The sequence below is a fragment of the Anguilla anguilla genome, chromosome 1 (assembly GCF_013347855.1).
Source record: "Anguilla anguilla isolate fAngAng1 chromosome 1, fAngAng1.pri, whole genome shotgun sequence".
In the NCBI taxonomy this organism is placed as follows: Eukaryota; Metazoa; Chordata; class Actinopteri; order Anguilliformes; family Anguillidae; genus Anguilla; species Anguilla anguilla.
Window position 1 is genome coordinate 78,200,536 of NC_049201.1, and position 64,730 is coordinate 78,265,265.

The window sequence follows — 64,730 nt, forward strand, 5'->3', positions numbered from 1 at the left end:
TGAAGAACACAACCTGAGGCTGTACACACAGAGACACACACAGGCCTGAAGGACACAACCCAAGGCTATACACACAGAGACACACACAGGACTGAAGCACACAACCTGAGGCTGTAATCACACAGACACACAATGAAAGTGTCGAATGAACACGCAGCAGATGCAGAACACAATGCGATACAATCAGGAGTGGATTCATCCGTCCCCCCACCCCAGCCACTCTGCACTCAAAATCAATTTATTCATCTCCGAAATTCAGTTATCTGAGCTCATCACCGCTTCCCCTCAGCTCTCCACATTCTGACTCATTTCTTTTTTTTTTTTTTTTAAAGCAGAGCACTGATGTCAAAGCCCTTACACACCTGGTACAGAGATGCTGAATTACATTAAGGATTAGTCACTGGACATTATACCTGAGGACGCATAAGCACACAAGTGAAGTCAGCTTCCTGTCTACACAGGAAGCACGAGAGAGCAGATTTCAGTGGCAAAATATTTACTATGTTTCATTACTAAATGTGGTCTGGTCAATCAAACAGAAGAGAGTTTGTGATACATTGGCTGTTGGGCCCTGCCCTGGGTAAAGCGCTTGATGGAAGTGTGTCTTCTGTTCTGCTTCAAAATTCTGTAGCTTTTCCGACTGGGAAAATTCACTTAAATATACACCCTAAGGAAGCATCATTCAAATGACCAAAGACAAGCGCTTCAATTTTTTAAAATTCCAGTTTAATTCCATTTCATGTCTACAAAACTAAAATTTTATTGGACAAAATATAGTTTAGTTTTTACATTTCTCCATACAAAAATACCAACTTTTCACTATTTTTTTTTCCCGTTTCCATGAGTGCTGTTCTGTTAGCAGGCCTCACAATTAAGGTGTGAAACCTGAGAGATTCATCAGATACAGACATATACATATATACATTCGGAATACCAATATATACAGAGACCCCCCCCCCCCCAAAACTGCCCCAGCCCCCAGCACGTCCAAATTGGCTCCACCACTCAAGCAGGAACCCCCTCAGCAGCAGGAGGCTCTATCAGTCCGCAGATCACAGTTCTACCGCTCTGGAAGTCCCAGTCTCTGTTTCAACAGCAGATACTACAAAGAGAGGAAGGAAAAACAGAAAGAAGGAGAGAGAGAGAGAGAGAGAGAGAGAGAATTATTCAGTGATCACTACTCAATAATCAACAGTTAAGCGGTTACAAGTCTAATTACATTTCTAGAAGATTATTTATGATGGTCTTTCAGGATTCGTCACCAGGCAAACCGGATCAGAATGACCCCATATTGAACACATATTGACTGGTCATATAGCGATTGCAAAAATGCGCGGTTTCGCTCGCTCACAAGTTCACAAGTCGTTTAAAAAATAAAAAACGCTGTTCGATCGTGGTGACGCATATCAAGAAAGGAATGGGAAATTGGAACTTGCAAAACAAGACACACACTCACACAGGTGCATACACGCACACTCACACACAGGTGCATGCACTCACACACACACTCGCACGCACGCACACACACACACTGCTCCACCTTCTTCCTGCTGTTGATGGCCTGCTGCAGCCACAGCAGCTCCATAGACAGGTTGTTCCTGTGCAGACAGAGATCCTCCTGCTTCCTGGGGATGTCCTTCACCTGCGAGCGGCGGGGAGATCCTGAGGGAAGAGGAAGTGCTCTTAAACTCGCAGTCTTCACAGCGACACGCACAGGACAGCAGGCACCCTCCCGCCATCTTAAAAACATCTTTTCTGCTACTGACCCGTTCTTCCCTGCACAACGTCCACCAGGAGCTAATCTCCATCACCTATTCATTGGTTTAAAAATCATTTCATAGTTTTTCCAGTTGTCTCAATTATAATTTTTAATTGTGAAGCATGGCGGCAATCCATTCATCAATCCTTGGCACAGCCTAGACAGAATTAAAGATTGATTTATTGAAAGAAGGGTGTGACCTATAACGTGTGTGTGTGTGTGTGTGCGCGCGTGCGTATTTGTGTGGGAAAGGGAGGGGGGATTCCTAAAAAAGGACTGCCGTTGACTCCAGGGCTGAAGGTCTCCTCGCTAGCTTTTGTGCTCTTCATTTGAAGAAGGAAAGATTCATTTCCATCCCTCCCGCCACAACAATAAGGGCTGTTTAAGCCTCTCAAACGAGGGCTATTTTTCAGCCCATATCCACAGGCACAGCACCCATCACCTTACAGCTCATCCATCCTGGTCTACCCACATTTAAAATGCATGGTCAACCGAGAAGTCAATTTCCTTTTTCAGTGACGATCGTGGGAATGAGTGCTGGTAGGCAATGCATAGGATTAAGTAGCCAATTGGATATACAGGGACGATTACGTGGTTGGATGCAGAGCCAGTTTTCTGCAGGCCCTGCGCATTGGGCCCCTCCTCTTTAACCCTTGTGTAGTCTTCATATTATGTATGCACCCTGTGTCCACAGGGTCAGAAGTGACCCACCCTCACCAGTTATAAAGCCTCTACATTAAATTCTAAACCCAAAATCAATATTTTTCGCGTAGAAACAACCCGTCACTCGTCAAAAAAAAAAAAAAAAAAAAGAGTGAATAACGGTCTTCCTACTTCACAGTCCAGAGAGACTGCATATCTTCAGTCCACACCACTTGTAACAGATGGGGACTGGAGGCGTAGATTTTTGCTCAGTTTTCTTTTGTTTGCACTGTAAAGCATCTTTGTGACAGTGTCTCTGTAAAAAGCACCATACAAACACAGCTGAACGGAATTGAAATGGATCTTAAAACCACAATGACAGCAGTCAGGAGAGTACCTTTCCGTAGGAGGCTGTAGCCCGCATCCACGGCCGTGCTGTCCCACACTAATGTTTCCTTGACCACACTCCCTGGGTCCCCTCCTTCCTGGAGCTCAACTCTACTGCGCGTCTCGGTGCCCAGACTGAGATCACCGTCGCCCTCTGCTGGCCCGGAGGACCCACTGTCCCTCACAGCGGGGACACGGTCATACTGTTCCTGTTGGTGGAGTTCTCTCATTGCCCCCTGGCTGTCAGAGATCACCAGCTGCACCTCTTGCGATGTTCCTTCTCTGGGTTTCCCCAGGAGCTGCGTTAGCTCAGAAACACGGCTCGGCTCTTCTGGATTCTCACTTGAAGGACATTTATTGCTCTGCCACACGAAGGCCTGCAAAGACATGAGACTGTCACAATACACCTGACAAGGGGGAGGGACTAACGTGGATTTCCATTACTGTTATAAGTATCATTTCATACCCATTACTTGACAGGGCTAAAATCAGTGTAACAGCCAATAAATCAGAATGGTGTGGTTTATGGTTTACGTTGACTGTATCCTCTTATCTTTTATTTCTCTACTGCATGACGGAGGACTACACACATTCAATTCGTTTTGCAATTGTAATACACACGATATAAAACCTTGCAAATGAAAGGGGTACTTGCGTTTTTCGTGAAAAGAGGTATTGCAATTATGCCTCCCCTCCATTCTAGGTGGCTGAGGTCTCCCTCGATCTCACTCACGATGTCTTCATAATCCTGGCGCACTCCGCTCAGCTCTTTCCTTACCAAAAATCCACGAGCTTTTGCCTAAGGCGACAGATAACGAAAACACAGTCCAGTTAATTTATTCGCAAATCCTATTCAGTTAAGTACATACTAGTCACATACATTCAAATGAAAACAACAGAAAACATAGACTGTCAAACTAGAGTACGTGCAAGTTACCGAACCAACGATACACCACCAATATGTAACTGAGAAATATAGACTGTGTTAATGCTAGACGAGTTAGCCAAGTTACATTCGTTCTGCCGAGACGGCAAAGCTAGGATAGTTCTTTAAACTGGTAATGAACTCAATGAACAGGAACTGTCAACTTTAAAAAATATTGCGGTATCTGCTAGCTAACGTTTTATGTAGCTTACAAGCTCAAATCCCAAATAATATCCGATATGTCTAACTTCCTAAATTTTGATAGCATGTCTGACATTAGCAAAACGAAATATACTACCCATCGCACACAAGCCCGACCTGAAAATCAGTAATTATTCTTTCCAAATCTTGTCTCTCCATTTCAAATCTTCCGAACAGGAAGTTCCCCGCGTTTACTGAAAAACTTCCTTAGCAACACTTCCGCTTGTGACGCCCACGCTACCTTTCAGTCCGTTGTCAAGCTGTGCGCATTTGCACGTAATAGTTACTCACCTGCGTTGAACAAATCACGCCTTTTGATCACGAAGTTTTCGGTTTGAAACCCAACAGAGCCGATCACTTGAATTACAAAACCGTCGACGTCTCCAGACAATCACAGTTGCTCAATCTAATGAACACGTGAATTCCAACCAGCGACTCTACCAAAGCAGTAAAACTGTTGTAACAAAATTAAAAAGGGATAGACTATGTTTGAAACTGACATTCACTCAGTTTTATGAAAAGGCAGCAATTAGCCGTGGTTAAGTTGCCAGTTAAGTAGCTAAAGGCCATCAGTGCTGATTGACAGGTGTATTCTTGCCATGATCAAACGACTGGCTCAGAAGCATTACCATCAGAGAAACTGATCCTTGTATGATCAGGATGCAAAATAATTGCATGACACACTAAATGTAAGTGGATCTGGCTGATCAAGCATACATACCAGTGCCAATTCTATCACAGGACTATAAAAAAAAAAACAGACCAGCACCTCCCTGTGGCAGAGACAGAAACTTGGTTTAGAGTACTGTACTCTGAGTACACACTGTGAGCAGACCTCAAGTGACAGACTAACAGTACTGAACACCAACAAAGTCTTAATTCCTTGCTGAAACCTCACAATATATTTATTTGTGTGCCTCCCAGTAGACGGGTTCCCATGAGAAAATGATGCGTTTACCAGTGAGCATAACGCATGTGGAAACAAAACATTCAGAGGGCTGCTTTCGCGTTGCTGAGACAACACCATAACAAGTTGGGGCAACCTCCGCTTTTCCTCTGGGGGAGGATGTGAAATAAATCCTGTTTAAGAAAGGAAGAAAAATCCCTGTTTCCTATGTGATATTTAGCCTGTCTTAAGAGATCATTGGGCCAAGGTACTTTTGCTTCTTTTTTTTTTTGATACGAAGAATAATTGGTGTAGCGTCCTGGTAAAATGGTTCATTCATTTGTGTGCTTACCTTTATTTAATTTGTTTTGGTTATTGTGCAGTTCAAAGTTTTCGAATCATATTCCACTACACATAAATGTGAGTACTAACTGTACAAGGCGACTGTAATTATTTTCACAGAATTTTCACTCAATTCCTGGTAACAGGGTGGGGGTGCAGGGTCATCAGTGTTCCAACACAGAGGCTTCTTTTTCATTTTTTCATTCCATATGGAAAATGTGCTCGGTGAAGCGAGAAGCACTGCGTGTAACTGCTGGATTGTGTACAGCACCGTAATAAAATGTCGACTGAAAGACTGAAATAATGACAGAAAGTCTGAATGATCTGGGCCCCGCAGAGCACTACAATTGAATCACAAGCCAGGTTATGGAGAGGTCAGTTGTTTTTATTACATCAGAATAAGTACAAAACTGGTGCGAGAGAGCTAAATGCAATCCATTATCCATTGTGTGACAGCGCATAAAATGAAACATCTGTAGAAAGGTAAGAAGTTCTATCACAAGAGATGCGGAAGGAAAAAAAAATTATCCAGAGATGTTAGCCGTCCTCTGTGTTAGCAGTCTAGGCGTACCGAGGGGAACAGGAGGTAGAATTTGTATTTAAAGGATTTACCCCCACCCCCATCCCGGTGGGCCCATTGTTTTTTTATTTTTTTTTACAGTTGTTTTGCATTTATCAAACAAAAATACCACATTTGCAGTATTTATTTATTTACTCACAGACAACGTGTGAGGGTAGCACGCTGTAGCTGCCTCTAGCTATACCTGTCACACAACGCACCTGTGGCTACATTCTTATTAATATCAATTGCATTAATATAATAAATACTATGTCTAAAATATTTTTCTATTTCACTGCTCTTAACCCAAAGCTTAGGAAATGAGTATTACATAAGAGATTAAATCCTATAAAACAAAATCCCTTCTTTTCTTCAAGAGTGCTGTTAAAAAAAACAAACAAACAAATAAAACAACCATACCATTTGGTTGCTTTTCAGAGTGAGGGGGGGGGGGGGGGGGGGGGGGGGGGGGGGGGGGGGGGGGGGGGGGGGGGGGGGTTAGAATTCTACTCAGTTAATTTGTGCGCTCTGTCTCTAGATTCACAGGGGGAAAGGAAGTCTTATTTTACATGGGGGGGGGGGGGGTTGTTAGCCACAACCTGCAAGCTTGTGGGTAAGGCTGTGCAAAACCATGGGCCATGTCAGAATCAACGCACTTGCCTACTACTGTTCAGTGACGTGTATGCTCAACAGTAGGCAAGCGTGCTGATTTGGGCATGGCCCGTGAGCTCTGTGCTGGTCACAAGCCTCTAACCCTGTGGGCAGGACCCCCACCCGGCCCTGTCCAGATGCCTGTCAAAAAATAGCTGATCAATATGTAACACACCACAGACACTGTGTGAGACCACATCTTACTGAGCTAGCAATGATCACAGTATTCCAGTCATGCAAACATTTCTCTTCTACCAAATCATAATTGAAAAACTAAGTCTCTTCCAAAAATCTCTGATCTCTGTATTTTATCAATGATTGACGGTATTTTATCAATGATTTCTGGTCAGCAATACATGTATACTGCATACTATCCTTCATCACAAGGAACCAGCATGAGAGATCAATAAAGCCCAAAACACAATAACAGAGTCTTGCTCCAAACAGAAATAAATATCAGAGATCAACAAAACTAGGACACTGACTTGGTCCTGCTCCAAACGGGAATAAAACTCAAAAAGAGATCACACTAAATCAAAATAAAAGAAAAAAATAAATTTAAAAAATTTTCATCCAAAATGTAAACTTCGTTTTTAAAGGATCTAGCGATAGTAAAAAAAAAAAAAAAAAAAAAATTTAAAAAAAACTTTAAAAACTGTGGTGTAGCGATAAAAGGTGAACGTGCAGGTGCGTGACTCGTGAAACCCAATGCATTCTGGGAAAACGGCCAGGGGATCAGCCAGGGCAGGGGCTTTTACTGGGAGCAGTATTGAGTAATGGGTAGGGAACTGAACTTACAACCTGAGGGTTGCGGGTTTGACTCCCAGGCGGTACTAGAGCAATGCGCTCAACCTGAATTCCTTCTGTATGCATCTAGCGGTATAAATGGGTTTGCTACGTAAAAGTGAGAAATTCTCTGAGCAGCTGCTAAATGCCTGTAAGGTGAAGTAGTGTAAGACAATTACACTGAGGAAGCTGAGACAAGTAAGGCTACTGGAGGAAGAACAAAGACAAGCTGTGATTCTTTGTGAGGTGGAATGAGATTACATGGGACGGACCTTAATATGATGCACAAATACATGTGTGTGCAATGCATGCATGTGCACACACACACACACACATTGGTGCCTACAAACATACAAGTATGCACACAGGTGCACACACACTTACTAAGGTACAGCTGCACACACATGAAATGTACACACACACACACACACACACACACACTCTCCAGACAGCTTTAATCAAACAGCCACTGTAACTACACTTGTAAACAATGGGCAGAAAAACCTGCAGCGAAATCACATATCACTTTGGGTTTTCATTTTCCTAAAGCAATTGTGCTTTTTCTGTGGATCCCGGTTTATGCCGTTCACAGTCCATGCTAGCTCTGTTAACCATCATCACCACAGTAACCTTTACTTCCTGTCTGGACAGATTTGCTTCTCCCTCTGACCCCGTCCCTCCTCTAGTCGGATCGGGATTTGTGCACATAGACCTCCCTCCTTCAGGAAGTCGATGTCTTGGGCAGGTCCTGGTTCTCCGCCAGGTGTAGTTTCTGTCTGGAAATGTCTATATTAAGGATCAGTCAGACTGGACCTGAGGGGAGGGCTAAAAATGGAGAATTCAACACTGAGTAATAACCCATCTCAGCCAATGAGAGAGCAACGGTGGGGGGGGGGGGGGGGGGGGGGGTTGTGACATCACAGCACACAGACCATCACAAGCCAATCAGCCCCAAGGCGAGAGCAATGGGGGGGGGGGGGCAGGAGGCGTGACATCACAGCACACAGACCATCAAAAGCCAAACAGCATGACCGACAGGCACCTCTGTGAGTGTCAATCAAAGGAAAAGGATACATAGAGCTGCTGAGTTCCTCCAGCTGTGGGGAAAATGGGGGAAAAATGTGTCATTAGGTGACAGATAGGCTCACATGCAGAGCCACCATAGAAAGTATCTAAATAGCATAGCTGTTATATTTCCTGACAAAACAAACAGAGCAGACTTAAGTGCTTTCAGCCAGTTGCCTATTATGGCACATTTTCAGAAAACACACGCACACACACGCACGCACATACACACACACACACACACACACACACATACATACATACATACATACAGGCTCACCGTTGGTGAACATATTTTTCCATTATAGTTTTAAGCCCTTCTATGAATCCTTTGATGTTGCCATGGCAGCAGGGTATCTTTGGCATTTGTGTCTCTATGGAGACAAGGGTTCTTTCAGACCACCCTCTGACATTCCACAGCACCGGACAGGGGGAGCCGGGGTAAGCAGCAGAGCCGGATAGTGCACGCTCTTCTGAGAGAGCCAATCAGAAGCGCTCATTTATCTGGACGCCATTAATAAACGCTATTTTTATTTTTATCACGGCTTCAGCCGTCTGCTCTGTGTCCTCCTCTCCCAGCGATCCTCACAGCTCGTTCGGGTGCCTGAAACCAAGCAGGGCAACTGCACTTCAAGTAACTGGGCCACACTGGACCAGACAGCCAATCGGGAGGTTGGGGGGGGGGGGGGGGGCGGCGGTGCCACTGGTGAGCTCTTGAAGAAGTCACGTGACAGGCCTGCCTAGCCGATTCATCCGCGGCCAAACTGATTTCCATGGCGGCTATAAATACGAGCGCCGAGTCCTTTATCCGCCGCGGACAAAGAAGCGAGCAGCTGCAGCCAAACCGCAAACAGGTTAACCCTTTCAGCAGCGAGGTCACAAACACGCGATCAGAACGTTCTCATCCGAACATTCCGATGCTGATGTCACAATCGCCGCTGGTGACTGAAAGCAGTGGAGTTCTAGAACACTTGACACTTAAAACATTCTAAAAATCATTCTTTAAAAAAAAAAAAAAAAAGAAATCAACTCAAAAAAAGGGTTTTTAATAACGACCCTGGGGAGCTGAGACTGCTGGGGCCCGGGGAAGCGAGGGGGCGCTGGGGCGACCCAAACCCCTGGGTACTCTGAGGCACCATCCAGATGTCAGACCACAGAGCTGGCGCCTCAGACCAGCAGTCTTCAGACTCAGTCCTGGGGGACCACTGTGTACACTGGTCTTAGTCACAGCCAGTATCTTGATCGATTAAAGAATTCCTTCACAAATCTTATCTTAATAAACTACAGGTTTGGCTCATTGATTTAGTTTCAGTGACCTGGAGTCCTTACTGGTTTATAGTCCTAAGCTGTGAATATTGGACCTTCTCAGTCTTTCTTTAATTCTGATCTTCTGGCGCCTTCCTCTTCAGAAGCCATTATGACTCTGCTGAGCACTACCCTTTCAGACCACGCCCTGACTTCAGCAAATATTTGTTCTGAAACAAGTTTTAATTCGTTCACAAACATCAGCTAATGTTTGCCCTGCTGAACGGATACGGTCGCAGTCGGTTGCCCTACTGAATGCAGGTGCAGCTCCGGTCGGTTGCCCTACTGAATGCAGGTGCAGCTCCGGTCGGTTGCCCTACTGAACGCAGGTGCGGCTCCGGTCGGTTGCCCTACTGAACGCAGGTGCGGCTCCGGTCGGTTGCCCTACTGAACGCAGGTGTGGTCGGTTGCCCTACTCAACACAGTTGCAGCTCAGGTCGGTTGCCCTACTGAACGCAGGTGTGGTCGGTTGCCCTACTCAACACAGTTGCAGCTCAGGTCGGTTGCCCTACTGAACCCAGGTGCAGCTCTGGTCGGTCGCCCTACTGAACACAGGTACGGTTGGTTTCTCTACTGTACGCAGGTGCGGTCGGGTGCCTCGCTGGGCGCAGGTGTGGTCGGGTGCTTCGCTGGGCACAGGTGCGGTCGCGGTCGGGTCCTTACGTTGCCCAGCAGGTGCTCCAGGTTGCGGTCGGACGCGGTCTTCCTCTGGTCCTCGGACAGCTCCTCCACGTGGCTGTCCAGGCTGAAGTGCAAACGGGCCAGCTTCTCCTGCAGCTCCCGCACGTGCTCCAGCTGCTCGAAGGAGCACACCTTACCTGGGGGAGGGAGGGGGGGGAGAGAGAGAGAGAGAGAGAGAGGGGGAGAGATACAGAGAGACAGATAGAGAGAGAGCAAGAGAGAGATAAAGCGTTTGAATTTGAGAGAGACAGAGAGAGAGAGAAAGAGAGAAACAAAGAAAAAAATCAGTCAGTCACACAGTCAGTCTGTCAGTCAGGCAGTCAGTCACACACCCACACACCTTTGCCACGAGGACGGGAGGACAGGAAGAATGCAGTAACACACACTCGGTGTGCACTGTTCTCTGCATGCACAGAGACGTCACGGAGGCCTCCCCTGGGCTATTAAACGAAGGTCAGTTTGCTCTGCTCCGTTACACTCCACCCCTGCAGAGAGGACGAGGGAGGCGTGCAGGGGACACGTTCTCCACCTCGCCTCTATAGGCACGGGACGCACGGAGAGACAGGAGGCCGGGTCAACGACGACCCCGTTTTCCTCTCGAGAAAAACGAAAGAACGTAAAAATCGGCACGGTCTACAACCCCGCTCGCTAACGTGAGGGTCAAGCTTCATCAGCAGAGCATCTCAGAGCGCAGGCCAGCCCGAAGGCTCAGCGCCGATCAGACAGCTTCCACTTCTAACGCTGGCTGACGGGCCTTCCGCGCGGAAAAAGCCTTTCAACTTTCCGCAAGGGCAAGTTCAAAGACCGCTGTCACTCAGGAAGGCGCTCGGACTAAAATAGCAAATGGCGATTTTACGATTCTGATCATTTAGGCACACACAGCTGAGCCAGCTAATATCCAGAAAAGACAACACTGTAAATGTCATGAGAGCAGAAAGTGTGTGTGTATGTGTGTGTGAATCTAGCGTACACACTTTTCTACGGTTTGTGACTGGTCAGTCACGGTCCACATGATCGAGTATAAGAATAATCTCAAATACTTTGAACTTTGATGTGTCACATTGCAGGTCAAGGCTTTCTCAACCATAAGCAACGGTCCACAAAAGTAGTGACAGTGTGCTGGGACAGATTGCAGTTAAAAAAATGGGCGAAATCACCATAGAAATCCAGCATTTCAACAGTTAAGTCAATGAGAAAATGAAGAATTAGCCGTCACTTAAAACACAAACATGGACGCGGACCCAGGTAACACCCCCCAGCCTGTGTCCCATGAGGCAGCGGGGCGCACCGAAAGCCTGCAGCTTGCCCGAGTGGAAGTCGTTGAGCAGGTTGAGGAGCCCCCCCTCCATCTCCCGAACGTCCGACACGTCCGTCAGGAAGGAGTGCTGCAGGGGGGAGGACTGCACCACCTTACTGGGGCCTGCGGGCTGGGGCGTGCGAGGCTTCTCCCTATGGGGTCTGAGAGAGAGAGAGAGAGAGAGAGAGAGGGGGGGGGTGGAGAGGGGAGAGAGTAAAGAACAGACAGAAAGGGAAGACAGAGAGGGATGTAGGGGACAGAGAAAAAGGGGTAAAGAGAGTGAAAGTGAGGGAGAGAAAAGGAGGGGGAGTTAATAAAAAAAGAAAAGTAGAGGAGGGAGAAGGAGACAAAATAGTGTCGGCATCATTAAAAGGTGAACAAGGGCACATTTATGCTAAAGCAGTGGAAATATAAGATACTGACCCTCAAAGCACAAGGGAGGTATCGTCTGTCTAAAAAACACACAATAACAATAATGTTCACTCCATAACAAGTGAGATATACTTACTCCCAAAAAACGAACAAGTATCAGGCTACTTTTAAAAGCACAAAGTGTTATACTCACTTTCAATGAACAAAGGAAATGTATTATTTTCAAACTGGGGGAGATAATATTCACTCTCAGAAAGAACAGAGGAGACATATTCACTCTTAAATGACGGGAAGTCTATTCACTCTCACACCACAAGGTGATACGCTCACTTGGGTAGCATAAGACAGACAGGTTCACCCTCAAAGCGTCCCGTCACTGTGTCCTTAAGCTGCGAATGCACCGGGGCGGGTTCGATCGTAAGGGGAGGGGTTCGAGCGTACGGGACACGGTCCAACCGTACGGGACAGGGGGGGCTGGACCGTAGCAACACCACACGCAGCCTGACCTCACGAACCTGGAGTTTTTCGGGGGGGCGACGGCTACACTGTGAACGTCGCGGGGCTGTCCCGCCGTCCCCACCGACCTCTTCAGCTTGCCCCTGGGTTTCGGGGAGGGGGGGTGAGGGAGGCCGAGGGTGAAGGTGGCACTCCTGCTGGACGGGAGGACCGAGAGCTTGCGGGGGTTGACGGGGGGCGGGGGGGGCTGGGGGAGGGACACTTTGGGGCTGCGCTTCTTTCGTTTGTCCTCCATGCGTCCGTCCGTCCGTCCGTCCGTCCGTCCGGGCCACGCCCTCTCACACGAGTGCAGAAAGGGCCAAACTGTGAGGGACAGGAACAACGGAGACAAACTCAGGGCCGCATCAGTCCCCCCGAGACCCCTCCTTTCATTACATTACATTACATTACAGGCATTTAGCAGACGCTCTTATCCAGAGCGACTTACACAACTTTTACATAGCATTTTTACATTGTATCCATTTATACAGCTGGATATATACTGAAGCAATTTCGGTTAAGTACCTTGCTTAAGGGTACAACGGCAGTGTCCTACCCGGGAATCGAACCTGCAACCATTCGGTTACAAGCCCAGTTCCTTACCCACTGTGCTACACTCCGTCCACCACTTTCACTAAAGAGAGAACGAGAGAGAAAGAGAGAGTTTGTGTGTGTGCAAGAGAGTGTGTGGGTGTAAGAGAATGTGTGTTTGTGTGTGTGTGTTTGTGTGCATGCGTGTGTGTGTGTGAGACAGAAAGAGAGAGAGTGTTTGTGTGTGTGTGTACAAGACAGAGAGAGAGTGCATTTGTATTTGAGAGACATGAAGAAAAAGCGACTTCACAGTGTTGAGGAAAAAACCAATGCATCTTGGGTATCAAACAAAAGAAGAAGCAAGCTTTGAGGTTTCCATGCGCATGAACACACACACACACACACACACACACACACACACACACACACAATCTCCCTCTCTGTATTCCCATACCCACTTATCAGAAAACAAAGGGTGTGTGTGCTTATAAGCAATGCTTTCTTGCTGCTGGAAAAATCATAAACAAACGTTCCCTCACATTGGGGGATTTAGGGTACCATAAAATAAGTAATCTCAGAGGTTGCTACACAGTTTAACGGCAGTTTAGCAGCCTCTGGATCGCTTCCTAACACCTGTTACACCTCTTTCACTGTTCCCAAGTATAACAAAATGGTGTCACACTCACCCATAAAAAATAAAACTCTGAAAATATTACACTCATTAATGTTCTTCTTTTCTAATTTTTGGCTTGTAGGGACCACGTTACATTTTCTGGAGGCTGAACTACCAATCGCCTCCTACCCCCCCGAAATGACTGTCAAAGTATTACGAGTTATTAAATATTCTAGAATGTATTTTTACGCTGTAAATATACATGATTATATAAACATTTAAGAAAGATCTAACACTGTATGCTACGAAGTACTGCTTTTAGCTCCAGTAAGGAGGTTTTAAAAGTGTTTGTATAGCCACTGCTCTCTGCAATTATAAAATAGCACTGAATGAAAAAACTGTGAAAATGACAGTGTTCTTAGCAGAGCATCGCCCGCGCGGTCAAAAGGGAATTCACCCAGTGCCTAAATGTGCCCCTGAGACATAACACGAGATTCAAAATGTGGGTCAGACAGATAATTAAACATCGGCTAATATTACAAAGCACCTAGCAACGAGCATAGTGCGCCACCCCAACGTACCGATCGCTGACGATTCTCTGAGGATTTAGCCAGTATCTTGATGGCAATGGTATTTAAATTTCCCGGTGCTTTGATTCATCCACGTTTTATCCTACAAACCAACAGCTACGTTTCCAAGAGCGGATGTGCAGCTAGCTATCATGGCTAAGAATGGAAAATCAATGCACACCATGCTACGATTTAAGCTGGTAATCACATTACGGTTGAGCCAGTGTTCTGATATTAAACCTAAACGGTTAGGTGAGCACGTTTCAATGCAATACCAGAAAAACAAAACACAAAAATTAAGTTGTAAAATACAGAAACATTCATTATTACAGCAACGGTCCAATTATTCAGGACATTCGAATGTGTCGTGAATAACATCCCGATCGGGATACTTCAGAAGCCAAAACATTTCTTTCCTTACCGTAAAGACCGGTGCACAAATCGTCAAAAGGATAAGACTGTGCGCCGCATTAATTACAAGGCAGTGTATTTAGCCACATTCATGTCAGAATTCTTCGTTTTATTTGTCTTAGTTATAAAAAGCAGAGACAGGGACCACTGTGCCACCGCTTGTTTCCCAGTCCTTGTTTGTTGACCGTAGATGCAAATCAATCCCGGGCGCGAGGCGTCAGAGGACCGAGTGCAGGCAAGGTCTTCTTTAGTTTTAAAGGGCCAGTCACACTTTTACGGGATGCTAAATAACTCGTGCGCTTCTATGAAGGGGACGGTGCCCGTTGCAATTGCGTTGAATGAAATGAAACTATGTTTTTTTCCCGAAATTGTTTAAGGTGTTATCACTACAAAATGTTAATTAGCTTTATTTTATGAACAATTTTATGCTACAGTAGCACTGGTACTTTGGACCGGTTCCGCCGAGGTTGGGGATGGGGGGAGGGGGGATTAACGGAATATCATTACAGAATAGGCTATATATTACAGTTTGACGCAATTAAGAACCATTACTGAGACATTACCGAGCAAACCTGCCCCTCTAAAATTGTATCTAGGGCTGCCATTTCCCAAATAAAAATGATGCATGCAGGTTATTGTACCTGCAGTCCTGAGTAGTTACATTAACCAACCCCCCCCCCCCCCCCCCCCCCCCCGCCCCATAGAACATATGCCACACGTTTCTGAACCAACAATATTTTTTGCACCACCCTCCCCTAACAACGACTTGGGACCTCCTCTGGCAATTAGCAAGAACTCACCATTCATATTAGTCATGAGGGTGACCCCCTACCCCTCCTCGAATCCTGCATCTAAAATGGATGTTAAACGCTGACCAACACCGAAAACTAACTGACACCGCAGTTCTCCAGGACTGGAATGTGACACCGCTGCTCTAATGCTTTGGTCTTGGTTCACACAGTTCGAGGCACGCGCTCATCTCCCGGTTGTTCGAGCGCTGCAGCTCCGTTCGGCTTGCTCCAAGCCTTCGCCGCGGTTGGATAGCTGAGTCGTCGCCGCTACGTCTCAGGATCTGAATTATCACACCAGACTGGGCTTCCCCGGGCCGTACAACTCTGTCTGTCTCCTGACAGATTCTATACAGAAGCTTCCCGATCCCCGGCGCCACCAGTCTTGGAATAGTTCGCTTCCTCTGAGCTGCAGTGCCCGTTGTGGTTGCGCTCGAGTCTGGTTGCCATTAGGCCTAAATTGCTTAGCTGGATTTTAACCTCAGGTTTAAATCCCTAGTCCAAAGAAATGCATTACGACTGGAACAGCTATCAAAATATGGGCAGAATGATTGGCTGTTCCTGTTGTAATGCAGTGTACTGGTCTAGAAGTTTGAATTTGAGGTTTACTTGATCAGATAATATGGACGTATTTATAGTCATGTGACCTTACATTGCATTCCCTTTTTTATCGCATGATAATCAATTACTTTTACCCCCGTATTTTATCACACTTTGTTGCGCAGCCTACGTCAGGGTAGTGAGCGTAAGGTTCGATGGGTGACCTTGTTCTTTGAGGGGAAAATTGGCCACTGGCCTTTGTTCTGAAGAGGTGCGTTCAACGAAGTTGAAGAGGCTCTGTGCACGCGCACTGCCTGTTTGGGGGGGGGGGGGGGGGGGCTTCGCACATCCGTGTACATAGTCGCTAGCGTGTTTAAGAACTCTGGGTCAGCAAAGTTGTGCACTTGGCTAAGACAGCACAACGGTTTTGTGTTCATTTGGAGAACGAGCACCGAGGAACCTGTTTTACCGTTTTTAACGCAGCAGAGTGCAGTGTTGCCTGGGGACTTCTACAGGTTGCCTTGCATATATACATTTTTTCTGTGGATGTGGTCATACAGTCTCACCTCCGCAACATTCTCAACAGCTTCATGAGCGGGGGGGGAGACACTCATCACTGAGCCCCATTCTGCACTCCATGCTGGAGGTGCAGAATGTACACTTCACACAGGTACCACAGTCTAATTACAGTACACTTAACACAGGCAAACTGCATTAAACTTCATACACAGTTAACACGGTAAAACTACAGGAGCCCAATGGAAGAAGAGGTTCTGTTGCTGAAGACACAAGGGAAACCCCTCTCTCCCTGGGTGAAGCTGACCAATCAGGTGCCGTCCTGCACTGGTATTGACACTAGACCAATGGTAACCAACCCTGTTCATAGAGCTCTACCATCCTGTAGGTTTTAAACTCCTACTTTTTTTAGGGTTGAAATGACAACCAACAGGGTGGTAGATCTCCAGGAACAGGGTCGTTTACCACTGCATTAACCGTAGGGCCTAGATATCCCAATCTGGCCCTCAAAATCAAGCACTCTCTGATTGTTAATTAATGTCGCCAGTTTCCCAGAGGTTCCCCTCCCCTGGTGTCTCGGGTCTAAATCAGCCCCCGATTGGAGCGGAGGAATGAAAGCAGGATCGCTTGGAGCCCCCAGGCCCAGTTTTGAGTACCCCTTTCCACGGGCCAGTGTAAGTGCACCGTGAACCACTGCTTTAGAAAGGCCTGCCAGGCATCGGTCCTCATTTAACAGTGCTCATCTGTAAGACCTCCACACCCTTCTCAAAAACTAAAAATGGCTTGCCTGCTTAGCGAGAAGGTCCTGGGCTCTTTCTGAGCGGAGTTTGCGTGTTCTCCCCGCGTCCGCGTGGATTTCCTGTGGGTACACCGGTTTCCTCCCACAGTCCAAAGAGATGCAGGGAGGCTAATTGGAGACTCTAAATTGCCCGTTGGTATGAGTGTGTGAGCGAATGGAGAGTGCAACAGATTGGCGGCCTGTCCAGGGTGTGTTCCTGCCTCTTGCCCAATGCATGCTGGGATAGGCTTCAGCCAACTCACGACCCTGACCAAGAATAAATGGTTTAGAAAATGGATGTATATATTAGTATCCTGAATGCTTGTGTTAAGGTGGAAAACTTTTTTTTTGGATAAATACCAGGGATCCAGCACACGTCCTGTACACATGTAGTGTCTGAAGCTTCTCACTCGGTAAACATCACTGAGAATTGGGCAGAGAATGAATTCAGCACATGCAGAAAACTGATTGGACAGCAGGGGGCGACACAGGCAATTTAATAAAAGATCAGGAGACAGAGCTTGAGGGTTGCATGTCATTTTTATTCTTTTTATTTTTATTTTAACAGTATATGCAACCCAGAAAAAAAATCACAATATATTTATTCATTTTTATACATGTTTGATGTTTGTACATGTTTTTTTTCCCCCGTGTTCATGTTTGTGTGTCTTGCCTTGTTTGTGTTTACGTCCTTTTTCTGTCACTCATTCACACAGTCGGTCAGTCAGAGTTAACATGGGTTATAAGCATGCCGTTAAAAAGAAGAAAAAAAACTCAATAAATTACAAAAGAATGAAAAAAAAGAGGTTTGGAACAGAATCTTCGGGCTGTCCGTTTCAAAATAGTTTTTTTTTCTTTCTCCAATCAATACGAGATAAATGAGTCTCTGTAAACCAAACAGGAAATGAACCTATGAGAGAAAGTCCAACTCCCAAAACTTGCCCGGATATTCCGATGAGGCGGGCAAATCTTCCCAAAAATTCCCAAATTTCCATGATCCGGGACGGAAGACAAGCAGGAGCCATGTTTATTTTTATTTATTTTTTTTCTGTAGAGTAAAACATGACAAATCCACATCGCTACTGCTGCCATCACCATAGAAACAACAACAGCACCTCCTCCTGGTGGAGTGTTGCAAAAACACGACCAACAAGTTCCACCGATTTTGTTTTTTTGACGCAAAGGATTATGGACCCAACACTGTTCTAAAGCCATAATTTCACCCAAAAAACAAAAAAACAAAAAAAACAAATGGTCAAGTGGTTACTCCAAAGACCCAATGAAGAGAATCCCGATTTCTGTTTATGTTTTTAATCCCTGGAAAAAAAAAGTCTAATGACAGTCATATTGCTGCTCTGAAGTGCTTGCCATTCGTTTTCCCCCCTTTCCGTTGACTCGTTTAAAAAACAGCGCTGAACCTTCCCAGAACCCCCCCGTCGTCTCCTCTCATCGTTATGTATCCACGGCGACGCAAACGGAGGCAGAAAAACTGATCGTGGGGGGGGGGGAGAAAGGACTGGTGTAGCTGGAGATGAAAAGTCAAAAGGTTCCGAAATCCGCCTTTTTCACCGAGGCGCAGTCTGAAGCCTGCGAGGAACGGCCCTGACCTCTGAAAGGCCACGCCCTGAATCACATGACTGAGATGACGATCGATGACCTCCTGCTGTGACTTCCTCCAGTTCTCTCCTCTGGTGGAATAATAATGATGATGATAATAATAATAATAATAATAATAATAATAATAATAATAATACATTTCCATTTGGGAGGAGGGGCGGGGTTCAGTAGAGATACATCAAGTCTCCAAGCCATGGTCAGAGAGTACCCACAATCCAACAGCATCACCATGCCAAACCCTCAGTGCCAAAAAAAAAACCAAAAAAAAAAAAACCATGACTTCCGCCTCTCAGCAGTTCAAAACACCGGCCCTCCACACAATAAATTAGGAAAGAACAGTAACAGCAATGATATTCACCTTAAAGGATTCAAGAATTCCTCTATTCTGATCCAATAAAAGAATTTAGTGCAAGAACAGTAAGGATGGATGCCACCTTCCTTGTTTCTTTTTCTGAAACACGTAGCAGGTAATGTAACTCGTTAGGATAAGGAGGTTAAGCAGCAATGTTTTTTTTTTTTTTTTTTGTTTGTTTGTTTGTTTTTTTTGCACATCATCTGTGCACATTCAAGTAAGAAACAAAGTCACAAAGACTGAGAAGATAGATACAGAGATGACCCTTCAACTCTATAAATGGTCGGATTGGCACTTTAGTGAATAGAGGAGTGCATTTTTTAAAAAAATGATCCACTGTTTTTTTTGTGTTTTTTTTTTTTTAAACCCCATTGTAATTCCCTCTAACTCAGTATGTACATGTTTTTTTTTAATATATATCTGTCTTTTCTTGTCTAAAGTAAATGCTCATTTTGCAGTGAGTGCTCTTGTTCTACACCACCGTTCCCTCTCATCTTTTAATTCTGAAGAATTAAAAAAAAAAAAAAAAAACACAAAAGAAACCTTAGAAATAAATACCAGCACGCCCTAAAACCCTTAACAATTAGAATTTTCAGAAAAAAAAATACATGTTAAAAAAAAAAAAAAAAAAAAAAAAAATAGAAAAGGAGGAAACCTACAAAAATTGCCAAATAATACTGGAATATTCACACAGGTTATGAATCAAACTTAAACGTGTTGGTGGGTACCCTGGCAAGAAAGCTTCCCTCACAGTTTGCATAGTTAGCTTAGCAGACCTCAGTGCTCCTGCCCCCTGAACCAGCTGGAATTGGGGGGGGGTCAATTCAATTTTCAAAAGGACACTCCAAATCTCCAAACCAAGCACGGTAAGGAAATGTGTAAAATACGTCCCAGTATAGTTTTGTATACACTTGTACAGTTTTCACAGACAGTACATTTCACAGAATTGGATTCAAGAGTCCACACTCTGACTCTGAGTATTCTGAAGAGCATTGTTTAAAGTTTGTTTAAAGTGAACTTGCATGTATGCACCTGGTTTTCTGTCTGTGTACAGACAGAAGTGTCTCCACGTACGTGCTCGTAGGCAAAAGCCAGCCAGGGAAGCGGACCGCGATGCCGTCGCCACCCTCAGGAAAGGAGGCGCAACGGTCGCCTCACCAGCTCAGGAAGTTAAACGGTCACTGAGCTCAATGTTGTGCTTATAATATAAACCCAATAGTAAAAACCCGGGGCCCATTCAGGGCTTATGCTGACGGAGGACACCATCCCAAGTTATTGGGAAGGTCAAGAGTCCTCTCAGTCATCAGAGTACCCTGAAGGTCACAGCATCTGGGAAATCTTAAGAGGATTAATCACAGCTGTGAACATTTATTAACGCGTCAAACACTAGAAATCTGAACAGGAACTGCTACTGGATTCCCCCAAAGTCCGATAAATGTGTCTCCAACAGGGCATTCATTTATGCTGCATTTTTAAATTTATTTTTAAAGTTACTAAATGTTTCTATGGAAACATTGGTATATGCAGCTTTGTTATAAAACTGCGCACAACATACAACACAACACTGATACTGCCCCCTGGTGTTCAGGGGGGGGTATAAGTGCACGCCAGCTGGTTCAGTAGTCCGACACGAGCACTGAGGTGAAACAAAGGGTACAGTACAATCTCTTCCTCACACAGCTCCCAGTCAGTCAAAGTCCCGCCAGCCAATCCAGAGCTTCTGGCCCCGCCCCCTTCACACCCACCCGAGCCCCGCCCACCCGTCTGTATGGCGTAAAGTAGTAGAGGTAGAGAAAAATGCTTCCATAAATCTCAAGGATAGACAGTAACCCCCCTCCCCTCAAGCCTGAAGCCCCTTCCCTTCCACACCCGTCCCTCTCACATACAGAAAACACCCAAATCAGCGTGAGTCACAGTTCACATTTTTGAGGTAATTATGAGGGGGAGGGAGGGGGGGGGGGACGTAAACATTTGAATCAGTTTTTTTCCCCCCCCGTTTCCTGGAAATCAGATTTAAACTCATTAAAGTTCATTTTTAATACTCCTATTATCAAATGAAACTGCAACCCTGCCCCCCATCTCACCCCATCCAAAATGCGGGTATGCAAGCCTGTCAGATCATAAACCCCAATGAAGAGAGAGGAACCCCATCACAGGCGGGCTGCATCTACACAGAGAAACTGTCAGAACAAAAAAAAAAGGAACGAATGAAAGAAAGAAGAAAAGAAAGAAAAGAGGAGGATGAGCTCTGTGACTGAACATTTTCATCAGGTAACAGGGAAGAAGCACAAGGAGAAAAAAACGCTAACAGACGTACGGACGCTCCTTCGAGGCGAGCTATGGAAGCCATTTTCCCCCGTTGTGTTGTGTAACAATCATGTGTGCAGTGTCTGAGGCTGGTCTTGAATGCGTGTGTGCAAGTAGTGTGTGCAAATCATGTATTTATACTATATATATATATATATATATATATATATATATGAATCACATTAGTTTGTTTTCACCTTTGTCATAAATGTTAGGAACTCATCCCTTGCCAAAGCTTGGTTGACGTACGCTAGATAACGGAGGGCAAAATTAAAGCCGAAAGGTAAGACAGTAAATTAACTCTGTACAACATGCTTCTACTGACTGTGGGGGAATTCAGAGGAGGGAACGCTGCAGCATTCCAGCCACTTCGTTGGCTGAAAACTGACCTATCGGGACGGCCGACTCCGATCTTTCTCAAGGTCGTAATTTTGGAAAGCACAAAGTGCTTTGTGTGTGGTGGGATACTTTCTCACGCACACGTACATACGGAGTCCCACTTCCAGAATGAGCTAGCTTCGCCAGGTCTGTCAATGTAGAGAGCTAGCGGCAGTTAAACATGTGTAAGCAGGCCGACTGACCAGAGGTAACGTCCACAGTAAACCTGACCAGTAAAAAGGCTGATCGTACCATTGGTTTGGATTCAAGCGGAGGAACTGGGACACATAGCACTACGACACTACAAACCAGACAAGCTCTGGAGCTCAGCCACGCTAGTCTACTCCAACTCTACTACAGCCCTACTCCAACCCTACTCCAACTCTACTACAGCCCTACTCCAACCCTACTCCAACTCTACTACAGCCCTACTCCAACCCTACTCCAACTCTACTACAGCCCTACTCCAACGCTACTCCAACTCTACTACAGCCCTACTCCGATCCGGTTTGGCTCCTCCTCTCCTCCACTTCCATGTGGAGGAGAGGAGGAGCTAATGTTGTCGCCTCAGGAGCCGAACGGGGGACTGCGCAAATGCAGAACAAACGGCAGCCGAAACGTCCGAGCCCAACTCAAACCCCGAAAACGGCAGCAGGACAAAGTTCTTCCTCCGACCAGCCGTCTACATTCCTCCTCCGAATATCCCCAGGGAAAAAAAGAATAATAATTTTGCTTTAACACGTATTTTTATTTTTCGATAGCTGCCTCCTCGTTATCTAGCCGGACGGAAGGAAAACGGTTTCCCTTTCCGTTCCTGTCGTTTTTTTTTTTTTTTTTTTTTTTTTTGCATTCCCGCCAAGTATTTGGAAAGGGAGGTCACATGACAGTTCGGAATACGACATACCCATGCGAAACTCGAAAGTGTGCAAGCTGAGGGAGAAAAACTACCCATTCAGAGTATTTACACCGGGGTCCAATTCGCTAAAAAAAAACAACAAAAAACAAAAACAAATGCCAACTTAAGACTCAATATGCTCATATAATGTATTTAAAGATGTATATATATATATATAGATATATATAAAAAATAATGATATCAAATGTACATTGTTTGTTGCTGAAAGATTGGCGGGCCCTGTCCCTCAGTTGCACACTTTTTAATCTTGCATTTTTATTAACTTTTAAAAATATTTTAATTCATAACACGGCACACAACGAACATATCACTACTTATACCAGCTCTGATAAGCTATTTAGTCTATATACTTAAGGTTTTATCTGCACTTATCTTTTCGCTCTACTCCCTCACCCCCACCTCTACCCCTGCCTTTCCTCATATCCCACCCCACCCCAACCCCCCCCGCCCACCCCCCCACCCCACCCCAAAACTGTCTGCAGTAAGAAAAAGAACTTCAAACAAACCAAAGGTTAAGTCTTCTGAAATCGTTAAATAATAATTTTAAAAAGCTAAAGGAAAAACATTTTCTTAACCCCACCCCCCCAGTTTCAGTAGCAAAATAGCCTTTTATATCCAGTGCCAAAACTCACCTAAAATGGCAACTGCTATCATCACAACGGAACAGTAGAAGGTCTGAATGTGAGATTTTGGCTGCGGGGCTGTCTGTAAATTTGAGCTCTAGACTGTTCTGTTGGACAGGACCTATGCTTTAGCAGGGCTGCAAAGAAAAGACGTGGTTTCCTGCAACGTCAAGCAACGCAGGCAGCATTTCCACCCCGCGAAAACTCGCAAACATGCCATCCCTGCCTTCTGTGGCCCCCACATCCCGAGCGTGAACCATGGAGGGGGGGGTCTGGTTAAATCTGCCAGAAAAACCAAAACAAAAACAAAAAACAACAAAAAAAAAACCTTACTCAAAAAGGGCTTAGTCCCTCATTTTCCCCCTGTGGGGTCACTAGCGGCTCTTTCGCCCCTGGGCACTGGCTTTGGGGCTCTGGACTGGATCTGAACCTGATCGGGACCACCCCTGCCCCCCCCCTCCCCCTTCTAGGCCCAGCCGGGTAATGCTGTGGTAATGTACTGTACTGTAGATTCCTTTGTGTTGTTGCGGGGGGAAGGGAGAGGGGGCGTGTCTGAGGGAAAAGTGGGCGGGGCCTGTTATAACTGGAAGCCCTCCATGGGCGCCTCCTGCTGGGGAAAGAGGTACTGCTGCTGGTTCTCGTCCACCTGCGGGGCCAGGCTGGCGTCCTCCTCCTCCACGCCGAAGTAATGCTCGATCAGGTCGAAGGCCTTCTGGTAGATCTCCTGGTTCTCGTGGCTCTGCAGGAACTCGATCTTGTCCAGGCCTGCGGGGAGAGAGACGACGTAGGTTAAGAAACAGTGTGGAAGGTGAAGAGTGTGTGTGTGCTTAAGGAGAACAGTATGAGTGCTTACAATGCATAGTAATTGCATGCTTAAGGTTCTTAGTAATTGTGGGGTTAAGGTTCTTAGTAATTGTTTGGGTGAGGTGAATAGTAATTGCATGGTTAAGGTGAATAGTAATTGCATGGTTAAGGTGATGAGTAATTGTGTGGTTAAGGTGAATAGTAATTGCACGGTTAAGGTGAATAGTGATTGCATGGTTAAGGTGAATAGCAACTGCATGGTTACGGTGCATAGTAATTGCATGGTTAAGGTGAATAGTGATTGCATGGTTAAGGTGAATAGCAACTGCATGGTTACGGTGCATAGTAACTGCATGGTTATGGTGAATAGTAATTGCATGGTTAAGGTGAATAGCAATAGCATGGATAGGGTGAATAGTAATCGCGCGGTTAAGGTGAACAGTAAGTGTGTGGGTAAGGTGAACAGTAATTGTATGGTTAGGGTGAATATTAAATCGCGCGGTTAAGGTGAACAGTAAGTGTGTCATGGCGGGTGTGCGCGCACCGTAGGCCTCCTCGATCAGGCCGCAGTAGGGGTTGATGCCGCTGCCGCTCTGCTTGGCCTCCTGCTCCCCGAGCCGCAGAATGTTCTCCAGCCCGTTCAGGGCCACCTGCACGATCTTGGAGTCCATGACGGTCAGCAGGTCACACAGAGGCTTGATGCAGCCCAGGTTCACCAGGTACCTGTGGAGGGAGTGAGCAACACAGGTGAATACAAACCATAGCTCAGTAACAGTCACAGGTGAGTAAGAACCACAGATAAGGACCAGCCACAGGTAACAGACACAGGTGAGTAAGAACCACAGGTGAGGACCAGCCACAGGTAACAGATAGAGGTGAGGAACAGCCACTGGTGAGAAACAGCCACGGTGAGGAACAGCAAAATTCAAGGAACAGCCACAGGTGAGAAAGACCCACAGGTAACAGCCACAGGTAACGGCCACAGGCGTGGAACAGCAGCAGGCTCATACTGGGCTCCTGAGCCCCAGTGCAGCTAGCTCCAGTGCAGCTAGCCCCATGGTTAAGGCTCATACCCTTACGGTACTATGAGCCTGGCCACGCAGACACGGTCTGCCCAACTTCCATTAAAACCAACTCAACCACTGACCTAAAACATAATGCTGGTGGATATGTGAACCAAGTCCACCCTTCCTTTTCCAAGCACTGTGGTGGTTCTGACTACGGTATTATCCCACAATCAGTGGACCGAGCTGCCGTAACTGGCAAAAACCTTTCGGATTCAGATAAGAACATTCACACAGTGGCGTATATACTGTAGCTACATCCAGATCGGACAGGCAGAAACGCAGGAGTCCCCCTGCAGCTTATCGACACTTATGAAGCCGTACTTCTGAAGGAGGGGGGGGGGGGGGGGGGGCTGAGAGAAGAGTGTTGTCATTAAAAAGCATCAAATCAAATCAGGAGTGAGAGATGAGTGATGTCATTATTAAGGTGGGGGACTTTTACAACTTTGCACTTCTCCCTCACGCTCGTTTAAGAATTATTAAACTGTCAAGATAAAAAATAGTGACATTTTGATCGTGACTGCTGAAGGAAGCCCAGAAGTCTTTATGAGATTTTTTATTTTTTATTTTCCACGGGACTTGAATTCCAACATCAGCTGACACTCAGCTGCACGTCTGAAAACACTCACGCTGCCCGAATAAATAAATAAAAACACACCCTGCCTGCTCCGCGCTGTAATTCAATCTGACTGAACACTTCATAAGAAGAGTTCACAGCGAGCACCATCCAAGTTTAGCTCATGCCTGAGATTCCTGGGTCCAGTAGAGAGGACTTTGGAACGTCGCTCCGGTGACTCATGCCCCGCCCTTCTCCAACCCATACCCCCCCCCCCTCCACAGTACAGAGGAATCGGAGCGAGTGATTGATCAGCGAGCAGCCAATCAGCCCCCTCCTTCACTGAAGCAGGGAGACGTGCAAGGCCCGGACCGGTGCGTCCTGAGGGGGGAGGCCCGCCGCTCCTCGGGAGGACCTATCCCAGAATCCCCAGCTCACCTGATCTGCTCGGGGGTGCCGCCGGAGGTGGCGTTGGTGATGGCCCACGCCGCCTCTTTTCTCGTGCGAAACTCCGCCTTCTGCAGGATGTCAATCAGCACGGGGAATATGTTTGCGTCAATCACCGTCTGGGGGAGAGAGAGAGTTAGCGTGTCAACGGATTCATTTTATTACTGCGTTCACCACATTATTCGGTTTCAGGTATCGGTTAAACGATTCACGTTACCATTCCTCCACTGTTACTGCTTATTACTGCCGTCTCGTTTATTTTAATAAACAATTTGCTTTGGCAGAAAGTTACGCAGGAGAGAGACGCAGAGAACGTGCGAGCGGTGAAGGGAGGGAGAGAACAGAGATAGAAGGAAAGGGGAGAGAGGGAAAGGGGGAGGGACGGAGGGAGGGAGGGAAAGGGGGGAGGAAGGGAGGGAGGGAGAGAGAAAAGCGTGTGACAGTCTGTCACAGAGGCAGTGGGAAGGCTTGTTGCCGTGGCGATCAGCTCTCCTGTCACTCATTGGAGCCCCACCTGGATCTGTGCTCGGTTGCCGGCGGTGATGTTGGAGATTGTCCAGCAGGCCTCCTTACGGATGGACTCCTTAGGGGAGCTCAGGAGGTGCAGCAAGCAGGGGAGGGCAGAGCAGTTCAGCACCACCTGATACACAAACACACACACGTATACACACACACACACACACACACACACACACACATTATACACAGACACATGCACACACACACACACACACACACACACACACGGAGAGAAAAATTTAATGATGACATACTGCACCAGAATTGCATCCAACATACTCACACACACACACACACACACACACACACACACACACACGCACATGCACATGCACACACACACACGCGGAGAGAAAACAAATTTAATGATGACATACTGCACCAGAATTGCATCCAACATACTCACACACACACACACACACTCACACACGCAGTCCCTAAACCCCTCAAACGTTTTCCCACCTGTGTCTGGATGTCGTCTCCTGTGACGATGTTCCCCACCGCTCTCAGGGCGGGCGACGCCACCTTGTAGTCTGTGTGCCTGAGACAGACAGACGGACAGACAGACAGACTGTTTATCCAAAAATGATCCAACCCACCAGAGAACGGCACTGTTGTAAACAGTCTCCCGTCTGGCAAGTTCTCTCACATTGACTGACACATTTCCCTCACATTCAATTCAGTGCCATACATTCACAGACACATTCTTTCGCATCGACAGACACATTTTCCGACATTTCCCTCACATTCACGGACATATTCTTTCACATTGACATTCTCCACAAATTCACTGATACATTGCCGCACATTCACAGACGTGTCATTTCACATTCACAGACAGATTCTCCTCACATTCACTGACACATTTCCCTCACATTCAATACCTTGCCATACATTCACACATTCTTTCACATTCACACAGACACAGTCTCCTAACATTCACTGACACATTTCCCTCATATTCAGTAATACACGCCCACACATTCACAGACCTGTTCATAAGCACATTCCCGCATGTTATCTCAGCTGTATGCAGTAACAGAATAAGACACACAGTAAACCACGCTAACGCTGTGCAGTATACAGTAACAGAATAAGACACACAGTAAACCACGCTAACGCTGTGCAGTATACAGTAACAGAATAAGACACACAGTAAACCACGCTAACGCTGTGCAGTATACAGTAACAGAATAAGACACACAGTAAACCACGCTAACGCTGTGCAGTATACAGTAACAGAATAAGACACACAGTAAACCACGCTAACGCTGTGCAGTACACAGTAACAGAGTAAGACACACAGTAAACCACGCTAACGCTGTGCAGTATACAGTAACAGAATAAGACACACAGTAAACCACGCTAACGCTGTGCAGTACACAGTAACAGAGTAAGACACACAGTAAACCACGCTAACGCTGTGCAGTATACAGTAACAGAATAAGACACACAGCAAACCACGCTAACGCTGTGCAGTATACAGTAACAGAATAAGACACACAGTAAACCACGCTAACGCTGTGCAGTATACAGTAACAGAATAAGACACACAGTAAACCACGCTAACGCTGTGCAGTATACAGTAACAGAATAAGATACACAGCAAACCACGCTAACGCTGTGCAGTATACAGTAACAGAATAAGACACACAACGCTGTGCACACACGCTGACTCACATGAGCAGCTCCACCAGCCTCCGGCACACCCCCGAGTCGATGACGGCCTGGATCTTCTCGTTGGGCCCGTCGGAGAGGTAGGACAGGGCCCAGCACGCGTCCGCCAGCAGGTCCGCATCGCTGCTGAACAGCAAGCGGGACAGAACCTGGAGACAGGGGGAGACCTGGGGAACACACACACACACACAGAGTTCAGTCTGTCTGTCACTCAGTCAAACAATCAATTAATCAATCAATAACGACAAGCGCGACAGAACCTGGAGACAGGGGGACACCTGGGGAACACACACATACAGAGTTCAGTCTGTCTGTCACTCAATCAATCAATCAATCAATCAATAACAACAAGCGCGACAGAACCTGGAGGCAGGGGGACACCTGGGGAACACACACACACAACAATCAGTCCGTCTGTCACTCACTCACTTGATCAATTTCAAGATCCATCAATCTGTCTGTCCCTCAGTCCATCAATCAATTTCTAGATCTATCAATCTGTCCATCATGACTAAGTCTACCACATGCATCCATACCCTATATCAGCAACACACACAAATACATGCGCACATCAGTATTTTCACAACTAATGTGCTTTTAGTTTCCATAATTAAATCCACACTGCCGTGTGCCTTTCTCATTAATGCTCTTGCGTGCATGTGGATCATTGAAATCGACACTCACATATGGCAGTTATCATACTGAATTCTGAAAGTGAACTGTCATCCCCCTACGCACACGCACGGCTTTTCCAGAAGGGAGGGGGGGGCAAATTCAGATGGCCCCCACCCTGGGGAGAGCTGAGAGCCGCAGTTCCCCAGGACTGAAACCACGCCAGGGGCGCAGAATTTGATCCGCGCGCACTCTGGCGCACGCATCAGTGAGGGCCGCGTGTGACGTGCACGGCTCTATTTAAACACCCTGCCAGCCCCGGGCGCGTCTCTCCATGGCCCCGAGAAATTTAGGCTAATCATCCTGCCCCGGATCCTGTTTCCTGCCCCCCACTAACCCCCCTGAAACCCCACGAATCCCCCCAAATCCTCACGGGATGCACACGAACATTAAGGCTTCAATCGGGGGCTGTGATTCCAAACCGTTGTTCATCTGCGTTCTGCTCAAAGCCAGTTCAGGGCACAGACACGACGTTTCCAAAAAAACGTCAAGTGCGTACCCCTGAAACAGCCAAATTCTAATGACACTAGAGTGTGGGAACCCACAATATGCCAGCTGCTCTTGTCAATGCAAATCAGCCCAAAACTGAGAGGCACCCCAGGCCTCATATTTTGTTTTTTTTAAAACACCCACGTACACAAACATTAAGAGCTAAAACAAGTGATTTACATAGCAATAGGCATCATGTGGAGGAGGATTGTGTTGTGCATTCATCTTAATGGAGAAATTATACCAATAACAACATTCTGATGGAAAATGAGGCTTTTTTTAAAGATAAAATGATTTCAGAGTAAAAACCACATCTAAACTGGACCTAGTTCTGCCTGAGCCTTTTATTAGACAACGTCGGCCTCATTTGCACCTGTCCAGAGGTGTGTTCCCCTGCCCGTGAGCGTGTGCACAGGTGTAGCTGTAAATGCGCTCAGGTGTGATTGGGGGGGGGGGGAGCGCACCTTCTCAAATTCCGGAGCCGGGCTCTTCCCCCTGCACAGGTTCGACAGGGCCCAGACGGCGTTCCTGGTCATCGTCAGTCTGGTGGATTTGGTCAATAGCCTGGAGAAGAGAGGCGGGGTTAGACAAAAATGGTCGTTATACGCCAGTGGTGACCAACCCTGTTCCTGGAGATCTACCATCCTGCAGGTTTTTATTTCAACCCTAATTCGGCAAACCTGGCTACTCTACTCATTAGCAGCTCACGTTTCTGTCCAATCTCCTCAGCACAAAAAAGTACTAAAATCCCAAGTGACAACAGAACTGAGTGTGAAAGACAGGGAACAGGCTACTAACAGGCTAGAACTAAAATATCTAACGAGAAGCTTTTGTGCCTTTGGGAAACCGTGAAAAATACAGCACACCTTTTCCCACTTCCTGCTTGGTGATCCAGGAGAGAGAGGAAGGACAGAGTAACCCCATAGAAAACAACATACACAGGCTGAACTCGGAAAAGGTTTACACAAACACAATAACGAAACAAAATCAAGAGAAAATCACCTGACGAAACAATATCACAGCTAGCGACCAAAAAGTACAACCAAAACCACCACAATCCACAAAGATCTCCATGACAATGGCAATCTAGTGCTGATGTCACAATCACTGCTGGTGACTGAAAGCAGTGGAGTTCTAGAACACTGACTGAGAATTCTGGAAAAGAAAAAGAATCATTCCAAAAAAAAAAAAAAAAAAAACATTAAAAAAAAAAAATCCACTCTTCAAAGGGTTAAAAGCACAGGCAGAATGCTGTGCCGGCTGCAGTGATGACAGGCCTGTGGGAATAGCTCTGTGCTCGCAGAGTTCCCTGCGCTTCCCTGCACGGCGGTGCGGCGGGACTCACATTAACAGCGGTGGGAGGATGTTGCAGTTGAGCACGTAGTCCCGGCACATGGCGCTGTCTCCGGCGATGTTCCCCAGGGCCCAGACCGCCTGGTGCACAACACATGGGAGGCACGCTTCACACATCCGCCCAGAAAAATAGTCCCAGAACCAGCACACAACGATCAAGACAGGCAGATCGACAGACAGAGATAGGAGACACAGACAGGCAGATCGACAGAGATAGGAGACACAGACAAACAGATAGACGGATAGGCTGATGGACAGATACACGCACGCACGTAAACAGGCAGACAGACAGGCAGACAGACAGACACTGACCGGCATACAGACAGCACAGTAATACCCAGACACCCTCAGTAGACGGGCAGGACTGATATATCGTCACAGTGTAAAAGACAGTGAGAGCAACGCAGTGGGTTTGAAGTGAAGCTCCGTTCAGACCCAAAGACGCCGTGAGGAGCAGAATTCCAGCGGGACAGAATTCCAGCAGGACGGAATTCCAGCGGGACAGAATTCCAGAGGGGCAGAATTCCAGCGGGACGGAATTCCAGCGGGACAGAATTCCAGCGGGACAGAATTCCAGCGGGACGCCTACCTGCTCCTGCACGTCCTCGAAATCCGAGTTGAGGAGCTCGATGAAGATGGGCACGGCGCCTGCCTCGATCACTATCTTGGTCTGCTGGGACGTCCCGGACGCGATGTTGGTCAGGGCCCAGGCCGCCTCGAACTGGAAACGGACCAGAGCGGCCGCAGAGTGAGGCATCTCAAACGCACACCATCACCACACCATCATCACCAGAACTTCCGTTCTGCATCATGCCAGCTGTACATGGGTTTGGGTCTCATGCACATTTGCCTATGTGCACATACATGCAGGTGCACACGCACACATGCACGCACACACACACACACACTGAAACATGCACCCACACATAGGCACACACTCTCACACCCACCTTCACTTGCTCGCTCGCACGCATGCAGCACACACACACGCACACACATCCGCACACACACGCATGCACGCGCACGCACACACACACACACACACACACACACACACACACACACCTGTAATGTGCAGTTGATGCTCTTCTTCAGGAACTCCACAAACCTCTCCACAACTCCAGGTGTGTTGATGACCTCATCGATGGGTGGGTTGGGCTCTGCACCGAGCAACCAACAAACAAGAGGAAGGAGGAAAGATAGGAAAGATTTAACACTCGTTTCAGAGAGGAAGGAAGAGGGAAACGAAGAAAGCAAATGAAGATAAGCTTTTTTTTAAAACCTTTTGACAGTAATTTCCGGAACTTCTGTGTTGTGGCCAGCTGAAGCTCAGGATCTTCTGAAAAGAGCATCTCCACCATGTTCCGTGTGATGACTCCCTCCTGAAAGCACACAACACACCTGAGTCTTAACACTATATCTGACCCTTCAAAACAACACACCTGGGTCTTAATACTGTATCTGACCCTTCAAAACAACACACCTGGGTCTTAATACTGTATTTGACCCTTCAAAACAACACACCTGGGTCTTAATACTGTATCTGACCCTTCAAAACAACACACCTGGGTCTTAACACTGTATCTGACCCTTCAAAACAACACAACTGGGTCTTAACACTGTATCTGACCCTTCAAAACAACACACCAGGGTCTTAACACTGTATCTGACCCTTCAAAACAACACACCTGGGTCTTAACACTATCTGACCCTTCAAAACAACACACCTGGGTCTTAACACTGTATCTGACCCTTCAAAACAACACACCTGGGTCTTAACACTGTATCTGACCCTTCAAAACAACACACCAGGGTCTTAACACTGTATCTGACCCTTCAAAACAACACACCTGGGTCTTAACACTATCTGACCCTTCAAAACAACACACCCGGGTCTTAACACAGTATCTGACCCTTCAAAACAACGTGCTGCGCTCACCCCGCTGGTGGTAGAGCTGACGAAGGAGTCCATGAGGGGACTTTCCAACAGGCCCGCCTCCTCACTCAGCATCTCCACGTTTCTCCTCTTGAAGAGCTGCCAATCACAAACAGGGGGCCAATCAGAGCACGTTACTTCCCCCCCAGATCCATTCCCATAGCTCTAACTTCTGTGTTGGTGTTGGGTGGAGCAGGGCGGGGTAGGTAAGGGATGGGGTGGTGACAGAGGCTCACCTGCTGCTCTCGTTTCTGTTTCCTCAGCTGTATGCCCTCCTCCTCGCGCCTCCTGCGCATCTCCTCCAGGTTGAGCGCTTTGTTCTTGTACCGGTTCATCCTGTGGTTCTCCCTCGCAGGACTCGCCGCTGTTTCTGCACAGAGAGCACAGAGCCCGTTAGCCTTAGCCCTGTATTCTGCGCCTGTTAGCGTTAGCCCTGTACTCATCGCCCATTAGCGTTAGCCTTGTACTCTGCGCCAGTTAGCGTTAGCCCTGTACTCATCACCCATTAGCGTTAGCCTTGTACTCTGCGCCTGTTGGCGTTAGCCCTGTACTCATCGCCCATTAGCGTTAGCCTTGTACTCTGCGCCTGTTAGGCTTAGCCCTGTACTCAGCGCTTGTTAGCGTTAGCCCTGTGCTCAGTGCCTTTTAGCGTTAGCCCTTTACTCGACACCCGTTAGCGTAAGCCCTGCACTCGGCACACATTAGCACCTTACTCAGCGCTTGTTAGTGTTAGCGCCTTACTCAGGGCCTGTTACCGTTAGCGCCTTACTCAGCGCTTGTTAGTGTTAGCGCCTTACTCAGGGCCTGTTATCGTTAGCGCCTTACTCAGCGCCTGTTACCGTTAGCGCCTTACTCAGCGCCTGTTACCGTTAGCGCCTTACTCAGCGCCTGTTACCGTTAGCGCCTTACTCAGCGCCTGTTACCGTTAGCGCCTGTTACCGTTAGCACCTTACTCAGCGCTTGTTAGTGTTAGCGCCTTACTCAGCGCTTGTTAGTGTTAGCCCTTTTCTCAGCACCCGTTAGCCATTTAATCAGTGCCCATTAGCCCAGCCTAAAATGTGATGCTGAGGCTAATTACCCAGCAGGACTGGGCGATGCTAATGCTAATTACCCAGCAATACTGGGCGATGCTAATGCTAAATACCCAGCAATACTGGGAGATGCTAATGCTAATTACCCAGCAGGACTGGGCGATGCTAATGCTAATTACCCAGCAGGACTGGGCGATGCTAATGCTAATTACCCAGCAGTACTGTGGGGTGACCTGCAAGAGGGAGGCACTAGGATTTAATACCAAACCGCAGCGCACATCACCACACCGAAAACAAGCGCTTCAGCTTCACAGCAGTGCAGAAAATGAGCCCCAGAAACGATCGGGCTGGTGTCCTGCGAGCATTTCTACCACCGCTACCGACGAGCATCCTCGAGGCAGACAGGCAAAAACAGACAAAAACCACCTGAAGCCTTTTCTGCAAAAAAAAAAAAAAAAAAAAAAAACAGGACACAAACAACCCCAAAACCACAGCAAAGCAATCAAACAGAATAGAGAATAAAAGAGAAAAACACATTCTGAGCCGTTTAAGCCAGCGGAGAGAAACACAAGGTTGTCGCCTCTTCTCTCGCAGACAAATAACATCTCCCTGTTTTCCCGACAGCCGGACAATAGGGACTTTGTCAGCGCTCAGAAAGAAGAATGGCCCACTTACTGAAAGCCTAACAATGATTACATCCGCTTTCCCGACCGTTTCCTCCAGTGCCAGACAGAGCCTTCTACTCCGGCCACCTTTCCTGGGCCTAAGCGCAGGCCTGAGGCTCGAGTACCAAGAGATCAGGCCTCAGGGACACCTTGGTGGGGGGATGCTGCCCAGCCACATCCCTCATCCCTCAGTCTCACTGTCCAGCACCTTTAAGTCTACATCGAGGCTGCCCAACCCTGTTCGTGGAGATCTACCATCCTGTCGGTTATCACTCCAACCCTAACAAAGCACACCTCATTCAGCAGCTAGAGCAGGGCTGCCCAACCCTGTTCCTGGAGATCTACCGTCCTGTAGGTTTTCACTCCAACCCTAACAAAGCACACCTCATTCAGTAGCTAGAGAAGGGCTGCCCAACCCTGTTCCTGGAGATCTACCATCCTGAAGGTTTTCACTCCCTAACAAAGCACACCTCATTCTCATTGAGTTGCTAATTAGCAGACTTAGGCGTGCTGTGTTAAACTGCAATGAAAACCTAGAGGACCGTAGATCTCCAGGAACAGGGCTGGTTACCACTGTACTGGATGGTAGATCTGCAGGAACAGGGTTGGGCAGCCCTGCTCTAGCTGTTGAATGAGACGTTCTTTGTTAGGGTTGGAGTGAAAACAAAAAAAAATCAGGTCTTAAAATGCTTGACTGCAAGATCAGTAATTTGCTTGTGGTTTTAAATCGTTTTTGTTTTCAAGTAGCTATGTCATGTGCTAATGGGCAGTTTTATGAAGGTGTAAATTCCCATTTGTGCAAATTACTGAAATAAGGGTCTTTTTTTGTTTGTTAAACCATCGTGTTGTCCTTAAATGACCCTTTTCTGAGTTCAAAAGCAGTGAAAACCCCCTAAATTAAACGTTTTCCAGCATGAAATATGATGAGTTTTCTTGGAGTGACCCTACCATTAGGAAAAAAAGTTGAACATAAGTGGTACATCAAGGCTTTTTTTTTTTTAACCCTGCAGTAAGTCAAAATCAAAGTTAAGCACCAGACATCTATTATAACACATATGCTGTGTGTTTTATATTAAAACAAATTGTGTAGAGTGAGGAAACACAGTCTCTCTGGACTGTGAAGTAGGAAAACAGTTATTCACAGATTTATTGATGAGTGATGGGTTGTTTCTACGTGAAAAACATCGATTTAGCGTATAAAATTTAATGAAGAAGCTTTATCACAGAGGGTCCGGTAAGGGTGGGTCACTTCTGACCCTGTGGACACAGGGTGTATACATAATATGAAGACAACACAAGGGTTCAACACATTTATTCTGAACACGCTGATTTTCGGGACGAATCACGAACCAAAACTTCATCAGCACCTGCAGCGCACAACCTGACAGAAAGCATGGAATCTCCGGTTCATGACCCTGGCTTGTCTTTAGTCATTACCCACAATCCCCTGTGGGCTGGAAATGTATGCTTTAAGTAACCGGGACAGCAATTCATTTCTCGAAGGCAGCAGAAAACGACAACGGGTACTTCCTGTTTTAAATCTGAGCCCAGACGCCTCGAGCAGGCGGCGGCTGGCCGATCTTAACAGGAGGACTCCGGCAGAAGCCACGCCCCGGCCCTCGCAACGCTGGAACTTCCAGCTGCGTTCGTCCCCTGGCGGAGACACACACTCGGCCTTTCATCCCTTCTTCCTCTGATATTACATTTTATAATTCCCGTGAAATAAAATAACTCCCCTCTCCTCTCTCCTTCCTGCCGAGCGCCGGTGGGCGGGCGCTTAATTTAATCCGTCTGATCTCCGTCAGTCGTTTCATTTTGAATAAGGCCTACGGTGAGCACGCTCAGTTCTGGAGCCGCTTGGCATCATCGCGTCAAACGCTTCTGCAGGTTCGGGCTCACGAGCCGTCCCCTCTCAGCTGATATTTCCTACTTACTGTGAACCGGGACAGGGAACAACACCGTAAAAATAACACTGGCTGTACAAATCATGCCCACGGTCGATAAGACTAATGTTAATAATATAGGGAAAAAGACACAACCGTAAGCCGACGAGGCCATCTTAAACTTCTGTTGAATGTACTGGCAGGATGAAGAAGCACATTAAAATGCCTTTAAAACTACAACGGACGACATTAAAACTACAGCGTCAGTCTAAGGAGTGAGCGTCGTCTTCGCCGTAAGAACATTCCCCGGGTTCTTCACTGAGAGAACGGGGATCAGAGCACAAGGGGGCGGGGCTGCAGACAGGGGGGCGGAGCCGGGGGCGGGGCCAGCAGCCCCAGTCTGGCGCTGCTTACCCACAGCGGGAAGCGGTCCCGTTTTAGCCCGCCGTTAAAAACGCGCCACGCGATCGGCATCCTGCCCGGCCCCGGGGCACGTCACCGCGGCGACTATTTTAGACCGGCATCTCCGGCAGGGGCCTCCGCGCACCGAGGGACCAAAAACAGGAAGTGCCTTCCTTATCCCCCCCAACCCCCACCCCCACCCCCCGCCCCGCCCCGCCACGGAGGCGCGCGGCTTACCTTCCTGGGGGAGAACAGAGGTCTCTCTGTGAATGAAATCGGGCGTGGCCCCAGGAGGCTGCACACATCCGCACAGGTGCTGCCGCCTGGTTACACCAGGTCACGCCCTCACCGCCGCACCTCGCCTGTTTGCTCAGGCCAAACGGCAGCGGCGGGAGTCCTTCTGTCGCTCGGTCCCAGGGACGGTGCGCCTTCTACAGAGAACCACGGCGGCAGTGTAGCATATTGGGCGAGGAGCTGGTCTTGTAACCCGAAGGTCATAGGTTTGATTCCCAGGTACGATACTGCCGTTGTACCCAACCCACATTGCTTCAGTATATAAATCTATACCACTGGATTTATACATTATAAATGTATAAATGGACGCAATGTAAATGTTGTGCAAGTCGCTCTGCATTAGATGCCTGTAATGTAATGAGAACCTGTCTTCCGCTGCCTTCTTATTGGTGAGGAATAGAAACCAAACCAACCAGCTAGCGGCCCATTCCCAGAGGTCCCAAATTAGGAACCTCATGAAGCTCATCTACACCAGACTCGCCGTGGGTCATGAGTGCGCAGGCTGATTTTTTAATAATCACCACAAAGCAACAGGGTCTAAACTTTACTGTGCTTTAAACTGTGAATTTCAGCATCCCCCCCCCCCCCCCCCCACAGCCCCACACACAGTCGACAGCAGGACGGACCGCTCCGCAACAACGTCAACCCACATGCCGGGCTGCAGTCTAGCACAGCACGACAGCGCGGCACTGCAGAAAGGATGCTCATAACTACGGCCACTGAAAAAAGAAAACCTTTTTTTTGGTCATCGCCTGATACAGAACGAAAGTCTAGAGCTGACTGATGGGTGGGTAGAAAGAGAGAGAGAGAGAGAGAGAGAGAGAGAGAGAGAGAGAGGGGGGGAGGGGGAGAGAGAGATAGAGATAAAGAGAGAGATAGAGACAGAAATAGAAAGAGAGAGAGAGATGGAGAGAGATAGAGATAAAGAGAGAGAGAGAGAGAGAGAGAGAGAGACAGAGATAGCAATAGAGAGATAGAGAGTCAGACAAACAGACAGGGGGAGGAGAGACAGACAGAGAGAGGAGAAAGAGAAAGAGAGAGAAAGAGAAAGAGACAGAGAGAATGCTGAGTTAAGCTCTTGGCTATGGCGCTGCAGTGGATGAACCAGTGCACGGTGCCAGGCCACACCAGACCCAAAACACCGCGGCACCGCAGGGCCTGGCTCCACCAGCCGAGCGCCTGTGCGGCACAGCCAGGAAAACGGGCTGAAACCAGGCAGAACTGCGCCGCGGAAAAATACAAAGCATTCAGCCCACGCCAGGACACAGGCCCTACAGACACAGGACACAGGCCCCGCAGACACAGAACACAGGCCCTACAGACACAGGACACAGGCTCGACAGACACAGGACACAGGCCCTACAGACACAGGACACAGGCTCGACAGACACAGAACACAGGCCCTACAGACACAGACCTTGCAGACACAGGCCCTACAGACACAGGACACAGGCCCTACAGACACAGGCTTGGCAGACACAGGACACAGGTTGGACCCGTCCCACCCAAGACTTTGGGCAAAAGAGCAGAAATGCCCTTCCTGTAGGGCTAAATTACAGCATCACTTCAGCTCCAGTGCCTGTCTTTGATTGGCCCAGACCGGTTTTGCATGTGATAAAGGATATTTTGGATATTAGATTGGATACAACCTTCTGGCACAGCAGTGGCTGGTAAGCCTGTAGGGACACTCACGGGTTTGCGGTTTAAAGCAAAAAAATACACTCCAAGTAACTCCAAAGCAGCTTGTACAACAACACAGTGTTTACAGATGATGTGCAGACACATTAATTTCACTGCGTTTTTATTAACTATAAACAAATTACGCAACTGCTTCCTGTGATCACTGAACAACCAAAAGCACGGCTGCCCAATCCTGTTCCTGGAGTTCTACGGTCCTGTAGGTTTTCGCTCCATCCCTAACAAAGCACACCTCATTTACCAGCTAGAGATTTCCATGAGAACCAAGTGTACAAAATTAAGGCTAGAGTGAAAACCTACAGGCCGGTAGATCTCCAGGAACAGGGTTGGGCAGCCCTGATCTAGCTGTTGAATGAGGTGTGCTTTGTTAGGGTTGGAGTGAAAACCTACAGGCCGGTAGATCTCCAGGAACAGGGCTGGGCAGCCCTGATCTAAAGCAATGGCTGCAACAGGTGAACGCAAATATGCAATCTAAGCTCCGTTGCGCAGATATGAAAAGTTATGTGAAATAAAGCCAGAGCGTCTTCCGTCTTGCTTGGCATCTCACCGCCACTAACACCTCACGTACTTCAGGAGTTTGCAAAAATCCAAGGGTTCAAGAGCTGGGGGGGTAATTTCAATTTCAGAGGGAATCTGATTGGATTAAAACCTGTTTGCGAACCTCTATCCCACTTGCACAGACACTTGACGCAATCCTGTTGAGGTTGGTATTCACTGTTAAAGAGACCACTTAGCATAGTTTTTTCTGCTCACGTAAGAGAACAGTAGCTAGGCTACATCCTATTTCTGTCTCTTGACCCCAATAGATAGCAACACTAATGATGCAAGTTTTTTAACCTGGTCAACAGCCACAATTAACCCTGGACCCACTCCAGAGTCCATGCTAAGAAAGGAATCTACCCCGGCGTTTCTCAACGCCGTGCCTCGCACAGCAGTGTAGTATTAAGGTTCGGGAACTGCTTGTAAATCAAAAGCCGCCGGATCAATTTCCACCGGGGAAGCTGCCGTTGCACTGAAACCTTGAGCAAGGCGCTGCATCTGAATGATCTGAGGTCTGCTAAATAGGGAAATATGAAGTATCAAATGAAGCCGAGGACTTATCACGATTAAGTACGTCAGTGCTGGTTATTCTTCCTTTAAAAAAAACAGGTCATCTGAGGTGGCTATGTTCTACGGACACTAGTCTAGTACATGTCATGCGTTCCTGTTAAGTTATTCCAATTCATTCGAGTCCCCTTTTTACAAAATAATGGAAAGGATTAGCTATGCGTTTTGTTTTTAAATTGAGCAAAGCACAATCAATTAACTAAGGAGGTGCAGTTTGCACAAAGGACCGGAATTAGCAGGACTATCTTGGGTATGTGGCATTTATATTATTACCAGCACGCATTTATCACGATTTCTTCGCCCGACAATAACGTCCACAGTACTAAAGACTAGCCAAATTTCTGGAAATCAGTAACTTAACTGCTCAAACATGAGGCCAAAACAAAAGCCACCATACATCCACACAGTGCCTGTGTGATATAATCTTACATAGGCCTACTATCGATAGGTATATTTCACCAAGTCTCCACTTTTGCCCATTGCACCAGAATTCAAGTTTTAAATTGAGATAAGTAATAGCACTAGCTAACTGTGCGAACAGTTAATAAAATGTATCTTACTGTTATGGTCATAATAATGAAGCGACAAGTGTAAGAAAACATGATCACGGCGAAGACCAAATGCTCATGATAACTGTGATCACGAGAGACAAAGTCGATCCGACCTCGGTGTCCATGAAATAAAGGCGAAATATAAGCATCAATTAGTTTTATATAAGCATCGGGTTGTTTTTTGCGTACTTAGTAAAGCGGAGCTTGCAGGCTAACCCATATGATCCCCTGTACTGCGCGTTGAGGTGCAGTTGTTTTTGTTCCTGACAGCCGCGAGAAAATGATTCGTAGGTTTTCAAATAATCCAATATTAAAACCCATGTAAGATGCATTCGTTCAATTTTCTAGGAATCCCAGAGCAACGCCATTCTGTAGTCTTACTGAGGTTTCAGAAACACTGTCATCTTTCTATCTTAAACTAACGTTAGCAATGACTTCATAACAGTATTTGCGTATTGCTAGCAGTCTGAATACCTCAACGGTAGCTGGCTGGCTAATACAAGTAGTTATATTTGAAATGTGTATTTTAAAGACCCCGTCTGGTCTACTCTCAGTATTATATTTTTTTAAAGGCTATTGTTGTCCGCAAGTTATTGTCTAAGTGTCTTCCATTCGAACAAAATTCAAATATCACCAGCTCGATGTTAGCTACAAACCGACTAGCCTCGCTGGCTAGCTAGATGGCTAACGTTAGCCAACTCAACATGAGAAAAATAATTTCGCTATGGCCAAACCCTATTGCCCTTATGTAGTGAGGTATATTTACACACTCAACAACGACATATATAGCAAGCGTTAGTTTGGTCACTGTCAAGCCACCAATCTTATTTAGCTTAACGACTAACGTAGCTAGCTACAATTGACGACTTTAACGTTACCTAACGACAGTATGCTCCCTTTTCGCCTAGCTAGTCTAACGCTGTTCTGCCAACCAAATAGCTACGAAGCACTAGCAGCTAGCTAACGCTAGCGCAGTGGCGTTAAGGGTTTGACAAGCAGGATCCTCGAGTCGTGTTATTATGCGTTATTTCCCTCGGTAGCCAAAAGCTTTAGCATTCATCTGCCGATTTAATGTGAAAATAAACATTTGTTACTCACCCATGGTGGCTGACTTATACAATTAACGCCGAGTTATCCTGCGATAAATAGATTTTAATCTGTGAGCTCTCCCTCCCTTCCAGAATTTGCTGTCCGTAGACAATATGTCGGGGGCGCGAGCGACGGAAGGCCGGGGAAGACAAAATTTACGCAGCGACTCCCCGCCTCCTCCCCCCCCCCCCGATTCGAAGATGAAGTTTATGGCAGTACAGTTTCTATGACTAATGTATGTGTGGATTCATGCATGTGTCACCTCCAAATTTAACTAATAAGCTATATGAACCACTATCATTTAGTCTGCATATGTATATTTTCACAGTGTAATCTGCTCAGTTATCCTTGTTGCAGCATCTTTCAAAACTGATGTTATATTGAGTAATGCCCCCCCCCCCCCCCCCCAGAAAGAAAGAAAAAACATTATCTAACTTCCAGACACATACCAAACTATTCCCATTCCTTATTTTAAAGTCCAGCATTAAAACCTGCCTCCGATACATTTTACTTGAATGAATGCCCTACACCGGGGTTGCCCAACCCTGTCCCTGGAGATCTAGCATCCTGTAGGCTTTCATTTCAATCCTAATTTGGCAGACTTGATTCTACTAATTAGCAGCTCATGGAGATCTCTATATGCTGAACGAGGAGTGCTTTGTTAGGGTTGTAGAAAAAACCTACAGGATTGTATGGGGCGACATAGCTCAGGAGGTAAGACCGATTGTCTGGCAGTCGGAGGGTTGCTGGTTCAAACCCCGCCCTGGGCGTGTCGAAGTGTCCTTGAGCAAGACACCTAACCCCTAACTGCTCTGGCGAATGAGAGGCATCAATTGTAAAGCGCTTTGGATAAAAGCACTATATAAATGCAGTCCATTTACCATGCAGTCCATTTGTAGATCTCCAGGAATCGGGCAGTGCAGCCCTGCTCCACACTATAATAATCCCACCTCACAATCTCAGACCTACAGCTGCCACAGCATACTACATAAAACCTGCACACCGGTATATGTCCATGGTCGCTAACTGTACACCGAGCTTCTTCACGTCAGCTGCGGCAGTTGGGGAAACACACAGAGGAGCTGCGGGTTCAAATGCAAAGCGAAGCACTGTGCTGCCACTGCAAGATACCATCGCACACTGCTTTGGGATGATATGCAAAAATGTAAGACAAGCTGAACTGGATATAGCGGCGTCGGCTAAACAAATGAATCAGCGTTTAATTCTGACCCAGTGAGCTGTCTGCCCAGGGCTGGGTGCACCTTCCTTTCGCTCCAATTAGCATCTGTTTTCGGATATCAGCCTAAATGCTGGAGTGAGCCCACACTCCTTAAAATGTGTGTGATTGGTCAAATCCTTCCACTTCCTCGGAATGTGTCGAGGAGCAGCTGGTGTTGGAATGTGTAAGCACTCAGCCATCAAATGTATGTACGTGTATACACACACGCAAATACAATCTCACACACACAAACAGGCATGCAGACACACACACACACACACACACACACACACGCACACAAATCAAGGAGAATACCAGCCATTAAGGGAATACAAAAATATGCTTCTTCTTTATTTATGGCAGATCAGAACAAAAAAAAACATCAACAACACAAAAAAAAAAATCCAACTGTAGAAAAAATACAAAGCTCTCATGCGCATTTCTCATTTTCCCCAAAAGGCCGAACAAGGGAGAGTTAACTTATCTTCTGGTCGGCCGAACTGTTCATGTACGAGTAGGCCTTCCCCAGAACTATTCTGTCCCGAAGCAGTTTGAAAAAGGCGTAGTAGTTGCTGAACAGAATTAATGCCAGGGATATGGTCTGATGCCACTTCTCCGAGCACATCAGGGAGTACAGCTGGTAGAATATCATCGCTCCCTCCAGAATTATGAGGATGTTTAATATTCGCAGCGGCTTGTTGAAGAAAAACTGTGAAAGAGAAGAGAGCATTTTATCAGCGAACAGGGCCGTTAAATCAGGAGTTTCCTCTCAAGACTAATGAACACCCGGAACGTTTGTTTTATTTCACCGTGGAGAGAAAAAAACACACAAAGCTCCACCACAAGATGGCGACACGGTCACAGCAGTACGCTTGCATGCCGTGCGTATTTATAACTGGACTGTCACCCCAACCATTTTGAGTGCAATGTGGCCTCTGATCCAAGACCACTTTTCTGAGGACACAATTCAGTAAAACCTAGGGTGAAGTTTTCCAAGGTGATCACCCTAAAATCTCTCCACAAATAATGCCTCCTTTTTCATCCTCAAACGATTTCTTTCCCAGGATATGATGACTTTTACAGAACCCTTCTCTCACTGGAAATTTTGCATTAAAACCATCATTTTTATTACAGATAACCTGTCAATCTCGCACTGCGGCTGGAAATAAACAGTCTTCTAACTACATGGAACCAGAGGGACAGCATTTAAATAACCACACGCTCCACTACAGGCCTGGACACACCCTCTACAACCGGGACACTCCCACCACAGAAAGCGACAGTTTCCCCTAAAGCGGGAAAACACGTGGCTTCTTCTTCCGCTTTCTTCAATTCCTGTCTGGAAAATGTCTTCTTATCAAGCGCTCTGCGACAGCCCATTTTGTAAACGGGAGCCAAGCCTGATCGCAAACCCCAAAAGCCTTCCGTGACGGAAGCCGAGCCGGCGGGGCTAGCCCGCGACGGTACTCACGTAGAATCGGTAATGGGAGATGTCCGAAGGCACTGCTACGTTGTAGTGGCCCATGGCTTTGAACACGTTCTTGTTGTGCTTCACCAGGACCCCCTGAGGCCACATGTACTCCTCTGTCCATCTGCGAGGGGTGAAAAAAAAAAAAAAAACATGGTAAAGTACAGCAGGGGTTCCCCAAAATTTGGTAAGGGGGGAGGGGGGGAGGGGGGGGGGCGGAGGTCCCATAATTTATGGGGTTCTCATAAGACCCATAAATGAGACCTCAATAACACTGTTGACTTCTGAGACCTTGATTAGCCCCCACAACAGACAGCTCTGTGGCAGGTGATTAACACACTTGTACATGGGGCGACATAGCTCAGGAGGTAAGACCGATTGTCTGGCAGTCAGAGGGTTGCCGGTTCAAACCCCGCCCTGGGCATGTCGAAGTGTCCTTGAGCAAGACACCTAACCCCTAACCCCTAACTGCTCTGGCGAATGAGAGGCATCAATTTTAAAGCGTTTTGGATAAAAGCGCTATATAAATGCAGTCCATTTACCATTTACATGGGAGCGGGCCCAAATCCAGTCCATTTACCATTTACATGGGAGCGGGCCCAAATCATGATGTCTTTAATCATGCATACATCACGGTTCCTCATGAGACGTCTAGCTTTTTTTTTGTACAATATGGCAACCAATACAGTATAAATACACAGAAAATCGTGAATAAAGCAAGGTTGAAGGTTTGATTGTTTAAAATAACCTATGCACTGCATTTTGAGCCACTCCAGGTCTTAATGGAAGCAGGTTAGTGCAGTGAGACACATCCACCAGCAGGGGGCTCAGGAGAATCACCTGCTTCTAATAAAACCCGGAGAAGCTCAAAGGACATAAGCATCATTATTATTCAACTAATTTCAACTAAAATCTTTACACAACTGGGGTTTATCTGTCCTTTCTGGAGCATGAAAGACCCAGTTAAAACGTTTTTTAACTGAGTCGGGCCCAAGTAAATCTGCATCATTGTGTACTTACAGGGCTACCCAGCCCTGTGCCTGGAGATGTACCATCCTGTAGGTTTTCACTCTAACCCTAACAAAGCACACCTCATTCAACAGCTAGAGATCTTGTTGAGCTGCTGATTAGGAGAATCAGTTGTGCCAGACTAGAGTCTGAATTAAAACCTACAGGACAGCAGATTTCCAGGAACAGGGTTGGGTGGCCCTGGTATACTATTTTAGCATCTATTTTAATAACATAAATGTACCATTTCATACTTTAAAACTATTGCTTGTAGAATAAAAATACAACGATATAAATTAAAATATACATCTTATGTGAAACAGTTTAATATAAACATATATTGGCTTATTAACAATAAAAACAAGAATTAAACAGCGACCTACATGTGCTGGAGGACGTTGGAGCAGAGGGAGGGGTCCACTTTCTGCCAGCAGCCCAGGTGGGCGGCGGCCTTGTGGAGCAGGTCGCAGTACCGGGGGGGCAGCAGGTGCCTCATGAGCGTGACGGAGGTGCTGACCGAAACCAGGATGAAGAGCTCACAGGACCAGCGCCGGTCCACGTACTGCGTGCTCTGCCGGAGGGGAGGGGGGGGGAGAGAAGAGGTGGGAACGAGGCCTCTGGGTAAAAACTGTCGGCCGAGCGAACAGCCATGACCGCGGTCTGCGCTGACCGGGCCAGTAAAAGCAAAAACTTACTAAATTTTTTTATAAAGTTGTAAAAAAAAAAAAAGTAGTAATTTATAATTCATAACCAATAATACTTTCTATTTATCGTTAGCCGTAGCAGGGATAAAGTTCAGGGTACGACAGGACAAACCGTAGCCTCAGATAAGCCACACTAAAGCAACTGTATTGAAGGGAAGTGACGACTCCAGCAACCTTTAACGCATTCTTCTGAGAATCTGAACAAGGGCTCAATGCTAATATTTTTTTTTCCATGGAGCGTATTGTGCCCCAAACTGGGAAAAGTTAGGAGCGCACGGATGCATCCCAGTCAGTAGATGCGCTCCTAAATTATTTTTACGGTTAGCACAAATCCATTTTCGGGAGCAAATGCCCCTAAAATGGGAGCACTGTGGAGCCCTGTGAGCTGTAATGCAAGTGTTTTGCTACTCTCCGAGTACAGTTGGCCTGAGATATTAAGGGTTTTGGCATTTCACACACCAAGACCAACTGCCAAATCGTGCTCTCCGCGATACATTGTTTTCCATTAAATCATAACGACGTATCATCAAAATCATTATAACGCCATTTGGCAGTTCGTACGAAGACAAACTGCCAAATCGTGTAATCCCCAACACGTTTTTTCCCCCATTAATCCATAATTACACATCGCAAAATCATTATGATGTCTTCGCTGATCCGTGTTATTCTGCCGTTATTTTTATTGCAACGCTAAAAAAAAAATTTACCAAAAAACCACTCCCAAGTGGGGCCAACAGACGGAGAAGCAGGAAAGAACAGGGTGTAGCCGAGCTATCCCATTTACCTCACCATTACATTACATTACATTACAGGCATTTAGCAGACGCTCTTATCCAGAGCGACTTACACAACTTTTCACATAGCATTTTACATTGTATCCATTTATACAACTGGATATATACTGAAGCAATTTTGGTTAAGTACCTTGCTCAAGGGTACAACGGCAGTGTCCTACCCGGGAATCGAACCTGCGACCTTTCGGTTACAAGCCCAGTTCCTTACCCACTGTGCTACACTCCGTCCCACAACAGCGTTACTACAGTCTACGTCAGCATCACTGATGTGACTGCAGCCAGGCAGGGTTGTCATGAGCACACTGAGGAGACGTACTGACCAAACTAACTGAAACTGTACTGAAAATTTTTTTTAAATTTTTTTTTTTAACTCGTGACATAATTTGCCAAAATGCTAGCACATCGCACATCTCGTTTGTACAACATAATGCTCATTAGAGCTGTTTTGCAATTGGTTTGTATAACCAGCTTAATGTTCAGTAAGGGAGTTGTCAATTGAGTCTGCACACTTGCAGTCTCTCTCAGGACTACGCTTTTCCCGTCTAGGGAATCCGTGACCTTCGATCCCCTGACCTTTGCACTTGCGCGTGCACCGTACGTCGCTCAGGAGAGGAGTGCTGGCTGAACGTCAAAAAAGAAAAGAATCAAAACAACGCGTTTCCAGGGAGATGTACACTGTACTCGCTCTCTTACTGCAAGTGAAATTAAATGAACGCTGTCTATGAATAATGCTTCATAAGAGCACTATAACTCCTTTATAAGCACCATTTTTATTTTTTTTTTAAAAGCACTGGAGCCCTCTTGAACCCACAAAAGCTCTGTTACAGTGAGCTTGGGGAAATGAGGTCACCCACCTTGACAAACAAAGTTGAGGGGGACGGGTGGTGAGGGTGGGGTTGGGGGCAGGAGAGGTCACCGACCATGACAAAACGAGATGGGGGTGGGGGTGTTGGGGGGAAGACACCAACCATGACGGACTAAGATGGGGGGGGGGGGGGGGGGTGGTGGGGTTGGGGGGAGGACAGGTCACTCACCTTGACGAACCAGACGGGCACAAAGGCAACGTAGTACGCGCTGAGCATGGAGCTGACCAGCACCTCCTTCATCCTCCAGTTGAAGTCCATCTTCAGGTACTCCACCTCCTTGCGGATGAGGTCGGGGGAGAGGCAGCAGGCGTGGGTGGGCATGACCTGCACGCCGTACAGCTGGCTGGTGTGCTGCTTCCACGTCTCCTTCAGCACCGTCAGGTAGTCCCGCCCCCCGGCCACGCCCCCCACCTCCTTCGACCCGATGCTGGTGATGGGCGACAGGGTCCCCGCGCGCCGGAAGTCGCAGTTCAGCCGGAAGAAGGGGATGTACATGCCGAACCTGTGTGCGCGCGTGGGAGATATCTTTTGTTGTTATTATTTTTTTTTTATTTCATTACATTTTTATTTGTAAAACGCTTTTTACAGAACCGCTGCCACAAAGCCACTTCACAGGAAAACAGGAAAACCTGATCCCCTCAAACACCAACAAGTGAGGAAATCTCCAGTGGAAAGAAAAGTAGAACCTGGCTTAGAGGGGGGGCTGCCTACTGGTGACTAAAGGTGTCAATGCGTTTCCCCAGCAACCAGGTGGGACAGATAAGAGTATCTGCTAAATCAATGTAATGTGAAGAAAGAGCAACAAAGAAAGAGGATGAGGATGTAACAAAATGGGCATTGTGCTATCACTTATAATGGTAGCTTATGGATAATACAACAGGGACAGGACACTTCTGTCATCACCTGTTGCTTGGAGACGAGAGAGAGGAGCTGCATCAATCAAGGACCACGTTGGAGATAAACAGAACAACACGACGATGATTGGTGGAGAAAAAGGATGTGGAGGATGGAATGGAGCGGGCATTGTGATGTCACAGTGGCATGTCCCACACTCACAGGTAGCAGAAGAACAGAAGGTTGAGGATGGAATGGAGCGGGCATTGTGATGTCACAGTGGCATGTCCCACACTCACAGGTAGCAGAAGAACAGAAGGTTGAGGATGGAATGGAGCGGGCATTGTGATGTCACAGTGACATCCCCCACACTCACAGGTAGCAGAAGAACAGAAGGTTGAGGATGGAACGGGGCAGGCGTTGTGATGTCACAACCATGTCAGCGCCATACTCACGGGTAGCACAGGAAGAGCAGATTGAGGACGGAGTACGTCCTGAAGAGGTGAATGAGCGATCTGCACAGGCTCCAGCCCGTCAGCGTGAGCACAGCGAAGCGCGCCGTCACCAGGAAGATGGAGTGCGGGAACGAGAGCTTCCCGCTCTGAGACGCCTGGAAAGAGAGAGAGAGAGCGCGAGAGAGGGAGGGAGGGAGGGAGAGAGAGAGACAGAGAGAGAGAGACACACCACTGTCAGCTTCCCCTAACATTTCACACCTTCTCTTATCATCCCACACAATCGCATACACACAGGCATGAGCAGAAATGAGCAGCTCTGTACACATATGGCCACAGACACAGACACACACACACAGCGCTCAAACGCTTCCCAAAGCAGCTCACACCACTCAGTCTGTTTACCACCCGCGGACTCAAACACATCCACACACGCCCTTGAAAAAACACGCACATGCATGAACACACACACAAACACACATATGAAAGTGCACACATGCATGAACACAAACACACGCACATACACACACACGCACATATGAAAGCGCACACATATGCATGAACACACACACGCATGCATGCACACACACACGAAAACACACGCTTGTGAACAGACACACATGAACACACACACACACACACACACACACACACACACACACACACATAAAAGCACACACTTATGCATGAAAACACACGCGCATGTCCACACACACACATGCACATATGAAAGCGCACACACCCAGAGGAAGGGTACTTACCTCTTTCACTATTGCGGCAATCAGCCTGCGAGCCAGCACAATGATGGTGAACACCAGCATGTTATAGTCAATGAGGTGAAAATTCTGGAAGAGATCACATTCAGATATCAGAGAATGCTACGTGTCCTGTCAAAATACAACAAAGGGAATGAATTCATGCCAAAAACATGCAAAGAACATCTAGTGAACTACACAGTGAAATTATAAGAAGTTTCATACAGCTTGGTCACAAGAGAGCAAAACAATGGGAATAACCATGACAGTGTAGGCGTACATTTAAAATTCTGAGAACCACGGCGGCAGTTCATGAAGGACCACAACAGGTTTGCAATACCCAGAAACACAACTTCAGAACACGCCCACAATTTAAGATTATCCGGTTTGGATATGGATTGTGGCATCTTAAATTCGGAAGCATTCATGAAATCCCGCACACAAAAACATAACAACACTGAGACAAGGGGCCGGTATAGAGAAGGATTACTGAATTAGCTGGATAGCTGTGCTAAGTAAACCCAGGAACAGCTCTTTTTACTCCAGTCCAGGTTCCAGATTTGGGAGAGTTCCTAGTTTCTCACATCCAGCACAGGACCTCTACGAACACATTCCCATGTGCTGCTCACATTCAGGCGAGAAATAAATGAAAAACTCTGGACCACATTCAACAATTATGCAGTTTTTAAATTGTTTTATCTGTTAACTTTGTTTATGTAAATGGAGTCAGGGATTCAATAAAGTCTCACAGATTCAGACATTACACCAGACAAACGTAATTCTTGGCAGGGACCTGGGAACTGCCAGACGACGCAGGCGAATTTCGGGAGAGACAGGAAACGGTCAGCGACAGCGACGTCATTTCTAAAGAAATATGACGTGACCGGTGAAGAAAGCCAAGCGTCCCACCAGGACCCGATTCACCCGATAACGAAAGGCGGAGTTCCCGAGAAGAACAGGGCCGAGCCCTCGCGGCCCGCGGCCGAACCCGGGCCCCAGAGGGCCGAGCGGAACCGCCGGCGCCATCGCCGGACTCACCAGAGACGTGTGCGAGGGCGGGTGGGAGGGAGGGTACCACCAGACGGTCTTGTAGATGTTGACGTAATGGACGAAGAGCGCGATGAGCTGGCAGAAGAAGAGGTGGAGCTCGAACAGAACGTTCCGGTCCATGGAGAGGTCGGGGATCTTGCAGTGCTTGAGCGGGACCACCGTCTGCGCCGCCAAGGGGGGGCTGGAGATCCCCGTGCCGGACCCGCTCCTGGCCCACGCAAACACACACACACACACACACACGTACACACACACGCGCACACACACACACACGCGCACGCAGAGATGCACACACACACACAAACACACACACAAACACACACACACACGCACGCACGCACGCACACACAAACACACGCACACACACGCACGCACGCACACACACGCACGCACGCACGCACGCACACACACAAAATCAACATTTCTGCAGGCTGCTGTGGCTATCAGCTGACACACATTTAAGGAGACCCCAGGCTTATGGGAGGCCCCTGGTTGCTTCTAACAGCCAAAGTTGACGAGGCACTGCTAAGAGCTATGGTAAAATTATAAGATTGGCGATAGCTATAGAAGGAATGTATGTTACATTACAGTTAGTCATGATGAAATGTATGTTGATGTCGGAGTTGCTGAGACTTTAAGACTCGTTATTCCTGGGCCACAGGGTGAAAAGGTTTGGGAACTACTGACAGGGAAGATGCTTTTACCTGGAACAACTTATGATAACTCAACAACAAAAACAACAATTGCCTGACCATTACACTACACTGACATCCCCTTCAGTCGCTGACACTGGCTGAAATCCCTTACCCCAGCGTGCAATAACACTGTAACCAGCTGTCAATCAGAAAACTCCAGGTACCAAGGTGTGACACACCGTGATCGCACTCACCTGGTCCGGGACCGCACCCCCGTCACCGGGGAGCTGGTGGAGTGGTTGCCGTTGCCGACCGAGCCCGGTTCGCTGCTCAAGGGAGAGCGGCAGTAAGAGGTGCGATTGGCTCCCCTCCGTCCGCCCGCCATTCCGGACACACCCAGCGCTGGTCGCCTGGCTGCGCGCGTGCACCTGCTGTGCTTCCTCCCCTGTCAGCGGGAAACACCCTTGGCACCTGGCCGAAGAACGAAATAAAAAAAAATAAAAATAAAAAAAACACCGAGTAACAGGAGCGCCCAGGTGCGCTGAAGCCTGACCACAGAGCTTGGCTGCGTTTCAGCTGAGAATTCCCACGTGCAATCCGTAAATCAACATTTAGCGATATGACGTAAGAACTGCCTATTTGTCCGATTACAGGCCCGGGGTAGAGCAGAAATTCGGATAAGGAGGAGGTCCACTGTCGGCAAAGCCAGCTCAAACCCACAAGACCGTTAAAAACACAGACCGTTATGCATTCTGTCAGCATGTACAAAATATACACTGACATAATTAATTAAGCGTACAGTTTTACACTACGCCGTCCACTTCTTGAACAGGAATTACCTCTCTTACCAACTGGCCACATTACATTACAGGCATTTAGCAGACGCTCTTATCCAGAGCGACGTACAACAAGTGCATTAGTTCACGGTGCAGAGGTGCAAAAGAAACACTAGAGTGAAGTAAGGATCGTAGTGCCAGAAGTGACCACATCGATCAGGACTCCAACCCTGTAAAGTAACCTGTTCAGCAAACAACAATCCTACCAAGTACAAACTAGTACTGGAATCACATTTGCCTAATCAGACAAAAACAATCCTGCCAAATAAACTAACGTAATCGTATTATCCTAACTAGGTACATTAGGCTGCATTTCTGCCTACAGTTAATGGGTAGCTACTAGATAGGCAATACTTGGGTAACACAGCAGTGACACCGTTGCTTTGTCTGATGACAGAGGTTAGCTTGCTAGCTAACTGGATAGCTACGTTAGGCCCTAGCCAGGGATGGGCAATGAGGGCCCTATCTGTTTCAGGAGTTCAGGCCTTCAGCCCAACGAACCGAGCTGCAGTTTTCCCCCACACTCAAATGAGCCACTCTTTGACGTCACACATCACGTCAAGATGGACGGGGCCTTCCCTTGATGGATAAGGGCTAGGATATGGCTCTGCTAGGCTACGCAGCGTGCACACTCAGGTTATGGGTACTTCACAGACAAATAGCTGAGATAAATTCAGCTCAATAGATAAGGGTGAGTCACGCCAGCACAAGTTTGATCACGTCCGCTTAGAGCCAAATACGGCAAAGCACTGAAGACATACCTATGCGCCCGTCAAACTCAGGTGTTAATTTAAGCATACTGGAACCCCCAGTTTAATTGAAGATCTAATTTACTTGGCTTTGCATGCTAACAGGCAAAATGTGCAACCCATGTCATGTCGAATAAAACTGCAAATGTGATTTAAAAAAACAATTCGATGCCAACATGAACTGACTTATCGTGCACACACAACACGTCTGTTTCCTGATCTTAAACTTCGCTTCAACGCGATATGCCTCAATTTAAATAAACTGAAACTGGATTAGCACCATCTCACGTGGTGGTCACTGAGTACAAACTCCAAGCATAACATCGACTGTTGCATTTGCACACAGTTAGTGAAACGCGCCCTTTGGTCGTCATTCTGTGTACTTGCATTTTTAAGAAATGTATATGTTTTTGGGCGAACATAATGTAAATAAGTCGCAAGCACCTGTAGATTGTCTGATCACTGGTTAAGTGGGGCGCCAGGGGATTCGACGGTAACAGCAACACGTTTTCACACAGCTGCGCGTGTGGTTTAACAGAGGATTCTAGTTCCATCCAATAAACCACTCAGTATGTACGACCTGAGACTGCCACAATCACAGGTTAAACGAGCCCATTCAAGCAACATTACTATTATGTGTGCTTTTTCTAGTTTCAATGGTACTGACTGTGTCTGACGAGACGAATTCAATTGAACTCAGTTGTGGAATGTTCCGTGGTATTGCTCCTAAAAACAACTATCGTTGGCTGGTATCTATGCAACTTACTAAAAATTAAAATCGATCACCAAAATTAAAGAGTAGCGTTGACCAATTTTCGAAGCAGATTTGGCTGCAGTCGGCTGAAACGTCTTAATACTGCAATTCAAAACTTCTGTTTACTAGCTAGAACTGTGGTTACCACAACGATGTACCAGCTAGCAAACGAATGTTGGTGGAGCCCGGGCGCAGAAGTCAGGCGGACAGGGGTTTGGAACTCGCGGAAGTGTTTAGATACGTTGCTTTGAAAACATTAGCCATTTAATCTTATGTGCTTTGAAAGCATGCAAAACGGAGGTAAAGTCATTACTCCGATGCAATGCTGTTATCATCGCCATTCTACTGTCATCAAGGTCAAAAAAGTTCATTAGCAGAATGTTGGGTAACAAACCTAACTGAATAAATTTGCCACAAAAACCTACTGCTACTTAGCCTAATAATATTGCCCTGCTAACACCATGAGAAGCAACTTTGTATGCAATTTGGCAACCTAAGCTGGTTGATTAGCTGGCTAGTTGTTGACAATGTCGTTGGGTTTCTCTGATGATCGTAAGCTAAATACAGTTGTTACATTTAACATAGTCACAAAAACCGACTATTTATGAGCTAACGTTAGACGGGAAGCTAGCTGGTTAAACAAATTAGCAGAAGTGGGTGGTTTGCATATTATGTAATGCTAGCGTTAGTCCACAGGATTCGCGAGACGTCAGGAACAACTTGCATAGGGATGACTATCAAAAAAGCTAAATATAACCAGTGGTCGATCAAACAAAGTATGCGTATTGTTAAGACCACACTGCTCGGCGCCCATAATCGACACGGTCCGCCAAGAATGCAATACCCATGCGTTAAACACAAAGACTGCGGCCTACCATAACACACTGTGGGTGCGACAATATCCAGAAATTAGACAAAAAATCTTATGCTTACCGGCGTTCGCCAGCGATTTTATTTCAATCAAAGCGGCGACTAATACTATGGGGAACTTAAAAGCCTCGCTGTTGGCTAGTTAGTTTTCTGTTGTGAAGACTGAGCCTGTTGCAGTGAATTTTGACAGGGCTTTCATTGTACACTGGTTAGGCAGTCAGCAGCTTCGCTCGCTTGACGGGGGCGCGGACGTGTTTGAGAACACGAGAAAGCAGGGCTGTTTTCTTTTTTTAAAGAGACAATCCTCGCTGTAGAAATGGAGCGACTAGACCAATTATCGATTCAAATTAAACTACACTGCTTGCTTCGTATCGAAACGTGGTCTATTTTAACACGATAGAAATACACTCGAGAAATGTTAAATAACATCTGTGACCCATCAGCCCAGTTGCTTGGTTGTGATCCAGTTGGTTGGTTGTGAATGCTAGTTCTGATGACTTGATGTGTGATTTCATAACATTTTCTAGTTGTAGTTTGCAGCTGGCAATATTTTGGATTATGTATGGTTTGAGATTTATTTTATGTTCAGTAATAGCCAACAGTTTTAATATCTTATCTGAAGTTCTTTGCCGACCGTTAGACAATCAAAAATGTATTAAATCATTGCACAAGACTTTATTTTAAAAACATTTTCTTGTTAACCGTGTATTCATGTTTACGTGAGTACAGTGTAAATGGGGTGAGGGTTAGGGTTAATGCGCAAAAACGCTTGATGTAATTAAACTGTCGACTGCACCAAAGATGTTTCCTTTACCTTCCATTTGAATGTGACCACATAGGAATACCCACAACGCACCTGTTCTGGTAGAAGCGAGGATAATCATCTGTTAGGTCCAGGCCTCACGACTTTCAGTGATTAGCTTGGCAAAATGAACAAATCCATTTGTTCTAGACAAATAACTTACAACTATATATTAATACCCCTTTTGTAATCTAAGTAAATGCGCTGGCAGGGTAGCATCTTGGCAACTGTATCAATCAATCAATCAAATTTTATTTATATAGCGTATTTTACAACAGTTGTCACAATACGCTTTACAGACAACCCTAGCCTAAACCCCCACAGGAGCAAGCCTAAGGCAACAGTGGCAAGGAAAAACTCCCTATATATTATATTGCATATTCTCTGTTGGTGGGAAGCTCTTTGAAAACACATTGACTGTTGTAAGTAATTCTGGATAAGAGCGTCGGCCAAATGGCGGTAATGTAATGTAACGTAATAACTACTTTGTCCGATAGACTGTATGTCAAGAGTTGAAGAAGCTTGTTCCCACCATTGTGCTGTGATGTTGGGCGTTGGTCAGCTGTCAGGAGGCTGCTGTCGCGAGCTTCACTGTCCAAGGGAAAGTGAACTCTCATTTCCTAGCAACGGGCTCACGGAAAACAAACAAACGAAGGTGGACGGCGTGAAGTCATCATCGATGGGATGTGCAGTCCTCTGTTGTACAAGGATACTAATGAATTAAATTCAAGTGGCAAATTCCACATTGTTGTGTGTGTGTGTGGGTGTGTGTGAGTGAGTGTGAGCGTGTGTGTGCATGCCTGCGTGCATGTGTACTGTATAAATACATATAGTGTGGGAAGGTATGATGATATAAAATGTAAAACAACCTGAATAAGAATTCATTAAATTTATATAGCACTTCAAACAAATTTACACTATTTTTTTTTTTTAACCATGAGGGGGAAATTCACCTCAGCTGCCACCAATGTGTAGCACCCACCTGGGGGATGCACAGCAGCCATTTTCTGCCAGAACACTCAACTTTGGTGATTAGACTGGGAGATGATTATGTGGAAGGTTGTGAAACCCAGGGTGGGAATTTGGCCGGGACGCTGGGGAACCCCTTACTCTTTGAAATGAGTGTCATGGGATCTTTAATTGCCACAATGAATCCATGGTTGTGTCTCACCTGAAAGGGGACATCTCCTACAGCACAGTATCCCCATCACTGCCCAAAGGGAGGATTGCCCCTATTGGCCCATCAACACTGCTTTCAGCTCAACTTAGTTTTCTCCAGAGGTCTTCCATCCACATACTAACCACACCCATTCCTGCTTAGCTTTAACCATTCAACAGGAGCAGGATGCATGGTGGCATGCCTGCTGGCTTGGAATGTTGTTTTGATTACATCACATTTGTAAGATAATGATAATCTAACCGGCTACGTCAGTGAGTGCCCCATTTGAGCAGCAGTGTTTTCAGGGCATTCATCCTACCTGCAGCTCTACCTGCACTCAGGTGTGTAAGATAATACTTCGACACAGACGATGTGAAAACACTTAGTTGCGTAACAACAGAGAGAGAAAGAATTAGCAGTGCAGTGAACTCTGGGAGTTGCTGTCCTCACAAATCAGGAACGTTGCGGTATCTGGATGTTTTTTTTTACTCCCTCAGAAGGCTTAAACTTTTCGCCTCGCTCATCTTATTTATGACTTGGTTTGGATCGAGCGTGGCTTTGCTCACGTCAGATCTGACGTAATGTAATATCTTTCCCGAGAACTGTGACCTACACCGGAATGTAGCTCTATTTCAGGACACTAATACCAATGCAGAATGTCCACCCGGACTCAACTGGTTCCTAGAACTGCAGTTTTGAATGTAATTATAACTCAACATAAAGTGCACATATACAATTACCTATTGCTAATTTTCACAGAATTATCTCATAGACCCCTGTTATTGACATCAACCTCCAAGAATGTACAACTCACTATTAAAACCAATTAAAAGTCTCAGTAGTTGTCATCGTTCAAAAAAAAAAAAAAAAGACTCCTCGTAGTTGGGGCTGAATATATCCAATTCCCACCTCAATTTGGAGTGTCCGCCCAGGACTGGAGTTTAACCTGCAGACACTACAGCCCCTTAGGACTGGAGATAAACCAGCGAACACAGCGCCCCCTCCAGGACTGGAGTTGAACCTGCGGACACACAGCTCCACAGGCAAATGCAGTTGGCTCTGGCATCGCCCAAGGATGGGAAAGTTTCAGTTGGCACAGAAGACAACGGGTTCATTCCAATCGCTTATTTTCACTCCTAGCATCCTTTCCTTGCTCCTTAGCTCCACCCAACAGAGGATGCAAGGCAAGGACACAAGGATGGAGGAATCAAGGAAACATGTATTAGGCAAATGGAGTGTCTTTGTTGAGTCAAGGTTCTCCCGGTGAAAAACAACTGGAAACCCAACTGAGATGAATTAATCCATCTTGGCGCTTGCTGCAATACCACGCTCAACCACAAGGTGGCCACAAAAAGCAATGAAAGAATGCGGAGTTCTCTGTAGCAACTCAGGCAGAGAGCCTATTATACGCAGCAGCCTGGTGCTAGCTAAGTCACTCTGCAACAGTGACTCTGGAGGCATTTCCCAAAAGGCTGACCTCTGGCCTTGCCAGATGTTGACTCCGCAGAACCAACAGCAAAGACACACAACAGCAGGCTTAACAGAAGCCGAGCCTAATTAACCTTCACAGCAGACCTAACTGCAGCCGTTAATGATGCACTCTCTGGACACAGATCCTGAGGCAGAGACGCTCAGGGAATGGCTAGCGAGCAGTGCCTAGAAAAACGCGTTTTGATTCTTGATAATCGTTAAGAGACCGCACTGACGCGGACGGACGAACGATGGACTGCACCAAATACCGATTTCACAACCACAGAACCCTACAGAGAGAAGGGGAGGTGCTCGTGTGAAAGTTAATTTTTTTAGCTCCAACCAAAAAAAAAAAAAAAAATTTCTATTCTGTTTGAATTATCTCTCTTCTTTTTTCATTTTTTCTTTTTTTTGTTCTCTCTGCTAAGGGGTGTAATGGAAAAATCTGTCCGTGACTCTAATCAATGCGGCATAGTTTTTACTTGTTACTGGCAATGACGCATGAACTAGCGGAACTGATTATTCTGCACCCTACTGAAGGAAATCATAATGCATTTAATAAACATGATTGCCCCCCCCCCCCCCAGCTCCTCCTCCTCCCCCTCTTCCTCCTCCTCCAACGTGCTTACACACTTCACTTCAGGCAGAGGTGGGCAACAAGGGCCAGTTTTTGGTTTTCAGGCCAACTGCTGGCCTTAATACTTACTTAATTAGCCCTAACAGTTACACCATCTGACGTGGTGGCAAAAGGTTTGGGTCTTTTTGCTACAACGGCAGGACGTCCTACGACACTTCTGTAAAACCGTTTGAAAACAGTATGGAGGATATTTTTCTGCACATTGCTCATTGCATGCTAAAATGTAAACAGTAAGCAGTACGTTTAGTAGACAGTAAATACTTGCACTGAGTCAAACCTGGAACCTTCCCAAATCTGGAACATGGCCTGAAGTAAAAGGAGCTGTTCCGGGTCTTCTCCAGTGCAGTTGTCCAGCTAACTCAGTGACCCTACTTTGTGAAACGTACCTAGATTACTATGTACCTAATCTAAGGTCCATCAGTGACATTATTGAACTACGGACTATCAGGCAGAAGAGAAAACCAGCAGTGCTATGGCCAGATCTGAGTATCCCTGACTTAAAATATCCTTCATATCCAGGGTCTTCAAATCCAGACCTGTGAGTGCCTCACACTGTATTAGTAAATGGTGAGCCTAAATAAGTGTTGCGGTTCTCATTATTATGTATTCCTATGTTCTAACCTTCTTAAGAATAATAATTTTAAAAAGACACAAAAAATTAAAAATGGAAATCCTTCTACTTGAGTTCACTGGTAGCTATATGACCCTCACCTACTGTAGGTGCCACATCCAGGTAGACATATCCCCCCCAGAAGGCCTTGAACAATTTACCTTTTCAAATATTTTTGATTAAGGCAATGATGAACAGCTGGGGTAATTGCAATCAGCCTCAACTGGGCTTGCTTGTGTGTCAGGATTCCGTTGTCCATGGTGACAGATGGGCTGTGTTCTACAGGAAACAACCTTTGGATCTGCTGCTGAGGCAGAATTAGTCATTTTATTGCTTCAGACAGGTTATTACCTGCTGCAATTTGTTTGTTTTTTGTAATATACTCTGTGGCAAACGACTTCGCAAATTGGGTGACGCCTATTACGAAAGAGCATAAAATGGAGACTGTCCGTCAAAGTTGAAAATGTCTGGCCGTATCAGGCCTGTGACTCGCATTAGAAATCGAGAACACTTGAAAGTTTTCTCAAGTGTAATCTCAGAAACGTCAGAGCAGCATGACATTGGGATTTATCAGATATAAATCCCCCTTCCGGCAAACGCTTTCCTCCCCCCTCATCTTAAATGTTGACTGCCAGGGAGCAATGCTATGGGGGTTAATGGCTTTCTTCCCTAATCTTGCTTTAGGTCCCTGTTTCCTTGAAGCCTTTTGCTGGATTTGTACTTTCTCGGCAGCGTTATAATCCTTTACTCCGGCAGCAGTCTTCGGAATTGGTCGCGTCTCGCTAATCGGCGTGATTGACAGCGCTCTTTCGTTGCCAGGAAATGACTGCGAGGCGTTCCATTCCCGTCCGTCCTCGAGCCGCCACTGAGCGGAGGGGAGCGTTGCACGCGCATAAACCATTTTTCATGCTCCGCTGCTGTTCGCGCTGACGTTTCATAGTAAAATATGGAATGGATTTAAAATTTTGTAGAGAGCGATAGCGGTTTCATTTGACATTTCCACCGCAAGTCAGACGCGGATATGTGCCACTATCATAAGTAAGCACACGAATACGAGTTTGAAATGTTCGTTATTTCAGCGGGAAATTAGAGTCCCTTACAGTGGGATTTCGACTGCGTTCAGTAACGCGTTTGTGCGCAGCAAAATGTCCAGTGTTATTTCAACTCTAACAGTGTTAATTCAACTCATAACAGATAACAATTGGTATGAGGTTCCAGAGTAGGACCAAATGTTATCTGTTAAGCGATTAATTGACATTGGACATTTTACTGTGTGGTTGTTACTTCTGGAGCGCCTAGTCTGCGGTCGCCTAGAATGTGTCATTCTGTGTGTGTCCATGCCTTCCACCTCTAAATACACAAAACAATCTATTCCATTTATCGAAATTTAAAACATGAACAAAAAGTAATACACAGTCTATGTACAGACGTTGCAAATGTTTTGTATCTTGAATATGGTCAGTTCTGGAATTACATGTCATCACACTAAAATTATATTGGCTGTTGAAAGTTGTCATACATCAGATGCAAAAAATGATAGGAGACTGTACACTGTACAATGCAGCACAATGTCAGTAAATTTAAACTCTTAGACTAACTGAAAGCGCATACTAGAGCTTAAAGTTTAATTGTTTGGGGAGAATTACGCGAAAAAAAAGAGCAAAAGACCCCCGCGGTAGCAAACTGTATCCTGCTTACCACCGTACACAAATTCGACACGACACAATAACGGAAGTGAGGCATCTGCTATCATTGTGGGCCAAGGGGCCAAGCATTTTGCGCTGTCACCAAGGAAGAGTAGCTTCACCGCGCAGCTTTTCTGACTCAACCACCCCATAAACCGTCCAGCAGGAGAGAAAAAAACCTGCCACCAGGTGGCAACGTTGGCTAAGCGGTACAAGCACGGATGGCTGAGACAAGCACTGGAGTTTTGAATGTGAAGCAACGATTTCATCGACTTATCATCGCGAGTCAAAAAAATAAAAATAAAAAAAGGCAGTCACGTATTTGAGACACAACCGCGGAACAGGACAACCCAGATGTTTCTCGCTGCGCACGAGAGACAGAACGCCTTTACGCAGAACTTGTAAAAGGAGGCTCACGACATAATGCATGCAAGCGCGAGCACGTCCCGGTATAAGTGAAGAATGCACATTTTGTCACCCGGTAGCGCGAAGAAACGAAGGTATATTGATTCATACATGTTTTACCCCAAGCTCTTAAATAAAGCGTTGTGCGAGTTTTAGGTGGCGAGAAGATTTGAGTGGCAACTAAATAGCTTGCGCTGTGTTGAGGGCCTATGGAGTAAAACCGTTTGAGGTCAAATGATGATTTCACACAGCCAAGGAAAGAATTTCGTCCATCTTTCATGTTCTAATGCTAAAGTACCGTTCGAAGGAAAAATAAATATCTTTGACTTAGGGAGAACTGCTGAGCTATGTCAAACAGAGACCAAGAGAACGAGGTTTCATTTTAACATGCAAAATACTGGTCGAGTCATTTGGAGAGTGCTCGTTTTTTTTGTAGGAAAAATGGAAACAATGCAACCAATTATTCTGTGGGAGAGAAACATGGCGAATGTGTGATGATTTCTGGGAACTGTATTTTTTTTTTCTAAATTGGGAGGCGCACGCGCTTTTGGCAGCAGCAGGAAACACCAAATTACACTCGACCCAAGGCCAGGTTTATATCCACTGCAATGGCCAATGTGTGTTTGCACATACACATGTTCATGTGTGTGTGTGATTTATGCATGTGCATGTCTTTGTGTGTGTATGCTTGTGCACGTGAGCTTCACTGAGTTACTAAGTGATTGTGAGTGTGCACGTGTGTTTGTGCTTCTGTCTGTTTTTCTGCGTGTGCTCAGGGTCACGCGCGTGCAAACGGTCACATGATAAACAGACTCGCGCCATTGGATGATGGAGTCACATTGCCAGCGCTTCCCGCTACGACTCCGTGCACATCTCTGTTTTATTACCACTTGGTTATCTCCCCTAATCCACCGTATTAAAGGGAATTCTGTTCATAATCACTCTAAATGTTACAGATAATCCCCCGTGAACACAGGGGAGCTCCCTTCTGCAAAAACTGGCAAAATCCCTCTTCTGTCTCAATCACAGTCACGTATGAAGCACACGCACATGCGCACTCACACGCACGAGTACATACAAGCACGAGTGATCACACCCACACACACACACACACATACAAACACACAGACACACTGGCGCACACACACACACACACATACACACACCGGCACACACACACACACACACACACACATTCAGAAACACTGGCACACACACACACACACGTACACACAGACACACTGGCACCCACACACATTCAGACACACTGGCACACACACACACACGTACACACAGACACACTGGCACACACACACACACACAGATTCAGACACACTGGCACACACACACACACACACACACACACACTGGCACACACACACTGAATCCCCTTGGTTCGGCGGTTGAGTTGGAGACCCACCAGCTCACCACTCTGTGAGACGTACGCTAGCCTCGCGTTTGAACTCTAGCATATGGGAAAATATTTTACATATGAATGCGCGATGTGGTTTATTGGCCTTTTACAGTAGCGTGCGGTGGGTTTCGGGTTTCCATGGTAATCGACCCCCACCACAGATGCAGGGATAAGCGCAGACGCAGCCTGCCTGCTCAGCATGCAGATCCGTCTATGGTAGGTGCGGGGGGAGAGCCAGTAGAGATAATTGTGTAGAAGTCAGGAGTTGCTTAGACCTCATGACAGTATCCACATTCTCGCCCAAAGCCACATTCCGAGACCAGAATTCAGAACTGTATGTATCTATTAAAACACAGGAACACATTCTGAGACCAGAATTCAGAACTGTAGGTAACTATTAAAACACTGAGCGACATTCTGAAAACAGAATTCTGAACTATATGGTTTTTTTTTCATTTAAGAGGTGATTCCTGCTGATGTGTGTGTGTGTGTGTGTGTGTGTGTCTGTCTGTGGGTGTGTGTGTGTGTGTGTGTGTGTGTGTGTTAGCCGTCTTTGTCTTTAAACCAAGCCTCTGGCTTCTAGTTTTCTAGTTTCACACATAAGGGCTTGTTCCATTAAATAACCCCCTATAATGTCTCCACTCTGCCAGTCAGCCACTGCAGGCTGCACAGAGTCACTGAGGTTTCTGGGTAATGCGGTAAATGTGGTTCTGAAGGGGTCAGGCAGTGAGGGGGGCAGCCCATATTGCCCAGGGGTCCTTTTAACCAGTGAGCGACTGCACTTGGGAGTGCCTTATAATTGCCCTCTCTTCCGTTCTAATACCCCACTGTCTTCCGTTCCCATGACAGTGGCCCCAGGCCCCCCTTTTGCAATGTTAACATTTGTTAGTTTTTTTTGTCAACAGACCCCCCACCTCACCCACTCCTCCCTGTGGTAATGGAAGTTTGTAATTACATTTATTAGCAGCTGTGATCTGCGTGTGTGTTCTCATTAATTTTAATTCTTCTTCCTCCTTTTCTTCTCATTCTTCTTCTTATTATTATTTTTAAGAGTTTTGGAGGCAGAGTTATTGTCATTATTCCCCGGAGCACTCCCCTGCCAACCCCCCCCTTCCCCAACTGCCACCCCTTGGGCTGACGGAGTGTTTATATTTGTTCTGTGGAGGGTGGTCTCTTATCTGAGAGTGCGTGCAACAAGGCCGGAATCAATTAATTCAGACAGCAGTTAAAAGACAAAAAAGCCGCTTGCGGCACCAAGGCGACAAGATAAATAAACTCTCTCTCTCTCTCTCTCTCTCTCTCCCTCTCTCTCTCTCTCTCTCTCTCTCTCTCTCTCTCTCTCCCTCTCTCTCTCTCTCTCTCTCTCTCTCTCTCTCTCTCTCTCCCTCTCTCTCTCTCTCTCTCTCTCTCTCTCTCCCTCTCTCTCTCTCTCTCTCTCTCTCCCTCTCTCTCTCTCTCTCTCTCTCTCTCCCCCCCCCTCTCTCTCTCTCTCTCTCTCTCTCCCTCTCTCTCTCTCTCTCTCTCTCTCTCTCTCTCTCTCAGCTTCCTTTGATCTCCTTCTCTATCTCAAATTCAAATATAGGAAGTGCTGTATTTACATGACAAGATAGCTCCTCTCTCCCTCTCTCTTTCTCTCTCTCCCTCTCTCTTTCTCTCTCTCAATTCAGTGGTGCTTTATTGAAGGGACGACCGAGGTGCTATTGCTGTGCCGTTAATGTGTTGACTTAACAAAAATGAAAACAGCACCACCAATAATAATAATAATAATAATAATAATAATAATGATAATAATAAATTGCTAGGTAGGTACAGTGATAAGTAAAAAGCTATTGCAATATTTACAGAGACGTGAAGCCCATTGGTTGCTGCACAGGGTGTCCTTGGTGCATCTTTTTCTGTGGCAGTGCAAGATGTCTGGCTTTCTGCAGTCTGGCTGACCCACTGTAGGCCCAAAGTGTTCAGGGAGGGCCCTTCTGTAGTTCTTTTTTCAGCTTTCCTCTCTGAAAAAAGAACTACAGAATCACC

At 46.5% G+C, this 64,730-nt stretch overlaps 4 protein-coding genes across 7 annotated transcripts; all 4 read right to left on the reverse strand.

Annotated features, from left to right (window-relative positions):
• Positions 1–704: 704 nt before the first annotated feature.
• On the reverse strand, positions 705–4,151 carry iqcc (IQ motif containing C). 2 transcript variants are annotated; one of them, XM_035410290.1, is made up of 5 exons: positions 4,032–4,151; positions 3,444–3,587; positions 2,799–3,165; positions 1,541–1,662; positions 705–1,102 (listed from the first exon to the last, which is right to left on the reverse strand). In XM_035410290.1, the coding sequence occupies exons 1-5, from the start codon at positions 4,071–4,073 to the stop codon at positions 1,061–1,063; spliced, it is 717 nt and encodes a 238-aa protein (XP_035266181.1). In that variant the 5' UTR covers positions 4,074–4,151; the 3' UTR covers positions 705–1,060. The 2 variants fall into 2 exon arrangements, with proteins under 2 accessions (XP_035266181.1, XP_035266190.1); XM_035410299.1 differs by having other exon boundaries at positions 3,989–4,042.
• Positions 4,152–7,031: 2,880 nt separating this feature from the next.
• On the reverse strand, positions 7,032–14,837 carry ccdc28b (coiled-coil domain containing 28B). Its single transcript, XM_035408865.1, has 6 exons — positions 14,488–14,837; positions 12,374–12,677; positions 11,478–11,647; positions 10,172–10,326; positions 8,213–8,235; positions 7,032–7,914 (listed from the first exon to the last, which is right to left on the reverse strand). The coding sequence occupies exons 2-6, from the start codon at positions 12,607–12,609 to the stop codon at positions 7,860–7,862; spliced, it is 639 nt and encodes a 212-aa protein (XP_035264756.1). The 5' UTR covers positions 12,610–12,677; positions 14,488–14,837; the 3' UTR covers positions 7,032–7,859.
• Positions 14,838–23,134: 8,297 nt separating this feature from the next.
• On the reverse strand, positions 23,135–41,668 carry LOC118207932 (importin subunit alpha-7-like). Its single transcript, XM_035382142.1, has 14 exons — positions 41,539–41,668; positions 33,046–33,179; positions 32,813–32,908; positions 32,156–32,255; positions 31,939–32,033; positions 31,463–31,594; positions 30,866–30,954; positions 29,985–30,084; positions 28,363–28,526; positions 27,145–27,223; positions 26,678–26,803; positions 26,155–26,282; positions 24,641–24,819; positions 23,135–24,057 (listed from the first exon to the last, which is right to left on the reverse strand). The coding sequence occupies exons 1-14, from the start codon at positions 41,540–41,542 to the stop codon at positions 23,870–23,872; spliced, it is 1,614 nt and encodes a 537-aa protein (XP_035238033.1). The 5' UTR covers positions 41,543–41,668; the 3' UTR covers positions 23,135–23,869.
• Positions 41,669–43,069: 1,401 nt separating this feature from the next.
• On the reverse strand, positions 43,070–54,777 carry tmem39b (transmembrane protein 39B). 3 transcript variants are annotated; one of them, XM_035394246.1, is made up of 9 exons: positions 54,587–54,777; positions 51,569–51,759; positions 50,668–50,887; positions 49,636–49,719; positions 48,878–49,032; positions 47,757–48,090; positions 45,608–45,795; positions 44,220–44,340; positions 43,070–43,457 (listed from the first exon to the last, which is right to left on the reverse strand). In XM_035394246.1, the coding sequence occupies exons 2-9, from the start codon at positions 51,697–51,699 to the stop codon at positions 43,224–43,226; spliced, it is 1,467 nt and encodes a 488-aa protein (XP_035250137.1). In that variant the 5' UTR covers positions 51,700–51,759; positions 54,587–54,777; the 3' UTR covers positions 43,070–43,223. The 3 variants fall into 3 exon arrangements, with proteins under 3 accessions (XP_035250137.1, XP_035250126.1, XP_035250133.1); XM_035394235.1 differs by having other exon boundaries at positions 51,569–51,785; XM_035394242.1 differs by lacking the exon at positions 54,587–54,777 and adding an exon at positions 53,344–53,513 and having other exon boundaries at positions 51,569–51,785.
• Between the last annotated feature and the right edge of the window lie 9,953 nt (positions 54,778–64,730).

What these genes read in the sequence shown, in the direction of transcription:
- iqcc (XM_035410290.1), bottom strand. Translation starts at nt 4,073, where the DNA reads ATGGAGAGACAAGATTTGGAAAGAATAATTACTGATTTTCAG. An exon ending in CTACAGCCTCCTACGGAAAG is followed by an intron (nt 1,663 to 2,798) that starts GTACTCTCCTGA and finishes CTCTTCCCTCAG; the next exon opens with GATCTCCCCGCCGCTCGCAG. An exon ending in CCATCAACAGCAGGAAGAAG is followed by an intron (nt 1,103 to 1,540) that starts GTGGAGCAGTGT and finishes CTCTCTTTGTAG; the next exon opens with TATCTGCTGTTGAAACAGAG.
- ccdc28b (XM_035408865.1), bottom strand. Translation starts at nt 12,609, where the DNA reads ATGGAGGACAAACGAAAGAAGCGCAGCCCCAAAGTGTCCCTCCCCCAG. An exon ending in TGGAGCACCTGCTGGGCAAC is followed by an intron (nt 8,236 to 10,171) that starts GTAAGGACCCGA and finishes TTTTCCCCACAG; the next exon opens with CTGGAGGAACTCAGCAGCTC. An exon ending in GAGGAACTCAGCAGCTCTAT is followed by an intron (nt 7,915 to 8,212) that starts GTATCCTTTTCC and finishes AGACATTTCCAG; the next exon opens with ACAGAAACTACACCTGGCGG.
- LOC118207932 (XM_035382142.1), bottom strand. An exon ending in GGCACCCCCGAGCAGATCAG is followed by an intron (nt 24,820 to 26,154) that starts GTGAGCTGGGGA and finishes CTCCCTCCACAG; the next exon opens with GTACCTGGTGAACCTGGGCT. An exon ending in CCTGATCGAGGAGGCCTACG is followed by an intron (nt 24,058 to 24,640) that starts GTGCGCGCACAC and finishes CTCTCCCCGCAG; the next exon opens with GCCTGGACAAGATCGAGTTC.
- tmem39b (XM_035394246.1), bottom strand. Translation starts at nt 51,699, where the DNA reads ATGGCGGGCGGACGGAGGGGAGCCAATCGCACCTCTTACTGCCGCTCT. An exon ending in TGCCCGTCTGGTTCGTCAAG is followed by an intron (nt 45,796 to 47,756) that starts GTGAGTGACCTG and finishes CCCCTCCGGCAG; the next exon opens with AGCACGCAGTACGTGGACCG. An exon ending in TCTCCCATTACCGATTCTAC is followed by an intron (nt 43,458 to 44,219) that starts GTGAGTACCGTC and finishes TCTCTTTCACAG; the next exon opens with TTTTTCTTCAACAAGCCGCT.